This window comes from Dermacentor andersoni, chromosome 8, assembly GCF_023375885.2.
Source record: "Dermacentor andersoni chromosome 8, qqDerAnde1_hic_scaffold, whole genome shotgun sequence".
Classification (NCBI taxonomy): domain Eukaryota; kingdom Metazoa; phylum Arthropoda; class Arachnida; order Ixodida; family Ixodidae; genus Dermacentor; species Dermacentor andersoni.
Genome location: NC_092821.1, coordinates 131,247,135 through 131,319,223, shown reverse-complemented (window position 1 = coordinate 131,319,223; position 72,089 = coordinate 131,247,135). Strand labels below are relative to the sequence as shown.

The 72,089-nt window shown below is 47.8% G+C and overlaps 2 protein-coding genes across 2 annotated transcripts; both read left to right on the top strand.

The window, feature by feature from the left end:
• Positions 1-16,188: 16,188 nt before the first annotated feature.
• Positions 16,189-46,065, top strand: LOC126526021 (glycine receptor subunit alpha-2-like). Its single transcript, XM_050174024.3, has 9 exons — positions 16,189-16,504; positions 20,090-20,163; positions 32,153-32,220; positions 33,963-34,192; positions 37,565-37,647; positions 38,956-39,111; positions 40,240-40,424; positions 42,522-42,662; positions 44,424-46,065. The coding sequence occupies exons 1-9, from the start codon at positions 16,395-16,397 to the stop codon at positions 44,724-44,726; spliced, it is 1,350 nt and encodes a 449-aa protein (XP_050029981.1). The 5' UTR covers positions 16,189-16,394; the 3' UTR covers positions 44,727-46,065.
• A 4,320-nt stretch (positions 46,066-50,385) lies between these two features.
• LOC129383260 (uncharacterized) lies at positions 50,386-53,242 on the top strand. The gene is made up of 3 exons (XM_055067637.2): positions 50,386-51,703; positions 52,285-52,756; positions 52,904-53,242. Exons 1-3 carry the CDS (start codon positions 51,323-51,325, stop codon positions 53,098-53,100), a joined length of 1,050 nt encoding a protein of 349 aa, XP_054923612.1. The 5' UTR covers positions 50,386-51,322; the 3' UTR covers positions 53,101-53,242.
• Positions 53,243-72,089: the final 18,847 nt, after the last annotated feature.

Below are 72,089 nucleotides of genomic sequence, written 5' to 3'. Positions count from 1 at the left end.
GCGCAGCATTTTCGATGACGTTTGAAATTCTAGGTGCCCTTAAACCATTTCTTTTATTTAGTTTTCGCGCAAAATAATAGTTAGGCCACAGGGGAGGAGGCAGTCGCTGTGTTAAAAATTTCCTGCCTTTAAGGCTCGACGACTCGTTTGGAAGTTGCCGCCTGGCACTACTGGGGCCAAAATTTTTCCACTGCAACTGACCTCACGAGCGAAGTGACGCCTGCGAGATTTGAGCGGTGTCATGCAAAGCTACGCAAAGGGGGAAGGCAGCTGGGGAGGATCAGGTAACAGCAGATTTGTTGAAGGACGGTGGGCAGATTGTGCTAGAAAAACTGGCCACCCTGTATACACAATGCCTCATGACCTCGAGCGTACCGGAATCTTGGAAGAACGCTAACATAATCCTAATCCATAAGAAAGGGGACGCCAAAGACTTGAAAAATTATAGACCGATCAGCCTACTGTCCGTTGCCTAAAAAGTATTTACTAAGGTAATTGCAAATAGAATCAGGAACACCTTAGACTTCCGTCAACCAAAGGACCAGGCAGGATTCCGTAAAGGCTACTCAACAATAGATCATATTCACACTATCAATCAGGTGATAGAGAAATGTGCGGAATATAACCAACCATTATATATAGCGTTCATTGATTATGAGAAAGCGTTTGATTCAGTCGAAACCTCAGCAGTCATGGAGGCACTGCGGAATCAGGGTGTAGACGAGCCGTACGTAAAAATACTGAAAGATATCTATAGCGGCTCCACAGCCACTGTAGTCCTCCATAAAGAAAGCAACAAAATCCCTATAAAGAAAGGCGTCAGGCAGGGAGATACAATCTCTCCAATGCTATTCACAGCATGTTTACAGGAGGTATTCAGAGACCTGGATTGGGAAGAATTGGGGATAAGAGTAAATGGAGAATACCTTAGTAACTTGCGTTTCGCTGATGATATTGCCTTGCTTAGTAATTCAGGGGACCAACTGCAATGCATGCTCACTGACCTGGAGAGGCAGAGCAGAAGGGTGGGACTAAAAATTAATCTGCAAAATACTAAAGTAATGTTTAACAGTCTCGGAAGGGAACAGCAGTTTACGATAGGTAGCGAGGCACTGGAAGTGGTAAGGGAATACATCTACTTAGGACAGGTAGTGACTGCTGATCCGGATCATGAGAGTGAAATAATCAGAAGAATAAGAATGGGCTGGGGTGCGTTTGGCAGGCATTCTGAGATCATGAACAGCAGGTTGCCATTATCCCTCAAGAGAAAAGTTTATAACAGCTGTGTCTTACCAGTACTCACGTACGGGGCAGAAACCTGGAGGCTTACGAAAAGGGTTCTACTTAAATTGAGGACGACGCAACGAGCTATGGAAAGAAGAATGATAGGTGTAACATTAAGGGATAAGAAAAGAGCAGATTGGGTGAGGGAACAAACGCGCGTTAATGACATCTTAGTTGAAATCAAGAAAAAGAAATGGGCATGGGCAGGACATGTAATGAGGAGGGAAGATAACCGATGGTCATTAAGGGTTACGGACTGGATTCCGAGGGAAGGGAAGCGTAGAAGGGGGCGACAGAAAGTTAGGTGGGCAGATGAGATTAGGAAGTTTGGAGGGTCGACATGGCCACAATTAGTACATGACCGGGGCAGTTGGAGAAGTATGGGAGAGGCCTTTGCCCTGCAGTGGGCGTAACCAGGCTGATGATGATGATGATGATGATGATTATGATGATGATGATGATTTTTTTTTCTGCACACTTGCAGTGCTACTATTTAGGCCATTTCGCGGCCGCGAATACTGCGAGCTAATGCCTAAGCTATGTGGCATTATCGCTACGGCGTCTTCGTTGGCACTGACGTTGTCGGTGCTGTCGACGTCGTTTTCCACCGACCTACTCTGGCGAGTCAGTTCTGCGGAAGCCCACCAGGCGGAAGAAGTGCATGAGAGGGAGCAGATGTGATCCACCTGAATTCTAACACGAAGCTGAAGAAGAAAGCCTATAAGAGAAGCCCCCGTACGTTATTCTCGGCGCATCCTCTATATTGCGGGTATTGTGCCACGTTGGAGGCTTATCGTCATCATTGTCTTTTGCGCATCCTTTGTGTCGCCGACGATGTTTTCACGGGCACGGCAACGAAGAATTGCGCACAAGCACTCCGCCATTTTATAGAAAAAGATTTTTATGTCGCACCTAATGCAATCCTATTCCACTACAGTATTGCTCGTTCTAGCCTCCGAAATACACGCACAGGTGCCCCTGCTCTCGGAGTCTGCGCTGGGGGCAATACATTCCACTAAGTGTACATCGTTGCTGTTGTTATTGGTTATGGCCACCAGTGGCTCATAATATTGTGAATAATTCCTGTGCATACATGATTTCATTTATTGTAATAGATAAAATGTAGAAAGGTATATCAGTGGTTAGCGTACTGGACACACAAGTGAACGTTTCTGCACGGCACGGGTTCAAATCCCGGTGGAGGTGGTTGCGGAGAAGTTTAATTTTTTATTCACGTCTGGGCGATGGTGAAGCTGGAGATAATGAGGTGACCTGACCACACACAAAAAAGAATTGTTGATTGTCGTCAGCGTAACACAATAAACGGACGGACATGAAACCACCCGGTTATGAGCAGTTAACTGCTGCCGCAGTAAAGAACAAATTTCAGAGGCGCACCCTTAAAAACTCGGAAAGAAAAGAAGAAAGCTTCCACATAAGTGATCGCTTGCAAATTAAGTCTGTGGACGTTTGTTTTGGTGTTTCCATATTAGATGGTGAAACGGCATCTCAGGCCATTCGTTGCCATGACAACTCTTGTGTAGGTGAGAGAAATTCGCGCAATAAAAAAAAATGAGCACGGTAAGGAAAGAAAAAGAGTTCCCGTGTGTGTTGAATTTTCGTTCGCGCTAAATTCCCTCATCAGTAATGCAAGACCATTTAGCCCAACAATTAATTCTTGTGTAGCAGCCATGTAGAAAGTTGTTATAAATGCGACCTATTACTCTTTTGCATAAAAATCACGGTTGCGAAATAATTTCAGAAGAGAATAATCGAAATCATGCAATTCCAACTTTGGGGAAGGGTTATGGCATGTATCTATCAAAACGGTTTTGTTTCTCCTAAAGTTACAGAAGGAGAAAAAAAAATAATTCACAAAATGGCAGAGCGATCGGCTTCATACTTAAATGTGTCACGTGGCGAAGTATTCATTCAACAACCCGTTTTAATAGGTTTCTCGAAGAGAGGTTGGTTAAACAGGAAAAACGGAGAGCAATGTCTTGAATTTCGGGCGGAAATCACGGTGCCGCCAGTTCAGTGTGACGTCAGAGTTTTGAAAGCAGCTTCGCTTTCTTGGGGCGTATCTTGGGTGCAGAAAAGGTCATGATGCCTCAACTTGCTCCGCCCATGGTTCTTTCATAAAGAAAAGTAATACTTGTTTATAAATAAACTGTTAGCTATCCCTGAGAAGGCAATGTCAAATTTTGCGACGTCACATTGAGCTAAAGGGGGAATTCTAGGTGCGTCACCATCATTTCTTTTTTAAATCTGTACTTGTGCCTGTCGTGACTTATCAAAGGATCTGCTAAAGATGGCACTAGCCGTTTTGGGATTCGGTAAATTTAACAGTGCAGCTTAACACAGTATTCACTTTTCGTGTCTTTTAATGCGGAGCTCTGGCTAGACATAATGTGCAGGAAGTGCTCCGAAGTTGTCTAACAACGCAATCCGTGATCAAAACTGAATTAAATTTGTGAATTTGAAAGAAATATCGCAGTTGTAACAACACTCTAGAGTGCTGTAGATCTGCGTTCTCGAAGTTGTTACTTAGGTTTACGAACTAGGAACATTTTAACGAATATCTAAACATTGTAACGCCTTAGCAGAAATATATAATATCGCGTCAATCGTGGATGTCAGTGGTAACCTGTGCATAACTTGAGATAGAACAACTGCGGTGTACAATTACACTACCGAGAAGATTACCGAAGAATTTACATTACCGAGAACTTCAGTGAACTGAACTTTTTCTGAGTGATCACCCCCTCCCCCACTTATCTCTCTTAAACACTCCGTCAAATGCTGTTTGCAGTATCTATTTTCGTTCCATTGTTAGGTAATAATGTATGAAACATTTCATTTTGTGAACGGGCAACATTTACACCTTTATTTCACTTACAAAATACTTTATTTTTCATCGAAAGTTACGCTTTGGGCACATTACAACCATTGCCCTTAAACTATTTACGAAGGCTTTACCACGTCATTGTTAGCGACGCCATTATATATGCTACGATAAACCTACCCTGCCACATTCTTTCTTGTCTTCAAAAACGTGAGGAGCACTCTAGAGCAAGAAAAAATAATCCGCTACTCCTATTCTACTCTTTCTAACATAAAACTGGAAAAAAATCAGCGCAATGTTAAAGACCGAACAAGAAGCAATAGCGTCAAACACAGAGATTGTAAAATCTTTTATCATGCAAAATTTGTTGGTACAGTGGTATATCACTTTTTTTTGGACTGGATAAAATAGAGCGCTTCAAATTACACTTTGCTATTGCTGTCTAAGCGTGACCGTGGGCGTTGTCACGCCTATAGAAGAGAGCGCTTTCTGGGACTACGAGAGGAACGTGGCAATTTGAAGTGGCCCTCTTGTCAATGGAGCCCTCTCAGAGGCTCTTGAAAATCCATTAGACGCCAAGCACGTGCCAGGCGGTCTTTGAATTTGTTTCGTTTCGTTCCCTTTTGTTCCTTTTGTTGTTTTGCCCGTAGAGAAGCCCGGCCTGTGTATGTCGATAGTGTTTCCGTTTCTGTACGACGCCTTAGCAAACAAGCATGTTGAGAGGCCTTGGCACAATTCGTCGATGCCTTGAATTGAGACAAGGAATAAAAGAACAAAAATGGAAACAATAAACTTGCTTTTGCTGCGCGAGGACGACAACCTTTACGAGCACGGCAGTCATTCTGTAATGAGGGTAGCGGCGGCACAAAGAGGAAACGCTGCAGGCGACCTCTCGCGGCCTAACGCGGCGGAATTGCCCGTCATCGACGCTGACATTTGGGAGGCCGACCTGGCCGTGTACCGACATCGACCAGAGCGAATCGACCCGGGCGGAAGCGGATTCAAGGTGGCGTCTGTTTGTACGTGGAATATATGTAGAGGCCGATCGATTGCCAATTGATGATGCCACGAAGTCGGCTGGTCAGTCCGGCTTCTACCCAACGCTTATCCTTTCTTTCTTTCTTTCTTTCTTTCTTTCTTTCTTTCTTTCTTTCTTTCTTTCTTTCTTTCTTGCCGCATTTCTTTCGCACTTTCCTTTGTTCCACTTCGATCTTGCTATTTTCGTACGCCAAGATTAGTGCCGATGGAGCCAGCCGTAATGTTGTTCTCGTTCTTCTTATTGTTCTTTCTTGCTTTCATTTTATTTTGGTTTTTACTATTTCTTTTTTATGTTAAGACACCGGACCGCTGGGCGGTTCATCACAGTTCATCACAGCGTTGTTTTAAAATTCAGATCATTCCGACGTCCCGCCCGAATGCGCGGAGATACAGATCATGTCCGACATTCAAAGCGAAGCGTTCTGGTTGTCGGACATGGCAGTGGTTAGGAGCGTTTCGAAATCGCTGCGTGCACTACAGTTACGATAACCCTTGTTTGGCCGGGACAGCGTCCCTGATCGTAGGGGAAATAGCCAAACGTCCCGGATGATTTGCATCAGTAGTACGAGTACGTTACGGCGCTCTGTCTTATAGCTCCATCTGTTTAGCAGCGCAGTAAGGTGAAGCAAGCTTTAACAAGAAAAAAGAAAGCAACGTTAACAACAGCCTGCAGATGATCGCTCAACTGCACGTTCAATAGAGAGAATCGTACCAGTCACAATAAATATCTCGAAGGAAGCAAGTACTTCGCGCGAGAAAGAAATGTGATATAGATGGGGCATCTCTATTCACGTAAAAACAGAACAGTTGTTGTTGGTTTGTCTGCTTTAATGCGACTTCACTCTACCAGGGACGATATGGCGATGCGTATGTATCATTCGGGGGAAACATTGCCGTTGTACACCACGTACCCTAGTCCGGTCGTCACGAATAAAATTAATCTGGACTGCAGGGTTTCAGTCTATTGTGGTAAGTGTGGGGGATTTGCTCGATTTAGAACACATGCTTTGGCGCTGCTTGGCCTTGGCCGTTGATGGTTCTCGAGGTGAACAGTGGTGGCAGCGGATGCTGCGCAGTGAAGTGCTGGCGGACCAACTCGGGGCTGTCCAGGGGGCCCTTGTGACTGCAGAGGGGCTCGGCCTCCCTGTCCCGACGTGGCAGCGGCCCGCATCAATCCCAAACTGATTCCTCAGGACCCAAATAAAGTTTTTCATACCATAGCACACCATACCATACCATACCATACCATACCAGGCAGTTGACTAACGCACATTAGGCAATTTCAAGCACCTGGCGCAGGCATCATCACAATGTACATTAACTCCGCAATTTCTTGGCTGAAATCACCGGATAGACGCCACCTTGTCGTTTATGTCATCGTCGGTGTCGTATATTCTTTGCCATTGTCATCATGTCGCCAGTGTCGTAGCGCTGTCCACAGTGTTGTCTTTACCACGGTTGTCTTTATGTTCGTGGTGCCGTCGTTTCACCGTGTCAGCATCATCGTAGTGCCGACATCGCCGTTATTGAAAGCACTGCAACAACGGAATGAATGGCACAGTAAAAGAATATGACCAGATTTTGAACGTGCATTGTCTAATACCAGAGTACTGCACATTATATAGATTTATTATGGGCCTTGTGAGTTGCTATGTGGGCTCCACGGCTCCTCAACGCCCAGCGCCTCCTCCTGGGCATATTCTTGTCCCGTGCAACCTTACGTGCCGCAGCCTCGACAGCACGTAATTCAGGAAGCCACGTTATGGGAAGCAGCGAATTTTGGAATGATAGAAGAGAAAGTATTTTAAAAATTCCAGTGCGTGCATGAAGAAGCCACGTCTGCCAGGAAGCAGTATTCAAGACGTAAAAAAACATATTGAGTGCGGCCACTGAGGCAGTGACGTGGGCTACTATTGTATGCCACCTGCTCATATTTTTTTATTGATTTCACAGTGCCCGGCGGTGAGCAATGTTACTCTTCTAGTGATTGACGCTGTTTAGCAAGTTATGTTCACGTGACGATTCGAGCCTATTACTTTTCGGAGGTTGGTTCCTGCTTCGTTGGCATCTGCATTCTGTAGCTGCCAACGATGCGCACTTCATAATCTTGTGTACGCTTCATGAAGGCTTCGCTTCCCATGGATTCCAACATGTGCGCTGGGGCGTGCATAGTTTTCTTTTTCTTTCTTTCTTTCTTTCTTTCTTTCTTTCTTTCTTTCTTTCTTTCTTTCTTTCTTTCTTTCTTTCTTTTTGCGCCGCTCAAGTTCTTGACTTTCATCGGCCTACATGATGTAACTCAGAACGCCGCCTACTACTGCTGTATAGCATGTGCTGCTTACATTGTTTGCAGTTGTCTTTTTTTTTCTGTCACCTTACGCTCTCTTTCTTTTCTTATCGCTGTACCCCTCCCTCCCACCGTGCAGGGTACCCAACCAGAAATACCTCTGGTTAACTTCTTTGCCTGAGAAAAGACCCAGGGCAGCGTTCTCCAGATCAATTGTGGCTAACCGGCACTCTTTGTCTTTGAGGCACTCACCCGCAACAAGAACGCCATCCCCTATGTGGTGCTTGAAGAAGCCTCCTGCATACCTTGCTGTTCCAGGAATAGTGAAGAAAGCTAGCCTGACCACCGCGGCTCTCAAGCAGATCACATTGGAACTTCTGCACTGGACACAGTCTGGTTAACCTCCCTGCCTTTCCGTCTTCCCTTCTCTCTCTCTCTCTCCTTGTTTTTCCATACGTCTTATCTCTCTCTCTCCCTCTCTCTCTCTCTCGATAAGTTTGATCCACACTGCACGACCCCTTATATCAGCAAATGCTCTTATACAGAAACCGCGGTGGTACAAGTGAGAACGCTCCGACTCGCGCACACGAAAAAAAAATATATATACTATTACGGTAATGACCGGTAAAACTTGTTAAACATTCAAGACTAGTACGTATAGATGCGCTAATAGGCGTGCTAAATGCTGACACGTGTCTCCGGCAATGGGATGAGAACAATAGCTTTGATCTCTCGTTGCTAATGCGCGCGTTATTGCTAAAATACCAGGGCCAGGGAAAGGAATGGGTCTCGTACAGAATCGAGCTGCTGGCTGGGCTCTTCGTAACGCCGCCTGGGCATAAATAAGTGAAGCCCCGGGAACGACCACCGTTGCTATCGCTTTAATGAGCGCCGGAGCGAGGCGTCGTCGAGCAGCGACGGGCGCGGCCGCGGCCAGAGGTTCTTAGCGTCAGCGGGCGCTTTCGCTCAACAAGGCCAAGTCGCACACTATGTACTGTTGCTCGAAGCCAAACAAAGCAACATTAAAGCGTGTCCCGTAACTCGCATGCCCTGTAAGATGTGCTTTGATGCGCGATTCCGTAAGGTGACACGCCTCACAGAACCGTTTAATTATGCATCCCACTAATTCCGCACATTTCTCGCAGAATTCTCGCGGGAATCGCATGGAAGAGTAGCCTTTCCAGTGTGGCTTCATCGTTCATCGTTGCAGGGCAACAGCGCAGTATAGTGCGGCGTTTCTCGTCGTATAGCTGCCCGGTTGTGGTCAGCGTCAGCTTTCTGCGCAGGTCCTATTTGTGCATTAGCAACACATTTATTCGCAGGAAGGCACATGTATGTTCCGACATCCAATACGCACAAACGTTGACGAGTTTTGTTCGTGACTGGGCAGTCTAGGCAAACAAGAGCGCTTTGCTAAGGCTACTAAAAATTTCGCGGTTTTACGTGCCAAAACCACGATTATGAAGCACGCAGTAATGGGGGAATCTGGAATTACTTGGACCACAAGGAATTCCTCAACGTGCACCTAAATATAAGCACACGGGTGTTATCTCACTTCACTCCCGTCGAATCGCGGGCGCCATGAAACTTCTGACACTGAAAGCCACGCAATGGCATGTGCCAACAATACACCCATGCCGAAGGTGTTACTACAGTCCATTCAGTATTGCCCGGAAACGCATTACCACTTGGGGAATACCGCAACATTGGAGACGCAGACGTGAGTAGTGATGATGGTGGCGCATATGGGGATGAGTTCAAACAACGCGCAGAAAAGTAATATTGTAATTATGGTCTATATGTCACAGTGCATTGCTGGTGTAAAGGCGTCGGCGACAGCATAATAATGTATCTATAGGGACTTCATTTTTTTTATACTCAGCAGGAACGGGCATCAAACACAAATAAGAGGACTTTCGTAACGTCGTGGTTTAAATAAAATAGCTGCTAGATGTTGCCAGCAGTGCTACTGCACACACATAGAGTTAATATAACCAACTCTTGAGGAAAAGCTCCCCATATCATCCATGCATTGAAATCGGCAACGTCAAGGGCGCCACATGTTTCTTATCTGCGCATGCGCGCAGATGCAGACGACGAGATGCAATCCCCATTTTTTCAGTTCCTCTGTGCTGCCATATGCCGCACGCGCTGGAAACGTTTTGGAAGGGTGTCGAGGAGGCTTCCACCGGTTGATTTGTGCGCCTGCGCCCATGTTGAGTGCGCGTCGGTTGTGCGTTTCGCGTATCGCGAATACTTATTAAAGGCTTCTCCGGGACGGCATGTCATTCCTGGGAGCCATGTAGCACTCACTGACTGCTATGTGAGCAGGCGTGAGTGCGTTGTTCTGCAAACAGTGAAGCCGATAAATGCACGCTGAGGTCCGTCTGCCGACGCGGCTGCTTTGGAGTTTGTTGTAGCTGATTTCTGCACTTGCACCTTGCTTTTCTTTCTGTATTCTTTTTGCACATATTCTTTAGACATTTGACATATTCGAGAAGTCTTCGAGTGCAGCCTTCCACGTTGGATTTAGTAAAGCGGTGGACTTGTTTTCATCGACATCTACTGATCGTTGTTAGCGTGAAATATTGTGGAAAAGATACACCGCTGATATGAAATAATGTCTAAACGTAGCAAAACACATATCTGCGCATGTGTGCCGCGTTGTTCCACCCTGAAACGAGTCAGTATGAGCGGCTCAGCCACTTAAACAACGGCAATTGTGATCCAGATACATATATTACGGGCTGTTTGTTTATTTCTGATTCTCACTTTTCTTTAACTTCATCAAGCTTACAGGTTGCACGTGCCATAAAGCATTATTAGAGAAAACTGTGCTCGCATAAGCGCTCATTCATGGGTCGTGTTGTTTTCTGACAGAAACGCAGATCCCGTCGCGGACGTCGTTAGTATCAAACTGAGCGAGGCCATTGCTTATGATTGATGAATATTGTTTCTTGGCGCAAGGGCCAGAAGGGCCATTGCTTATGCTGCTGTACCGAATGCAACATCTCTTGCTTCGCTTTTCACGCAGAGGTAAACAGCGTATCTCTGCAACTAAGAAATGCGCCAGTATGACAATATGCACAGACCCGCCCGTCTACGTAGCGAATGCGACAGACGGCCTACAGGAGCGGTGACGTACAGATGCTGGCACAGCGCTGCGTCGCCACTTGCCGCTTATTGTGTACGCGCCGTGCGAAGTGAAGTGTAGTTGATTTCAAATCGGCTAAAGCCAGAACTCAACTATAGAAGCAGTTTCCTTCGTCCTAACTGTTTACTTTTCAGTTCAGGTCCGCCAGTAGCGGGTGCACAAACTCGACGGCGCCAGGCCTATCCTTCGGTGAACAGGATCAACATTGGCTCTCAAACTTCATATACACCTTGAGAGGGTGAAGCTTGTGCATATCAATCGTATTATTTATTTCCTCGTTCCCTTATTGTGTCATTTATAAAGTTATTATATATATATATATATATATATATATATATATTTTTTTTTTTCTTTCTCTGCGTTCTATTACATTGAGAGTCACTGGATCGCCTTCGATTTTACTCGTTTTGGTTATTTGTTAAAGTTATGAATTTCTAAGTTAATTCGCTTAACACATATGCAAAATCTGCCGTACTCTTGGCCAATCCCCGTGAGTGGGTATGTGCCAAAAACTTAAGGTCGTCGTCAACATCATCACTTTCGCAGGCATTGTTTTGATCCACCCTTAGCGCGGATACTTACGCATAAAAGCGAAAACGCTGTGTCTATCGCGTTGTCGGTTTGACGGCCGATCGCGCGGTGATCGGTCCAACGAGGGTCAGCGCGCTGATTTTGTCAGTGCCGGCGACAAGAAAGCCCGTCGCAGTACGACAACTGGCACTCGTTGGTCGCGTCGTTGTCTACCTGGTATGATAAAATGGTCTCAGCGAAACATTGTGCCGAATAGTCGGCCAATCGTTGGCGAGAGCGTCTTGTCTGTCTCGTACCGACTCAATGTTACCACGCCTTAAACGAGCACGTGCAGTCAGGCACACGCTGCCACCACTAGTAAGAGAGGGCCGACGCTGCAAGGAGATCGCGTCAGCAACGTGACGTGCTTAAGTGTCGCCCAAGTGTAACGCATGGGTTTTTCGATAAATCTGCTAGTCATCAATGAAAGGCCGGAACTACGTGGCTCACAGTGAAGTAAGGGATCCGGAAGAAGCCTGGGCCACTTTCTGTGTTAATAAGAAGTTGCAGTCTTACGCTACGCATGTTTTCGGCACCACACCACCGTCGAGAAACCAGGTAAGTATTAACGCGGTAAACGGCACGAGTGTTTGCATTAATGCGCGTCGGCGTGCTTCTTCTTCTTTAATTATTTTTTTTTGAGAGGGGAGGGAGGAGGGGGACTTTCCCACGATATCGGGCTACACAGCATAATTTTAATCGTTGATCTAAATTACTCGATCAGGTGGCCATTACTTCTACGAGAAATCAAAATGATTAACTAAACGATTAGCATAACTGCGTTGATTAACTTTTTAATTGTTAACATTATGGCCACTCTTTCAATCCACGAATTATAGCGGTGAGTTCGCAAGGCGTATGCACTTGGAACGAATTCTCAGGACTGCCCCACTTTCTACATATCAGATACACATTTGACTATTGATACTATGGCGTGCATTCCGTTTGGTTCAATTTGCTGCTGTTTACCATATTTCTGTGCATCATGCAGAGCTCGAGCTGTCGACAGATTTACGTATGGAAGCCCTCCGTGACCAGCGCACGAATTGCACAGTTCCTAGGGGTTATCATGAGGCTGCTAACATATACGACAGTACGTGAGATAAAGTTGGCAAGGGAAATTGGAGTTCCTACTGTTCTTGCTCAACAAAGCGCCCTTATCTCTACCAGCGCTCCTTCTCGTATCTAGGCATTCCGGTATTCGAGTATACAGATACAGCACTGCGACTGAGCTGCTCTATAGCGGCCTATGTTTAGCCTTAAATACGCGGTGCAAGCAGTGCATGTTGTCTCGCAAGACTTCATATTCTCCGAGCGCGCTTATGTACCCGATGGTTTGATATGCAGTAACGTACGCAAGCTGCCACTGTAAATCATACTTCTCCTTGTCAAGCGTCTTCAGGAGGAGAAGCCAGCTTCACAAAAACGTTGTGCAGGTTAAGGCGCACAAACTGTCAGCTATGTAGCACCATACGAAATGCGGATTCTTACTTGTGGAAATAATCAACTTTGAGGTCTCTTAAGCTACGCCTTTAAGAATGAAACGCGGCCGCATTCAAAGATCCCTTACTACTTCTCGCGCTTTCCGGTAACTGCAGCTTACATAACCGTAATGTGTACCGGAAAACACTGGCGGCGAATGCTATGCACCAAGGTGAGCTTTCTGGTATACACACAGCCTCTTGACAGAGCCAATCCCGGAGGTAGTGCACGGCCGCGCCGAAAAAGAAATATCGTTAGCCATTACATTCTGTGAAGGTGGATAACCAGTGAAGGTGTGTAGCACACGACGAAGAGGTGACACAGAATTTTAACGAACGTACGAACACATTTATTGTCTTGATCGGTGGTCATCGTGACTAAAGGTACGCACACACATTTATTTTTATACATCCGTGTTCATTCGTGTTATGCGTTCGTTGTGTACATTCGCGTTTTCATTTCGCGATATATTGAGTTAAAAGAATTTGAGACTGAAATCACTGCACCGACTGGCACTGGGCCACTGCCGTCAGCGCCTTCTGAGAGGTAGGGGCAGCATGGGAACGCTGGCTTGATGACTGGAATCGGAGCCAGCTGTGGAAGAAGACGACGACGATGAACGTGCGAGCAGTGGTACGAGCCATTGCAGATGACGATAATTTTTGCTCACATAGATTTGTTGGCGGACACAAAAAAATTTGGAGGACGCGTATGCTTCGCCTTTACGAGTGGAACGCGACAGCATTCAATGATCCCTGACGCCTTCTCACGCTTCCCGGCAACTGCAGCTTATCTAACCGTAATGTTTACCGGGAAACGCTGGCCGCGAACGCTATGCACGAAGGCGAGCTTTCTCGTAGAAATGTGGCCTCTTGTGTGGGCCGTGATGCGGCGGAGGAGAGCGCCATCTCTTGGTATTGCAAGGAACCGGGCGTGCCTCTTGATGGCCCAAGAGATATGCGCGCTGGCGCGCGCAAATCTCGTAGGCCATAACAGAATTATGTTTTCTCGTATATTCAAGTTACAATCCGACACTATCATGTCTGTAGGTTGTGTATAAGTCACACATTACAATTTTTCTCACGTATTTTACTTTGAGAAATTCAATTAGTTCAGTAACTTCCTTCCGCAAGATGGAGGGGCGGCGTGGTTGGGTAGGTGTGGTTCGGAATGGTGTTTGCCGGAACGACGGCCGACGCTGGACGCGGGATGTACATTTTGTACATGTGGCATTTAGTTTATGTGTAACTGTGCCTTTCCGTGGGTATACGTGTTTATATGTTGGTGCGTGAGGACTCGGACATTACTTACGTTGAAAACGTGCTGTGTTTCGTTTCTTACATGTTATCGTCCCTTTGGAATTGTGCCGTGATTATGACTCAGTGTTCGTATCGTCTCTTGTCGAAATAAACTTTTTCTAAACACACGCCGGATTTCCTGCAACACGGAATCGTAGCCATAAAGAACTTCGCTGTAATTACATCACTTTCATGTTTCTGTTATTGTTTCGCACATTTAATATTTCTGTCTAAAAAGATTTAACATAAAAGACATGCGCTGTCGGTGTTTTGTTTTATGACATTTGTTTGTGGGCTGTTATTCTCAAAATTCCGAGGAATAACTTTGTAAAGAATGTAAGACAAGGTATGAGCAACTTTTGTGATAGAATGATGTGGAAATTAATGTAATAAACATATACCGTATGTCATTTAGCAAGGCGTGACATATGCGTATATACCTAAATATACAATTTTTGCTCCCGAGGACGCCGGCGCCGGACGCCGACACCAGATTTTCTGCGGCACGGAACCCTTAATGATTTCGCGCTAGCAAAACTGAAGCAGATCGCCCGCACTGTATGAATCGGCATTGTGTGAAGTATTTCACTGGTAGCTGGCTACCCAGCATCGTTTGGGATCACGCAAAGCGTAACCAGGTGGACCAATGAGCTTGCGTATAGACGAGCAGCTAGGTATCTCACGCGAGCGTGTGTGTGATGACAGCAGCAAGCAAGCGAACGAGGGAGGCGCCTGCAAGTGAAGAAAATCGTGTGCCGGAGATGTCACGAAGGAGCGCGCTCAGCGCGCGGCAAAGTACCGCCACCTCGAGGAATGTGTACGTAACGTTGAGCGAAGTGGAGGTGGAGAATCGACGAGCAGAAGCGTAGCCCGGAGGAAGAAGGTAAGGCGGACGCGCGCTATGTTGACCAACCGGACGACCGGACGACCGACTGACCAACTACTCACCGTGATTTAACAAAACTTGTTTTTGAGCTAGTTGGCTCATCACTTAAGCGGAAGCTTTAGCTCCGGTACTCCTGTCTAAATAGACATAAAAGTAGAAGTCGTCTTTTCTCGGCAACCACTGCACCAAATCTGACGAGGTTTGTTGAATTTAAAAGAAAAAGTCAGAATCTAGTGTCTGTTTGTTGCGAATTTTCGATTTAGATTGTCAATTTTTACTAAAATTTGGCAAAGACCGCATATTTTCAAGAAACGAAACTATGATGTTCACAACTCTGTAACTCTGCAATAAAGAATGATATCACAATTATGCTAATTGCATCTAATGGTACATCTAAAGTGGACAAAATTTATGTTACACATGAATCTCAAGAAATTTGGTAATATAGAAATACAACTTTTGCAGCACCTTTGTACACAACGTAACAAATTCACGTAAGATGTAAATTGACATATCGAATTTGTCCGCTTTGAATTCTTTAATGGGTGCCGTTTACAGAACCGCGATATCTGTTCTTCGTGCAGAGCTAATAATTTGTAAACCTCGTGCTTCTACGTTTTTTTCAAACTTCCTTTTCGAAAATTTTCGGAATTTTTCTAACTAAATTCAGCCCCTAAATCAAAATTACGTTTCCAACAGTCCCTATAAGTTATCTTTCTCTCTCAAATGCGTCAAATTTCATTAAAATCAGTCCAGGGGTTATCTCAGAAAAACGTTTTTGCGTTTTACATGTATTTGAATAGGCCGCGTCGTAGTTGTGCCCGAGCTATAGCTTCCTCTTAAAAACAAAGCTTACGGAGCTAAGTAGTTGGCGCCCGTATATGTCATTTGTGTCTCACTTCGTCCTCGTCTACTTAGCGCCGTAACCTTTGTTTTCAAGTTATCCGCCGTGGTTGCTTAGTGGCTAAGTTGCTGCGCTGCTAAGCACGAGGTCGCGGGATCGAATCCCGACCGCGGAAGCCGCATTTCTATGGGGGACAAACGCAGAAACGCCCGTATACCCTGAATTGGGAGCACGTTATAGATGCCCAGGTGCTCAAAATTAATCCGCAGTCCCGGAGTCCCGCACTACCGCATGTCTCATAATCTTATCGTGGTTCTTACACGTAAAACTCCGGAATTTAATCTAAGAATCTGACCGACCGCACCGACTGACTGACTGACTGACTGATCAGTCAAACTAACTGGCTGACGGACGGACGGACGGACGGACGGATTGACTGGCTGACTGACTGACTGACTGACTGACTGACTGACTGATCCGTCAAACTAACTGGCTGACGGACGGACGGACGGACGCACGGACGGACGGACGGGTTGACTGACTGATGCGGTGATACCACCGCGGTAATGAAGCCACTCGGCGCGACGGCTCCGTCCTGCACCATTCGGCGTTGCACTGCCAACGCCACCTGTTGTGCAAGTTCAGCCACGTTCTCCCCGATCGAAGCGTGCGGCCGCGGCTCCGTCGACGGCCCGTCGCGAGTGGTACCATGCCGCGCGTTGGCCTCGTGTGGTTTGTCCTGTCGGGCCTGTCCCGTGCAGCGACGGCCAACGACGCGGCGGCGGCGGCGGCGACGGCACAAAACTGCACTCTCACCACGTGAGTTCGTGGCGCTTATTCTCCTTATTTTTTTTTTTTTTGCGCGCTTTCTTTGCTTCAGCTACACCTGTTGTTGTAGATGCTACAATTCGCGCACGTCCTGTGCAAATTGCTGTCGCTGTTATTGTTATTCTTGCTGTGGCAGCTGACATGGTTGTCATTACGACAGCGTCCTCTCGCCACGAGAGTTGTCGCCTATTCTTTTTCGCGCTTGTAATTTGCTGGAGCTGCGCCTATTGCCGAAGTTGATGTAACTCCTACACACCTTGTCGCAATTGCTGCTGTTATTGGTGCTGCGACTGCTGCCATATAGTTGCTTTAGTTTTCGCTTCGATTGTTCTCATGGTTACATTGCTGTATGGCAGTCGCATCTCAGATCTCACTTCCTTGGTCATTGTTGAGCCGTTTGCGATGAGGCATTGAGCTTTTGCATTCTAATTGAGCACTTGACTGCCAGCGGAACTGCAGCTCTGTAGGTCTGTCAATTCAGTTTTCAGTGCTCGCTTTCGCTAAATTCATATTATCTAAGTGGGTTCCATGTTTAGCCCTGGATGCGCCAATCGCCTAGCTATCACGCTGCTCGCTGTCATCATTCGTGGTTGCCAGAACGGTGGCCTCACGCCGTAGTGGAGGACTCCGGAAATTTCGACCACATAGGGTTCTTTAACGTGCACCTAAATCTAAGTACACGGGTGTTTTCGCATTTCGCCCCCATCGAAATGCGGCCGCCGTGGCCGGGATTCGATCCCGCGACCTTGTGCTCAGCAGCCTAACACCATAGCCACTGAGCAACCACGGCGGGTGGGAGAACAGTTGTGCAGTGCCAAGCGATCGTGATGGGGGACATTTTGTTAGCGAAGGCAGCTAGACAAATGCAAACAGTTCATACCAAACAAAAAAAAGCTTTATGGATGTGGCCGCACATCTTTTTGTCGTTCCAGTCATGCGCCACACAAACAAAAAACAAACAAAACAAACAAAAATCTGAACAGCTGTATTATCCTTCACGTGGTGTGTACTATAGCAAATAAACAGAAACAAATAAATGACAGGCAAGTTCTTCGTTATGCATCGATGAGCGTTTGTAGTGTGACGTATAGAGTGACGTCAGTGCACGTGCTCCGCAACGCGCTTCTGCCAGATCGGTGTTTCATGTGAAAATCACCTACGATGCAACATTGGCGATTCGAATCTGTAGTGCACAAATACTCGCACTTGTGAGTGCCGGGCTAGGAACTCATGCATATGACGCAACCACAAACGTATATCAAAGGGTCCACAGACCTAGTAACTCAACGAACAGGCTAGAAGTGCATGGCTTTTGCCATGCGCTTTTGCCATGCGCTTCTAACTGGCAAATAAAATCGAACTGAATTGGCCGCGCAGAAAGTCCGGCTACTTACGTATTGGACTATTTTTTAGATTTTAGATTTCGTTTTTATTCGGACATTTCAAGAAATGCCCATGAAGAGAGGCGAAAGGAGAAAACCTGTCTCCTGACTGGGCCTACTCTTCGTGCTGCACCTCGGATATGGACAAACATTGCCATGCCAGGGATCAGACACGGAATATTGAGAAAGGGTATGAATTTCAAGTTTGCACAGCTCAAGGGAGGAAGGAAGGAAGGATAGCAAGATGTGAAAGGCAGAGAGGGTAACTAGATTAAGTGTCCGGTTAGCTATTCTGCCCAGGGGAATCGGGTAAGGGCAGAAAAGATCACAAAACAAGAGAAGAAGAAGAAGAGGAAAAAGAATAAAGGGAAAGCGCCAGTTCGCACATTCTATAGTTTTTCAATGAGTCCCATTTCTTTCAAAAGGCACACTAACACTTTTAAAGCAGTTCGTGCCGACCAGGGTCCAAGAATTCTGGCTTTCGTAAGGGGACGGTTGTCAATCTTGTCGAGCATGGTGCTGAGGACTTTTTCTTGGGCACTGAAACGACGACAATCACACAGAAGGTGCGCCATTGTCTCTTTCTAGCCAGAAACTTCCCAATATGGACTTGTTGCCATTCAGATGATGTAGGAGCACGCACTGTTAAAGGTTACCCCAAGCCATAGGGGTCAAATAAATGTGGCTCCCCGTCGTGCCATGCGGAAGGCAGAACTTCAGATCAGAAGGCGGAGCTCCAGCTCAAAGCGCGCAAAAGGCACGCTATATCTTCTTTTGATCCCACGCACCTTGTGTTTCGCGCCAAATTTTAGCAGTGTGACATTGTTCGAACTGGTAAGCTAATAGAATAATTGAGTCCATCGAAACTAGGTGTAGGCGAGGGCCCCGTAAAAGCCGAGATCCACGTTAAGTACTTCAAGCACCCGTCTACATACCAGTAGAGGCAACGCGGACAAATAGCGCGAGTTTGCAACGTAAATAATAAAGGACTTAATTTACGTTGCTACACTACAGAAATGTGTTATATTGTACATGATACAGCATTGGTATAGTGCAATGTATAGTGCTGTAATACTAAGAGCAAGATAAACAGTGTGAGAAGCGATGAAACATAATGGAATTTCAGGAAGCGACGGCACCACCCTTTTGTTACACAACATGAGTTAAGAATTTGGTTATTCATGTTTTCCTGAATTGAAACGCGAATTGAGAGCGCAAACGAACAACAATTGCGTTCCACTTCGTTGCAGTGTATACTGAGGTTATCAATAATGTGGCCCAATCGAACGCTTTTATAAAGAGGTGCTTGGGGTCTCCGAAATCATTCGTTATACAGGTCCCTTCGGCGTAGAAGTCGCGCAGCACACAGCTCACAACAGAATCATGACAAAATTATTCCTTCGTTACACGCGTCATTTCGTTGTAGAGGTGTTCGTTGTAAAGGACCTCGACTGTATAGGAAATGAAGCTGCTGTAATTCATAAATAATCCCACGTCACAAGAAGCGCCGTTTTTTAGATATTGCAGTGCGCTTCCTTGGATAAATGCCCCTAAACTAGAATGACGGCTAGACCATTGATAAAACGGCTTTAGATTAAAATTAAAAGCGGAACATAACGGAAAGCAAGCGTATTTCTGTCATTTCAGGAATGGTGGAACAATATTCTATAAGGGCGGCAAAATTAGTTCTTAAATGCGCGTTTGCTATTTCTGACAAATAATTATTTATTTTCTATGCGTCACTCGAGGTCTTTGGCGAGTTCACTTACTTTAACCTTTATCTTTCGCTATGTATGGATTTCGATACAAAGGTATCTTTTTCTGTTTTCTTTTTATATCAGCAGTTAGTCATTCGTTAAGTTGTATTCCTTTGTGAAAGTGTGTTTAGGTGGTCCGTTAATCGTCTAGGCATTTCGTGCAGCCTACTCATAGTGCTTACAGGCTTAACCATGAGAAGTCGATAGATTGCCTAAGACTATTGTGGCCAAAAACCCTATTTCCTTTGACGTGATCATTTTGTATGTGCTTTCGACTTGGCTATTTTCGAAGAGATCGTGTTCATTAGTCGGCCAGAGTTGCAGGGCCATTGGGTACATAGTGTGCCCCATGTAGATACTTATAACAAAAAACATTTGCAGGCGTTCTGCAGGTCTCCTAAATAACTTTTCTGGGCACTCCAACCTTGCTTGCGCAGATGTTCTTCCGATGAAGTATGGAACAACTTCCTGCCTTCCAATTACAGCAAGTCGGAGCCACCGGTCGTCGACGGTATGTACCAACAAGTCACCTAGCGCAAAACAATTTTTTCTTCAAGGGCACATTAGTATTATTATTAAGGGCAAAAAACAACACTTAACTTGCCAGAACTTTCTTTCCGTCGTAGATGCTTCCGCCCCCTTTCGCTTTTTCATAAAATCTACCACCACAACTCTTTGTTGAAACAACAGCTTATCACCCAACCGTCATACATATCATCTCGCTCTGGCGCACAGTTTCAAAGTTCGTGTGCCGTCTTCATGTACTAAACTTTGAAGCAATGCATTCATCCCTAGCACACGCAAAGATTGGAACCACCTTCCTGCCACCGTCGCAGCCACCCTGGATACCGGCAGCTTCAAAACCACCATTCATGGAACGCCACGTTGAATATGTCTTTGTATCTTGCGCAAATTTTTTCTTATGTTCACCCTCTCCTTCCTGTAATGCCTTCGGGCCTTGAAAGAATGTTAAATAAATAAATAAATAAATAAATAAATAAATAAATAAATAAATAAATAAATAAATAAATAGGCGGATGCTGGAATCAGAACGTACGTGACTCTTGTGGATGACCTACCAAACAAATAGTTCATTAAAGAAACTACTGAACAGCAGTGCTTTCCTAGAGCCAAATTGTGGCGGTCAGCAGCCAACTACAGCGAGTTGATTAGTATGAACGGGCGAGCTAGATGGGATGTCACCCATAGTGCTTTGCAGGGACCAGAGTCATCGCGCAGAGATCCCCGTGATTAAATTATGCACCGAGTTCCAGAATCAGAAAAGCTTCTTACGCGAGCGTTGCTCGTAGGAGCAAATTATAGCCAATCATGATGCTGGGCATGCAATTAGCCAAGTTGGAAAGACAATGGCGAGTATCGTTTATGAACGAAAAGACTCGTGAATTCGGCACCCAGCGCCAAGCAGAAACACTAAATAAGGGTGATAGATCAACCGAGGCTGACACATTACTGCTAAAGAACTGCTTAATAAGGCAAAAAGGAAACTGCAACTTCCTCTCAAGTTTCGCGTTCAAACCGCGGTACAAGTGATGACATGATGGTGGAAATATTTTCAAGGTGTTTGGCTTCTACTACAGTTTATATTTTGGTGCAACTGTGCAGAAAAAAATTCCCGATATGTCCTCGGTTAAGTTGCAGTGCAACAGAATTATTCGTCGTCAAAATTTATCGACTCACAGCCAGGCGCTGGGAAAAAAAAAACTGTGGCGTCACTGATCTCAACATGACGCCGCCACCCACCTTTCCATACTTGGGGCATTTCTTTCATATCGAGCGTCCGATCCCGCAAGATTGACCTTCTTGCGACTACAGCACGAGTCACAGGTGTCGCCTAGTCTTCCAACTCCACTGCGACCTCCGTACTTTCTACTAGGGGAGAATTGACGTGACGTCGCGTCCTGTTGTCATGTTCCTTGTAGTTCTGTTTGCAGCTCGAGCACGAGGTCGCGGGTTCGACCCGGGCCGCGGCAGCCGCGTTCCGACAAAGAGGGAATGCAAACAAACTCGTGCGCTGCGGTTTGGGTGCACGTTGAAGGAGCTCGGGCAGTAAAAAAATTAATCCGAAGCCCTCAACCACTACGTGCACGCTGTGCAGTCTCGTGACGTTGAACGCCGCAATTCCATTTTGTTCGCAGCTTCCGCACCGTAAGCGAAGAATGGCTCAAGAAAAGTGGATCGCCATAAGGCGCAGCTTTTCCGCTCCGCGCACTGCCAAAAAACGTGGTGACCACCATAACGTCATTGCATGGCATTGCACGATGTGAAGGACACTGCAATGCAAGTGCAAGTGAGAAACAGCGCCAGAAAGAGAGTGAGAGAGGGTTGCTGCCCTCCAAGCAACCGCCCATCCTACTCTTTAAAGATACACTAAAGCGAAACTATGAATCAGTTAGGCACATGAAGCATTCTTTGAGGACCCTACAGGCAGTCATTTCAAAATAATAGTTTGATTATTAGACGAGAAAATGAAGGTCGCTGCATCAGTATTTGAATTTCGCGCCGGAAACCCGACGCCGCTACGTCAGTGTGACGTCAGGGATTCCAAACTATGTTTTCGCATTTGGGCCGCGTTCGCTGAGTCAAGGTGCCCGAAACTTGTCATATTTAACATTCGGTGCCTTTAGAACACAATGTAGTCATTTTGTACCGATATATGTTTAAGAAGATCCTAGAAAATGCCATCAAAATCCATGACGTCACAGCGACCAGGTGCGGGAAATTCAAGGAAGCGTCGCCACTCGTCTTTCGTCCTTGCACTTTTTCTGGCTTACCAAGCGTCTTATCGGGGTAAGAGCGGTGTTTTTGGTGTCGTAGAAAGGTAATTTACTGATGCAGCTGAAATCATTTTTCTATTTAGTATCCCTTTAACGCCATAATGCCGTTGCCATGGGGGATGTAGTTTCGAGGAGTCATCTACAATGCAAAAGGCAAGATAATGAACGCTGGGAACCTACATGCCGAAAATGATACTCGCATATCTATATATGCATAAGGCTGCGTAATGGTTTCCACATCGATACATGCGAGATTGGAGCTGCGTGTGCCTGGCACGCACACGTGCGTACCTAGCGAGTCAATACAACGAGTAGATACTAGTCCACGTTTCGAGGTCGCCTGAAGGATAGTACCCGCAAGCTAAACACGTGCAACAAGCAAAGCCACTTTCGGGAAAGCCCGATCATGACGATATGCATATGGAAACCCTATGCAAATATAGGCTGGCCTTCAGGAAAAGCAACGAAAATGCAAAAGGTAAATTAGGACTAGTGGGAGACCCGTCTGTATTTTCCCCATGCCGGGTTTTGCGTTATTGCTGCGACGAAGAGAAAGAAAATGAAAGAAAGAAGTGTTTAATGGAAGCTGAAAGTGTCAGCGGTACTATAAGCAGGACTTGCTACTTCAGATGAAGTGTTTGAGTTGACATAAAGATGAGGAGAATATAAAAGAAACCAAACACACCAAAACAAAACAAACTAGAAATAAATAAGCTATTCGAGCCAAGATAATATGTTTGGGAAACATTCTCTATACGATCTGACTGGCGTAAGTATAATAGCAGAGTTTTCGTGACTCAGATTTCGTTCCAACTTGTTTCTCAGGGTCCTGGGAGAACATTAGTGTCGTATTTATCCTCGTACACCAAGTTAAATCTTTGCTGTTAACCACGCGGTGGTATCACGGCGGCAGTGGAACAGCATAGCCTCTGTATATTCAGGTAGTTTACTCTTGCTGCGCAGCTGCGCTCTGAATTGCCAGATCACAAACAAAAACACTACTGATGTCGACTACGCAAAGTTTTCAGCGATGAACGCTACCCTCTATGCTGCATACGCACTTGTCCTGTCCCCAGGGGACGCTGTAGATGAAGATGGCACGTTCCAGTCGTGTACAGGATTTCCGAATTCCGCACGGCGAACGTGGAGGCGACATGCCTCATGAGCTATTCTAGAGCTCCTCGTGCTTTACCTAAAATGCACCAATGCCACGCCACTGCCGTGTGACTGCGCCTCGAATGCCATGAAAGCACTGTCTGAAGCATCACCACTTGCAGCAAATAAACGAAAAAAAGAATGCTGTGATTCAAGTGTGCGGCGGCGGTGAGAGACACGTTTCTTTGCAGATGTGTGGCAGTGCTTGGCTGGGAATCGCAGCCATAATACGCTTAGGCATTAGAGGTGCGAGCAGCAGGCTGTTTTACTGCTCTCTAAATGTCCTAACACTCACGGGCTGATCCACATATCGAGCACAGATCAACGTTGCTACAAAGTTTCCATTGTCACAATATAATAAAAATGTATCAAACAAGAAAAACATTCACGAAAGCATGATCTTTACAAGCAAAAAAGAAAACTGTTGTTATAGGCATTGCAAACAATTTTTTTTTACAGCTGACATTTTACATCAGTCAACAGTCAATTTAGATCTCGCTTGACCTACTTCATGCCCTTGATATGCCAGTATGACTGCAAGCTGGAAATAGTTGATAAAAATTATAACTACGATCAGGCGTATCAATGTCGCGGGGAAAGACAGGGAGGCTAGCCAGTTCATAGTACATATCGGTTGGCTATCCTGCGCAGGAGTAACGAGGTAAAGAAAAATTAAAGGGGATCGACCGAGAGACGAGCTAAAATAAGGCAATCTAAAGTTATAATAAGCTTTCTTAGTGTTGCGCTCTTAGGCACCCGTTCCTGCATTCAGCGTCGGCGTGCCTCAGCGTCCCTCGTAAGCGAGCGAACGAGCACAGCGAAGGAAGAAAGAGCGGACGCGGAGTGCAGCTTGTGATGAAGAATAGCGACAGCAATAAGAGCGCGAGGAGGAAAGCGGAGGAGGAGGTTGCAGCGGAACCATGAGGAGAAAAACGTAGAGCCGCGCAAGACGGGCTCTGTGGCGACGACAGCTACGAGATGGCGCCAGAGTAGCGCGCGTCAGGCATAGGGAAAGAAAGCGCTGCATGAGTGCAGGTCTGTCTGCGGCGGCTGCTGTCAATAGCGCCCTCTCGCCATCCACGCGCTATCTCTCGCGATCTCCCGAAAAGCGAGGCAGTGGCGCCACACTGCACTCCATTTGCAACGTGCCGCACGCGGCACATTATCCGCGCCACCCAATACATCGCGAAACGACAACGCGCAGAGAGCTGCGCTCAAATTTTGCATTAAGGAGTTTCATAACAGTCGGTGAATTTTTTTATTGTACCTTTCTTTGTATTTACCATTGTACCTCGTAATCCTTCATTATGCCTGTACATACTTATTTGTCTGTAAACGGTCGATTGCCGTCGTGTCTAGGGGGCATTCATCCCTTCAAACTACTAAATGTAGCCACTTTAGTGATCGCTCCTTCTTTTCATTTAAAGGAAAGTAAAAAGGAATTGATATTGAATTTGACAATAAGAGAGAGCAAAAAAAAGCACCGCCCATCTGCACTCCGTACAGATGGTAAGCCGGCGAAGCTGAAATATGCGGCCCCGTTATTTATGTCCACGTCGACGTTGTCGCTGCTCTGCCTCGCCGGGCCGAACCGCCGGAGGGTTTCTGTGGTCGGACTGCGAGCGTTTCGCCTATGCATATACAGCTTCGCTGTAAAAACCAGCCCATTATTGCGGTGTAGCGACATTGGCCATTTAGGCCAGTGACCAGTACAGGGTAGCCAACCAGATATATTCCCTTGTTAACCCCCCTGTCTTTCCTTTGCTTTTATCTCTCTCTCTTTCTTTCTTCATGCTAATTGGTGTGAGGCGTTATTCATTCTCGCAAAATAAAGATGGCAACGAAAGGTTCTAGTAGCACCTAAGTGAAGTTTTGTAATTGGGAGATAAACTTTTGTTAGGGAACATGAACCTTTCAGTCTTTCCGTTTTTCAGTTTGACTTTCGCATCCTGATGCGCGATTTAGCAATGTTATTTTCTTTTACTTTCTTGGCTGCCTAAATACAGTAAACCCCTTGGTTGTAACGTCTCTCATTTTTTTCTCTCTTTGCTTGCTGTGTGTGTGTATCGCCGCCTTTTTTTTAAAGTCTTCAAGTCACCATCAGGTCATAAACTCATCCCCACTTTCACCAACATCATACGCTGCAAAAAAAAAAAAAAAAAGAATGAGAACAGTGTCAAAAGTGTGCGATGAGCTGGAAGCTCCAAAATGGATTGGTGGTGTGCGTTCCCCTGTGTTGTTCTTCATTTTACAGCGATATTCAACGTCACAAAGCACTCTGTACGTCAGGGCCACTAAATATAGAATTCGCACTACTGCGGCAACGGGTAGTTGGGAGCCCGGCATGCCAGCTACGAAAGTTTCGCGCTTGGCAATTTGTGCGGGGTCTTGTGCGCTACGTAGACTCCGAGAGCGGTAGCACCTGCACGCGCATTTCGGAGGCCAGAGCAGGCAATGCTACAGTGGCCGAAGGCCCATGGCGGTGCTCCAGTACTCGCTCTAGACGGCTAAATAGCCTTAGCCTTAGACAAGACTAAGGCTGAAAAGCCAGCGAGAGCTTTGTGGCCTCCAAGGTTTTCGATGCTGTGGTCGGTGCGTTTCTGCACCGCATTGGCTGAAGGTTGCAGGGGACGTTTTTTGCTGAATGAATGAATGAAAACTTGATTTATCCCTTATTAAAATGAAGGGGGCAACGGAATAGAGGGCGGGGGGAAGAACTACTTGAAGTAGGCCTCCTCTATTCCCCTCAGCCCACTCCAGGACGGCCTCCTGAAGTCTGCTGCGTGTTTTTTGTTAAGAGGTGCAGCGAATCAAGAGAGAGGACGAAGAGAAAGAATAGATGATGATAATGAGGAGAAAATTGGTTTCAAGCTGAACGTATATAAACAAATGTGTGTGTTAATTGGTATTTTAAGTTTACCCGGGTGCACGCTGACTTCTTATTCTTTAATAATGATAGAAGAGGTTATCATAGGACTGGCATGCTACTACCGTTGTGATATACGTTGAAGAGAAACAAGATAAAAAAAACACACACACACACGCACACAAGCACGCGAGGATCACCAGAACGGTAGTTAGTCCGACCGGAATCCAAACCTTAGACGCGCGCCGATCGGAGTCAAGACACCACCACAGTCCACAAATAGACCGCAGATTGTGTGTGATCCCGTATACTTGAAGTAGTGTTCAGGACAGTCGTCGACGTGGTAAATCGCCTGAGAATGCAGATTACGCTGTCCAAGTGCTCGTCAACAGTGCATCCTGTATTCGGGTGTACTCAGCACGGTATTGGGCAGCGGTCATGCACGACCCGTTGGCACGTCATCTACTCTCAAACAGCAGCACAACAGATGGCGTTTTTTTTTTTTGCAAAACCCAACCGAAGGCGTCAATATATGCAGAAACATTCTCAGCACCCTTCTACTCTGTGAAGAAGGTTGACCAGCGAAGCTGTGTACGTGGGCCCCTTAATGGCGAACTGCGCCTCCATTGCGGGTCGGCCCGGCATTGTGCTATCTTCGGCATCGGCCCACGTATGGAGAGTTTCGTGTCCACACACGGACACGATCCTGGGGGAACTAGCCCTTAACAGCTACGCTGTAAAATTGTTTACGTCTCTGAGTTTCTTAATTAATTGATCAATTGATTAACATATGCATCACGCACTCGGGGTAGCACGGGAATTTATACCACGCTGTTCTAAAGCGAGCGCGTGGCATTTAATCTGGTGGTCCGCGCTAGCTTTCAATAGTAACAAACCCGTATTGCCGTAAGCGCGCGCCCACCTTCAGGACCCAACTCTCAACTACGCAAGCGTACCTGCGTCAGCAGGCTTCGTAAAGAATTATTTCGACAACGAAGCCTACGCAGGGCTGCAATAACGACGTATTGAACGCGAACGCTCAAGCTGCGGCGTTGTTGAGCCCACATTCACGGGCCAAAGTCCCATGCGTAGGTTGCGCCATCGCGTGACCGTCACCGGCACAAAGGAGGAGGCACCTGTCTCGACAAAAGACAAAGAAAAGAAAAGACAAAGAAAAGAAAAGAAAAGAAAAGAAAGGCCAGACGCGACGGGCAGCAAACGAGCATCTCGCGCTCTCGGGCCCGCATTGATTGAACTTGGCCACGAGCCGACACGCGAGCGATGCGAAGCCGTGACCCACTATGGTGCCGGGGACAGGGACGTGCGCGAGGACGGGAAAGTCCACCGTCTTTTTCGGGACGCTCTTTTCGCGTCTGATCGAAACCGACTTCGAAATCGATGACGCGTCGCCAACGAGCATTTCTCTCGTCGGGACCGTTTCCTTCTTTTTTCTCTTTTAAATATTTTTTTTTGCATTCTTCGCGCACTCTCTCGCAGGGAGGGGGGGGGGGGGGGCGACACGTACCTTCGGTACCGATTGGGAAGAAGACTGAGGTTTGGAAAGCGGTCGAAGAAGCGGCGTGCGGGAAAGAGAAAAGAAGTAGTCAAAGAAAAGTTTCAAGGCCGAGCGCGTGGTTTACGTGTACTTTGCGGGAAGTTAAGGTTAGGCACACGTGTGTCTGTACCTCAGTTTGCGTGTGTGTGTCTATGGTTCCGCGTTGTTGTGTTTGCGTCTGCATGGAAAATGTACGATCTCTTTTTTCCGCCTTCAACGAGCTTGCATCGTATGTGGGTACGGAAGGTTAAAATACGGGGTGAGCCCGAGGCTTGTGATTTGGAGATGGCCTGCTGCTGTCAAAAAGAAAAAGAAGGAAAAAAGACCTGTCACATTTGCTCAAAATTGCCGAGTTTCAACGCCGAGACAGCTATTTCGTCTTGACTGGGACGTTTTAGCTTTCAGCTAGAGTGTCTCGGAGAGGGTATTGACACACCATATTTGGCCTGCGTACAGGCATTTGTAGAGGTGCATTAAATGGCTTCTTGTTCCAATGGCCTCAATTCCCTTCTTCAATTTCTGTGATTCCTTTTTCTACGTACTGCAATATGTGAGAGTTTCTGGCGAGCCTTCGGGTGCTACTATTAAAAGAAATAAAGGAGGAAACTAGCAGAAACTTGGGCCCATCTTCATAAAAAGTGTGCAGGCACATTTCTCCCTGTCGCAACCTTTCCAAGTTGATGCTTTGCGGGACTAGGCTGGAATCATCCACAGCTATTTTGGCGCCGGTGTCACATACACAAAAAGAATATTAACTGATCAAATGATAACAACATGTGTAGACATGGGAGTATTGCAGCGGTAAAGCATTTATCGCATAAGTGCGTGAGCAGCTACGAAAATAACGAAACGGCACATTCTGCGAAGTTAACTGGATTAGGACCCAATTTGTGATCCACGAGCTATCCATGAGTACGTGTATCTTGAATTCAGGAGAAACGGTGGCGAAGAAATCTCACCAGGTTATCAGTGACAGGTTGAGAGACCCAGCCAGCTAGCCAGAAAACTTTTTCACAAATAAAAAAGCACGAGAGCGACACCTTTCCTATGATATTGTTACCCAAAGCGCTCTGAAAGATACTGAAAACTTCCCTATCAAATAGCAAAATGACAAACATGATCTCTGTGGGAGGCTTCATTTTATATGTGGTATTGTTACCCTTTGCCTGGTGTATTTCCGCAGTATTACGGACCTATCGCCATACCTGAAGTTCATTGTGCATGAGATGCAGACATTATGCGCTTTGCTTCTAAGATATAACAGCAGTACTTAAAGGTCGGCGTGGCTTTGTTGCCATTTCATGGGCAGTTTGCTTGCAGGGGATGAAAAATTGTCGACCTAGGGAACTTTTCATAGTGGCACGTAAAAGTCCAGAATTAATTCATTAATTAACTTTTCAGAGAGAGAGAAGGGCTGCCTTTACTAGGGACCATAAATAAGAATGTTCAAGGTAGATTGAAAGTTAAGCTGCTGTAATAATGAATTCGTCATTCATGCCCAAGAACAGAGCTTTTGTCATACGAGAAAATTATAAAAATAAAAAAAATCCGAGTGGCACCACGTATTTTGCGCTATGGCGCCTCTCACGTGTAGTAAGCACTTGCTGCATAAGAGACTGTGTCAGAGCAGGAGGTCACGTGGCGATAACCTTAACTGGTCTGTTTTGGTGTGGGGGATTCAAACTGAGGAACACCAGCGGGTCCTTCGGCGTGAATTGCTCCCACAACAACAAAAGTATGCATATTCGCACACAGAAAACATCGGTAGATTTCTAGACGAATAATCTTTTAAACTAACTCCCCTTATGTTTTCAGTTCGTTGGCCTTTCACAAAACGCTGGATCTGTTTACCTGAATGACGTCATGGCATGCCCTTCCAGATCTTGGGTACAAACGGTTACGTACACAGATCATCATACAAACGCATAAATGACACATACGTTCGCAAAAGTGTACACACAGTCAAAGTGATCATGACATCTCATTAAGAACTGCTGTTCTAAACAATTCTCGAAGCGCTTTCGTTGCACCCAATGCGTGACCCGTATATCTCCACAGGCCAAGGATGTCCCGCAGAGGCAAGCTCGAGTCGCAGAACGAATAGAGCGTAGCCTTCAGCGATTGTCCCTCTGATAAATAATCAATTTCAGCCACACAAAACACGCTGCAATGCCTCTGGAACATCGCGAACTTTAAATGCAAACTTCAGTAGCCAGACTCACAGATTTGTTCAGTCTAGGTATCTCCCGGGTTGGTCAAGTGCACATCATACTCTCCGTTACTACGCAGTTGCTACTTATTGCTGTTCATTTATCGATTATACAAAATATAACTGGAAACTGTCCTGGCGCGTCTAGTTAAAAGTACGTCACAAACTCGTAACAAACTGTTACAATGCACTAGATGCTCCTGCCACAGTACGAAAAAAAATTAAGTATGCTATTACAGAAGCCACGATTATCGCGATTTCGCTAAGCGTTATCATAGGAGATGACGTCAAGGACATTGCACTGAAAAAACAGCTCAGAAAGTAGCTCTGACTCAAGTCAACCGCACGACTGTGCCCATAAATGTATGGGAAAATCAGCGATCAGAGTCGGGAAAGCGAATTGGCTTTTGCCCGAGAGGCTCTATTGATATTTGCCCACGGCTGCAACGATCGACCTCGCTAGACGGAAATTACTCGCAGCCGAGCGAAATCGAACACAAAACCGCTGCATTGAGACAGGTCATAAAGATTGCAGTGTCCGTTCCAGACAACAAAAAGAAAAAAAAGACGATGTCACCGTATCGTCTGCTAAGGGAAAGAAACCTACCGTGATTTGCTATATTCCCGATATTATATTTTATTCATTATTCATTAATGATTACAGGTTATAAAAACAAATAATATACAGAAGGAGGTCCCATAGTCAATGTATCGGGACCTCCTGTTATTTATAAATATGCGCTTTCTAAAGCAACGAATTGAACTGCATTAAAATCATATATAAGTAAACATGGAAGAAAGTAAGTACTGGAGAATGGTCATAATATGATGAATATAATCATTAGGATGTTCTTGTTGTTAAATATTGATGATGATGATGCTGATGATGCTGCTGCTGCTGATGATGATGATGATTTAAAGATACTTTTTGAAATGGAGTCACGGTACATGCTACCAAACCGGTAGCCTCTGTCGTCGCCGTCACCTCTCCCTCCTCTCCTTTCTCGACGACGCCCCCTGGGGTTGTTTTTTGCTCATAATGTAGTTCTACTTCACGTTTGCAGCATTATAGAGCGTGATTATCTGATGACGCAAGAAGCTGAAATATTTTTATAAAGAGAAGCTTCTTCTACTGTCAAAACCTAAGTCGAAGAAGGAAGTTTGTAAAAAAAAACGAAAAGAAAGAAACTGAAACTTCAATTTGCAGCACTTATTCATTTCTCAATCCCTAACATAAAAGGCTGCGCTGTACAAACAGGCTACGGGAAGGTAATGTGATTTTATTATCGGCATAACAACGCCAGGACATACTTGGACATTTGTGGATGTCATCGTGTCGTAAAGAACATCATCACCTCAACTTGAACACTCTTTTTCTTCTTCGATAACGCCAATAGCAAGACGTACAAGCAGGTTTGCGGCCTTTCCCCGTTGTAGTAGTCACTCCAATCTGTAAGATTAATATAAGTTTAATACGGATACTATGAACTCCACAATGTTTATAATCATTGCTAGCGCATAACTACAATTTCATGACACCTCCACATAGCAAAAATGAACTATCAGTGACATTAGGAGAACTATAGAAAATCGGGACGTTCCCGAACTGTATGGAAACATAACTGGCATTGTAAGAATCTCTAGCAAATCTGCGAGTGACCGCCTAATTCGCAACACGACAGATTGTTTACTAAGTGCTTCGGCCACGTCATGACTCGTAACATGTTACTTGTGCATGAAACTACTAGCTTTTATTAGTTCGTATGCTGCTTTCTGCAGCTGTGATGATCACAGCCATCTTTTTGCGTAGGCTGTAAGTTAGCCTAGTATTATAATCTACACGCGCCGTGGGCTCGTAGACATTAATTATAGTTTGTAAGCTTTTATCTTGCAATACAACTAACTTCGATTTACTTGCAGGCATGGCTGTTTTAGTGAACGTCTCGATGAAGATTGTGGACGTCGACGACATCAACGAAGAAAGAATGGTAAGTTTATAAGTACACCTGTAGTCGGCCCTAATGTATAGAGCTAAATGACAAGGCGCACGCACGCACGCACGCACGCACACACACAACAGGGCTTAACCATTACTCCTGATTATCGCGTTCACACTCTTTCAATGCAGGGACATTGCACAACTGCCGTGTCATTATCTCTTATAAAGTATGCCGCAATTTTCGGCGATCACTCTACAATGTAAGTACAGTCAACCACGAAAATTTACGGACCACGGAATCTCAGAAAATGCTCAATTTCTGAGCAGCCTGTAACAGTGGTCAGTAAAACCGAAAGTCACAATGTTGCTCAACCATACTGGTAGAGGCTGTAAATGCGAACACTAGGCTGCGTTGTGAGGTTGTGCAGATATTAATCTTTTCTTTTTTTTTCTCATATGTCGTGTTCCATAATATTGTAGCTGACTGTACGTGCAGCAAACTCGGGATTTAGTGGAAGCTGAATTTGTTGATCCACATGGTCCACAAGCGGAGCTCATCTGCAGCGCCGGACACGAATCTGTGGCTTGAAATCACCAAGCCCACGCCGTAGCCGCAGCCTACGCACGCCGGGTGCCGCACACACAGCAGGTCAGACGAGCGTCCCAAATGTGTTGCCATACCTAACCAGCACTCAGAAATCATCGCTCATCAACAAGGGTGGAGATTTAGATTCCTCCCTCCACACCGGCGCGCATAACGCAGGAAGAGGCTGTAATCTGGCGCCTGCTACAAGGCCCCACCATCAGCACCTCCCCCTCCTCCACAATTTCTATTCCATCATGTTCGCAGCTAGCTGAACCTAGTAATTGCGCGGAATATCCCTACCATTCCTTACCCTAAACTAGGGAGTGAACGGGGAGAACGTACTGATACATCACTAGTGGAATGGAGGAATATATCCTTGTGCTATTCCTACTGTCAGAGAAGACCCCCAGCTTCGCTCTCCGCGGCGAGGAATCGGTACATCTATACATATATTCCCAAGAGGGAACACAACTTCGTGCGCACCGCACGTTATTTGACGTCCGTCATTGCAAAACTAACGCTGACGGTGACACAGACGCGCACGCGCGCACATACATACATACATACATACATACATACATACATACATACATACATACATACATACGTAGGTACGTACGTACGTACATACGTGCGTGCGTGCGTGCGTACATACATACATACATACATACATACATACTTACATACATACATACATACATACATACACGGAGTTCCAATGAAGCGCGCACTGCCTGTGCACTCTCGTAGATCTGCTATTGCGTTGCCTTCTTAGCGGTGTGTCAAGTACGATGCAAGCCCTCAGCAGATGCCCCCTCATGCCCGACAGCGAACCGGTCTTCACACTTCCTAACGTAGCGTAGCCCTCAGTAGGCAGAAACCGAGCGTTCCTCGAGCGCACCCGTGCAGCCTCAAATGTCGGCCCCCGTTCCCCCTTCGCAGCACAGCTCACTGCCCCAACTGTCCCGAGATAAGGGCAGATACAGAACGCATTCTGTACTCATGTAACGCTACCATTACCTCTCCTAGTTTTCCTTACCCTTCTCCTCCTTCCCGGAGTGCTTGGCTTCACTCGGACTCGGCGCATCAACAACGGGCCTTAGCGGAGCAAGCGCTCACTTTACTGGGCCTTAGTGGTGGCCTTAAATAAAGTTTTTTTCCTCCTCCTCCTCCTCCCTTTCGACCCCCACTCCCCAATTTCTCAGGACTTCCGCCTGCACACGTACATCGAGGAGAGCTGGCGCGACGACCGCCTGCGCAGCAGTCCCTTCGCTCAGAGGTGGCGCCGGATGTCGGTCCCTCGGCGCGTGGCCCGGCTCATGTGGGCGCCGGACGTGGTGTTCTCCAACACCAAGAGGAGCAGCATCTTCCGACAGTCGGTGGACAGCGTCGCCTACAAGATTGCGCGTGACGGATCGGTGCACAGGCTCACGAGGCAGGCCACTTCGAACTCTCCTCAGTCTTCTCGATAACCCAATCGGGAGGGGGGTTACCTTGTTTTCTTTCTGCTTGCTGCGCTATACTGCTATAGGAAGGACAAAAGAACAGACAGACACACATGTGCGCGAACTTTCAACTGTTTATTGTTCGATATTGCATGTCATAATAATGCCTCCTTTTTGCCCTTCGTATAACAGTAGAGCGCAGCAAGCAGAGAGATGCCATACCAACTATAGCCCTAGTCGAAGCTGTGTTTGGGTACACTTGCTTTTAAAGCGATTTCTTTGCCAGCCCTAGCGGACTTTCCTTACCGCGTGGCGCTGCTGGATATGCTACTCACATGACGAATGATGGCGTCGAACCTCGGAAACCGGTACACACCAGCCCGGTGCTTTAACCACAAGGGCACAGTTGCACGCGTAATTCCATCTTTCCAACGAAGGATAGAATTTTGCTACATTTGTTAATACTTAAGCTACGGAAAAAGAACTTCTGTTGGTTATGTCTCATTATCCATTTACTTTCATAATGGCGTTACAGTTACTTCCGTAATTGGTCAAATGTAGTAATAATTATTATACTTTCGTTCTAGCATGTCTGTAGTCGATTTGTAGTAGTACTGCCAAACCGAAACCAATACTATGTTTGCTATTTGTTACATTATTTGTTGCAACTGTTGCTTATATTTTTACTTATACGCTGTTCAGGAGGTCCCATAACAGTATTTGACCTCGGCACCTCCTCCTGTATAGTATCCCCTTGTACTGTATCTTGTCTATTCATAACAAAGCCTCATTCATTCATTCACAACTATAGCCCTTCCAGATGATCGCCATGCGTGACGCATTGTTTAGCACGGGTGTGCGGGAGCACTTGCGCGCGCATCGGACCGGATGCGAAGGGTCTGCACTTGGAAAGCTCGTAACATGGACGATGGCGATTGCGGCGAGGACGTTTCGTACGACCTTGCACCTGACACTGTGATAACGATCGAAGGAAGTAATGCAGGTTTCGGCACCCCTTATGCGCTTAAACAAAGCTTGACTGTACGTAGATTCCAACAGGGTGGCGTTGAATCTGCCGCCGTATTTTCGATCCGTCTGGACTTTAACGAAGAAGCGATTACGTAAAATGTGTATCCCGGATGTTAACTCAGGCGCGGACCCAACTGCGTCTAATTTTGCGAGTGCATTATTCCCACCCGCTTTTGCTAAATTTCTCAATTTTCTTTTTCTATATTGTTGGGTCGTCAGGGATGCCGGAAAGCTCCGCCGAATAAGATACTACTCTTCTCAAAAACTATTTGCGGAGTGTGAATGCATGACCCCCGAGAAGGGCGCGCGCTGGCAGGTGTTGTGTTTCTCACTGCATTACTTCCTAAAGCGAAATCTGGCGCTGCTGTGGTGTTGTATGCACTTAAATGCCGGCATATGGTGACTTCAGATTGGCATCGTTTTCGGAGAGCCAGGAGACCGTGAAGAGTCGCCTTGCCGCTGCGGCTCCGAGGCAAAATTAAAAAAAAAATTGAGCCTTGACGTTCAGCTTCTTCTGATGTAATAAACCCATTATTGGGAAGTTAGGAAAATGTGGCTTTGAAAGAATACTTTATTAGTCTAAACTGATTTAATTTCTATCACGTAGCGTTACTTTAATCTTGTTCCACGTACGTTTTAGCCGAACATACTTGCAAATATGCTCGCTTATAAGACCTTATCTGGAACTGTGTGTGTGAAGTGATTTTAGGAAAGGAAACGGAAGAGATGAGTGCAGCGCCGTAACTGTCTCTCACAGGAGGACACCTCAACAGCACTGCACGGGGAAGGGGCAATGGGAAGAAAAAGATGAAGGAGAGAAAGACAGGTCGAACGTGGCAAGGGGGAAAAAAAATGTGAGTGCGGGGCTCAGAGCCGCGCTCTCAAGTGCGTCGCATTGCAGTAGTCTAGCAGTGCCGAAAGAGCGTGCTTCACGATGGACGAGTGGGCTGCAGGGAATAGCAGCGCGGTCGCCGTATCGTAAGTCAGTCCCAGTCGCCGATAGACTGTACACAAGTCCGTGCGCTCCACATCGAAGGCAGGGCAGCGAAGTAGCAAGTGGTCGAGCGTCTCCAAATCGGCGCAGTTGCTGCACGCGGGGTCGCCAATTCCCTGCAGCCTGTGCGTTCTAGCAGCCGTCCTGTAGCAGCCGACGCGCAGGCGAAGCAGGAATACTGTGCTTCCCACACTTAATAAAACTTATCCAGAAATAAAATATTGTGATTCTGACACTTAATGGAACTTGTACGCAACTAGAATACGAGATATAAAGCAGTGGCAAGAAAGTTCATCGAAATAAGAGATGACGTCCAAGGATACTTGTTCTACGGAGATACCAGTTATAAAGCAGTACATTTTTGCAAATATATTCCATTAAGTGCAATTTATGTGAAACGATATTATGAGGGCATGTATGTGACTCTACAACTAAACACACACTCTTTCATCGCGGTTTGCAAATATTGCCTACTTATTTAAGTGGCATAGGGTTGCGTATGAAACCCTATGCGAGAGAGAGAGAGAGAGAGAGACTTAGATAGATAGATAGATAGATAGATAGATAGATAGATAGATAGATAGATAGATAGATAGATAGATAGATAGATAGATAGATAGATAGATAGATAGATAGATAGATAGATAGATAGATAGATAGATAGATAGATAGATAGATAGATAGATAGATAGATAGATAGATAGATAGATAGATAGATAGATAGATAGATAGATAGATAGATAGATAGATAGATAGATAGATAGATAGATAGATAGATAGATAGATAGATAGATAGATAGATAGATAGATAGATAGATAGATAGATAGATAAACAAACAAGAGACAATAAGGATAGCCGAGGGGCTCGATTTTTGTTCATCATGACCAAACAAAGGCAACAGACAATAAAGTGAAGGAAAGTTGCAGGGAAATTAGCTGCGGTTGAAACAATTGAAATGTAGAAAATAATAAAGAAAAGGGAAATGAAAGTGCACGAAAAGACAGCTGGCTGGCGGTGGGAGCAGAACCCACGACCTCCGCATTACTCAATGCACTACCAATTGTGCAACGGCGGCGGTTACCAACCCGTCGATTAACTTGGGTAACATCCCTTTTTGCCCGAAGGCGTAGCGGAACATACACATACAATATATATATATATATATATACACTTGAGTGTGTTTGTGTGTGTGTACGTGACGTGCGGGTTGTTTTAGAGCAAACCTGTGTTAAGGCATCGCTCAATTACTCACTTTTCACTTTTAGCTTTTTCACTTCAACTTATAATCTAAGTGCGTCTTCAAGCAATTTACAGTCTGCGGTCCATCATCGTGTGCAGGTACCTGTTCCAAGTTCGGTGCCTCATGACGTTCCACAAGTACCCGATGGACATCCAGCATTGCCACTTCAAGGTTTCGCTGCGTAAGCGCGACGCCCAACGATATTCCCAGTGTTTATTGTCGCTTAAAAATGAAAAACTATGTACCGTCTAGCTTTCGCGCGCAATCCATCGGCCCAGCCGTCCTGTCATTGCAAACTATTTTGGTTGTTTTAACTCTGAATGTAGAAATTAGAATTACCCCTCCTCCAGGCTCAAAGTCCTTTTTTTTTCTGTTGAAAATCAACTTCGACAGACTTCCTCCACTTGTAGCATCAAACCTGTACGCACACGCAAAATTGTAAACAACACACTATGCTAAAAGCGCAGTTTGCTTTTTCTTGCTTGGCAGGTTTGAGAAGACGTGGCTACGCGCCTAGTCGTTCTTTTCATACGCAGGCTTTCTTTATGTGGTGCAAGAACGATTGCGCAATAAGTAGGAAATTGATCATCCCTCAATAGAATGTTTCGAGGAAACCCCTGCTAATTTATTATTTGGCGTCTTTTTCATAGTGACTTGCGAAATTTATAATATTGACTAATGATATATACAACTAAAAGAAACCGCAACAAGTTATTTGGTACAAATAGTGGCCAACAAGATGTTTTTATTGCGATAGCAAATATATGGACCCTCCAGGCGCATTCCCGCCATTGTCGTCGGCGTCGCCGCGATGTTCCGTATAAAGTGCAATGGCGAAAACACCGTCACCGCGTGCCCTACGCTATAAGTGCGACTGAAAGCCTGCGAGGGGAACCGACGTTCGGTGGAAAGCGGCGACGAAGCGCGCAGTCTTCCGCCGCGCGCGACGCACCCAACGTTGCGAGGCACCGGAGGGTGGGTAGGGCCGGGGGGGGGGGGGGGGCGTTCTACTCCAGCTGCAACTGCGTATGTCGGGGCTGTGCGCGGTCGTGCGGCCGTATCGTGAGAGCGATCTGCGTTGGGGGCAGAGTCCAGGTACGTCGACGGCTCGTAGCTTTGTGCGTACCGAGTGTTCTCGCCGCTCCACAGTTTGCGTCGAAGCGATCGACAGCACGAAGGTCACTTCACTCGCTGCTGCTGCCGCGATTCCTCCCGCCAGCGTTTTGACAGCGTGTGTCCGCGGTCATCGAGTCAGATGTATTCATGTTTGCTGTGCGCGCTTACACCATTCTTGTTAAGTTAGTTAGTAAACGAATGTTTACCAGTTTATACGGCTGATAAAAGTACGATCCGTCGTATGGTTGTTTGCTAATTTGCCATTGCAATCGATGCTTCGCCTTTCGGGAGAAACTTGTTGTCGAGGTCACCAATAGCGCACAAGATAACTTCGAAAATTTCTTTTTAAAAAGACGTTAACGTCCGATTTCAGTCGCCACGCCAAACTCCATCACGGAGCTGAGCTGGGACGGCAATGTGGACGACCAAGGGGAAAGTCGGGCCATCGAATTCGTCGAGCGAGTCGAACCGCTCCAGTTCCGGATCAAGCGGCCCAAGGTGCATCGCTACAGCGAGAACTTCCTCGGAGGTGAGCGTTACGAGCAAACATGGTGACCAAATGATGCGTGGCTGTCTCCTGCAATGGCTTCCGGCGTTTGCAGTACTCAAAAGCATGGCCTCCAAGGTCGGTTTCCGTTGCTCCGAGGGAGCCGTCGATGAGGTTGTGATTTGGACACCGCCTATTTCGTGGTTAACCGTCCGTCACCCTTGCGTTGTTCTTTCTGCGTTGCCAGAAAAGAGCGTCGAAGACACGGACAGAAATACGAAGGAAGGTTGTTAGAGGGGTTCTGACATGATTATTTAATTTACGACTATTCATATTTTTTTGCGCTATATGAAGGTCCTGGAGCTGTAAACCCTAGAAAAAGTAGCGACACGCTTCAGAGCGTTGTGAATAATTTAATATAGTAGCTTATGTACAGCCAGTTTCGGCTTAATTTCCCAGAAGGCTACTGTGTCGTGACATCATTACGCAGAATGTGGTAACTTGGGAGCAGAATTTCGGCAACGCTGAATATACGCGTCGCTGCCCCTTTCAAATAGTGGGGTTGTACGCCTGGAGCTGCGCATGGGACCATGCCGAACGCCATGGTGATGGGCAACGAATTGATTGGACCACGTCGGGTCCCTAACAATGTCAGCGATCAAGTTAGTTTATACTCCATGACCAACATTCTTGCATGTTTCGCACGGCTTGCAATGAGAAATGACTGACGCACAGATTCTAGCGCGTTAACTTGAATTCTTCCGCTTCAGTTTATCCTGCGGTTGTCACGATCCGTTCGTTTTTGCCCTCGGTGCATTTATGATATGGGCTGTACGCATTGTTTTTTTTATTATTTATTTAGGAATCCCACGCTCTCAGCAACAAAACACTTTCGTTGAAAGTGATTTTAGCGGCGTCTGTCGCGATCCCGGAGGCAGGACTCGCGGTCTCTCGTTAAGCCATTGGTCGAACGCTCGCCATCCTAGTAATCGTCACTTCCTCCGCAAGAGAAAGTAGGGTTCGGTAGCGAGCGCCGTCTCTCCGCGACTACCCTGAACTACAGGAATCTCCGCTCCAATGGGAAAACTAGCGACGCGGCAGGCATCAAGTAAAGGAGGCATTGCCCTCTGGACGTCCATCGTCTCAGTAATAATTTTCCTGCCCGCACAGAAAACTACACGCACCTGCTGGCGAACTTCACCTTCGAGCGCCGCCTGACGGCGTCCATCGTCAACACCTACATCCCGAGCGGCCTGGTGGTGGTGCTGTCGTGGCTCTCGTTCTGGCTCGACGTGCACGCGGTGCAGGGGCGCATCACCCTCGGAGTGACCGCCATACTGACCCTCACCACGCAGGTATGCCGTCCACGCGCTCGCACGTTCGCGTGCACAAATTGCGCCATCTTGAAAACGCCCGCGTTACTAAACAGACGAAAAAGGAGGAGAAGACATTGTCACACAGAAAGTGACGGCAAGAAGGCAAGCAGGCGAAGTACGATTAACTTACATATGAGATCTTTGATTGCGAAAACTTACTTTGTAGAGTTAACAGAAAATTATCGATAATAAAAGAGCACCGGCCTCCAGTCAAGCGCTACATTCACTCATCTTGAACTAAAATTGGCAGAAAACTTGGTGGCGTTCGTGGTAGAAACACAGCCGTTGAATTGAACGATGCCACTTCACGAGAGCGCAGTGCCATCTGCAATTTGTCTCTTCTGGCTTCTGTCATATAGAGTGAATTATGAAAATAAGGAAGTGCGAGCGTGACTTCCTATGGGGAAGTGTAGAAGGACACACAAGAAGGGAACATTATATGCAACAATGCTATCCTAAGGAGTGTTCACGCTAGGTAACGGACGCCATGCCAGTATCCCAATTAAAAAGTGCACGACGCTCCTAGAAGTAAGCAGTTGACCTAGTGGACCTTCACTGTGCAAGCTGTGTACCCGTCGTGGTTGCTCAGTGGGTATTGTGTTGGGCTGCTAAGCACGAGGTCGCAAGAAAGAATCCCGACCACGGCCGCCACATTTCTATGGGGGCGAAAGCACCCGTGTACTGAGCTTTCGGTGCAGGTTAAGGAAACCCAGGTGGTCCAAATTTCCGGAGTCTCCCACTACGGCATGCCTCATGATCAAATCAGGGTTTTGGCACGTAAAACCCCATCATCTTATTTTTATGGTGGCTGTGCGATCTCATGACTGCTAGGATGACGTCAACTGGATTCCCGCAGTGGGCGTCAACCGGCTCTAAGAGCGGCGTTGATAAAGACATTTCGCGCACTTTGATAAGAGAAATAAGCATTTCTAAATGTTCCTGCAACATTTGCGGCGTAACATAAACGTGTTGCTTCGAGCTCGTCTCCGACAGGCAACAGCACAATAACAGGGATGGCGTGGGGGTAGAAAAAGGCTTAAATCGCAGTACGAAATAGTTAATAGCGCATACAAACATACTAAATCTAGGCAGGTTTATAAGAGAATTTGCGCAGATTCACACATTGTGAAAAGACAATACTATGAGCTGCCTTTCGCAAGTAGCTCGCTAACAAGCATCATTTGCGTTTCTGCAACCGTTACAAGATGTACCAGCGGGTTATTATTGTAAGGCGAGAGTGACGACTTCATCAAGATGGCGACGATGAGAGTATGCCTACGTTCACATGAGCCCGACGTGAGTGAATTTAGTCGGAAGTCGGGTGAACCGAGACCGATGAGACCGCGTTCACAGGAACTCGCTTCGGACGGGTCCGAACAACGGCAGCACGCAGCGTCGAGCCGAGACATCAACGAGTTCGAAGGGGGCTTCGGGTTCTCGCGGCCGGTCTGCAACAGCTGTTTCATGGCTCTTATTGTTACAATCAAATTGCGTTACACACTGCTTGCCTTCGCATTGTCCCGATACCGTTCCAGCTGCCGGCGCACAGAACGATGATGTCTCAGTGGTCCCGCCCAAGACCCAGCGCTGGCTGGTCCGACCCGTCTGCGTTTACCCGCACGCTGCAAGCGGGTCGGGCTGGCTCAGCCCGACCGGGTAGCCTTTACGCGGACTCGACAAGAGCGATACCAGCCCGATAAGCCGACTCGACCTGCTTCTTTCGTGTTTATTCTAGTATATATAGGCTCCCTTTAGGCAGCCAGAGTTTCGCCACTCTTTTGAGACGCGGAAAGAATGCGCGCGTGCATTACAGCGCGTTCAAACGCGAGCAGCAACTCTGGCCGGCAGCTTGTCCCCAGACCATAGTTGGGGCGCCAGAGCTATCGTTCGAATAAACGAAAGCGCCCTCGCAAAATTTCCCACTTCACAAGTATCCGACCTACTCGGCACATGCGGCACCGCATTCAGGAATTTTAGTTTTGAGTTTCTTCTCCTAAGGACTGATTTCATACTACTGAAAAATGAATAAAGGGTTTCACATCAAAAACTTGATTCGTCGTCTCCGTCCGTGCGCAGGTCGTACAGTCCCGCACGGCGCTGCCACCGGTGGACTACGTGAAGGCCGTAGACATCTGGCTCTTCGCGTGCCTCATCAGCGTGTTTACGTCGCTGCTGGAGTACGCTGTGGCCTACCAGTACGTCAAGTCCCAGCGAATCGTGAGTACACAGGACTACGGCTTTCGCGGGAGGGGGTATAGTTGGCCCACTCGCGCCACCCAGCGAGGGCTGAAGCAACTGCCGACGAGGAGGGCAACCAGGATCGATGTGGCTTGTCCTACCTCGTTTTAGGTTGGCAGTACCGTGGCACCCTATAGCAGCTACGCGTATGCAGATGTATTCGACAGCCAAGTGTCCTCGGAGGGGAAGCTTTGCTGAGTGCAGTGTTGAATATTGCAGTCCTCGTGAGATCACCACAATAGCGCAGATGCTGCTTTTCTTTACTGCTATTTCTCGCAGAAATCCCAGCAACCGTACGTCAGTAGGACGTACGTCATGGGTTTAGAGGTATTTTTCCTCATTTAGGCCGTCACCGCACAGTGTATGTTCCCAACATTCAATGTTTGACTCTTTTTGAAGTACTGCGCATGGTCCACCTTGTCCTATAATTGAACGAAATCCGAGCAGATTCCATCAAAATCCATGATGTCATGGCTGGCTGGTGCGACTTGTGCTATGCCAAGCACCTCTGGGCAGTCATCATCATTATCGTAATCCTATATTTATGTGCACTGCAGGATGAAAGCTTCTCCCAGCGTTCTTCAATTACCCCTGTCCTGCGCCAACTAATCCTGCCTTGCACCTGTGAATATCCTCGTTTCGTCAGCCCACCTAGTTTTCTGCCGTCCTCGACTGCGCTTCCCTTTTTTTGGTACCCATTCTGTAACTCTAATGGTCCACCAGTTATTCATCCTACGTATTACATGGCCTGCCCGCTCCATTTTTTTTTCTTTATGTCAACTATAAAGCGGCTATCCCCGTTTCGCTCTCTAATCTATACCGCTCTCTTCCTGTATCTTAACGATACGCCTAACATTTTTCGTTCCATCGCTTTTTGCGCGGTCCCTAACTTGTTCTCGAGCTTCTTTGCCAACCTCCAAGTTTCGTTCCCATATGTTAGTAGCTGTAGAATGCAGTTATTGTACACCTTTTTTTCAATGATAGCAGTAAGCTACCAGTCAGGATCTGGCAATGCCTGCCGTATGCAATTCAAGCCATCTTTATTCTTCTGTAAACTTTCTTTTCTTGATCAGGGTCCCCTGTGAGTAAGTGACCTAGATAAGCTTACTCCTTCAACGACTCTAAAGGCTGAGTGACGATCTTGAACTCTTGTTCTTTTGCCAGGCTATTGATCATTATCTTTGTCTTGGAAATATTAATCTTCAAACCCACTCTTACACCTTCTCTGTTTAGGTCCGCAATCATTTGTTGTAATTCGACTCCAGTATTGCTGAACAGGACAATGTCATCTGCAAACCGAGGGTTGCTGAGATATTCACCGTTGATCCACATGCCTGAGCCTTCCCAGTTTAAGAGCTTGAATATTTCTTCCAAGCATGGAGTGAATAGCATTGGATAGATTGTGTCTCCTTGTCTCACCCCTTCTTTAAAGATATATTTCTACTTCTTGTGGAGAACCACGGTAGCTGTGGAATCTTTGTAGGTGTTTCCCAAGATATCCACTCCTTGATCACGTAATGCCTGTGTGACTGCTGGTATATCTACTGAATCAAATGCATTCTCATAATCTATTCACCTCGCAGTAAAGGTGAATCTCTTGATGTTGTAGCACAGAGCACTTTGCAAATGCAACGTGAACAATTTTGTTCTTTTTGCTCCTCGGTGTCCCTGTAAAATGTCAGAATCCAGTAAGAAGACACTTGACACTGACCCCACTCTGACAACGCGATTCGATCGCAGGGTTTCCAAGGAGACGGCGCCATAGCCGACGAGGACATCACGGAAAACGACATGCTTGGCTCCGCCGGCTCCATGGCGTCCACCGTGTCTCGCGGCAACCTTCCAGCGCCGTCGAGGTTCCCGATCCAGCCGCTGTTCCAGCCGAACAAGCTCCTCGCCTTTGTCGCGAAGTTCCGCTTCCTGAGTGTCAGCAGCTCCAACGTGTTCGACAGCGTCTCCCGCGCCGTGTTTCCTTCGGTGTTCGTGCTCTTCATGATCGCCTACTGGGCTCACTACCTGCCAAGCGGAAAGCCCGGCCATTGATCTCTTGCGATGTGCTAAGCGAAAGTTATTAGAGAGCAGCTCGTCCGTGAAGACATCAACCTTTACGGAATATCGGGCTGCCACAGACTCGGACGCTGGCAACAACACCGGTAGCAGCTTCTTGTGACCCATTGTCCAACTACAGTGCGTCATAAACGTGTTTGCATCGAACGGCCCATTGAGCGAAAAAATCGGCTTCGGTAGCAGCGAAACGGCATCTAAATTCCCATTGGCTGCAACGCCACATCACGTGATCGCCTCGACCGAGCAGAGCGGGCGAAACGGAATGCATGCTGCTCCAGGTGTTGCGTGATGGGAGAGAGCATCGCCACGACGCCACGTAACCGGCGCGCTTCGACGGAGCACATACGGCGACGCCACGCCGCGGGGCGAGGCGGGTTGTCGTCAGCGAGGCAGTCACGTGACGCGACCGTCTTGCTATATATAACCTCCACTGGGCTTAGCTGCTGCGCTCGCCTGTCCTACTTGGTGGCCGCTGCTGCTTCCTCGGTCTCTCGTCGCGCAGGGCGTCGGTGGCATGCGGCGTCCTTGATTTCTCAGCAATATCGTCCAGATGATTCCCGTCTACAGCAGCTAACGTACAAGTTACACAAACAAAAATGCCTTTACACCAATTTAATTTCAAAACTAGATAGCATACGCCACAGCAAAACTAGGAAAAATAACTCCCAGCGGAAAACTCGAAGGAGTTTTGCGCTGTGAGTTACTTCTATACTTATATATTCTATACTTTATAGTGAAGGACCAGTACCTGATATAGTCAACGTCGAACAGGATTTAGAACAAATAAAGCGTGTGAGGGCCAACTTAGGATACAAAGTGCATTTTCTTTTAACGGAAGTACAACTTACTTGCGACATCAATCCTAACAGAACCTTACGCTAAAGCTGACAGTGTTGCCTAGCCTCCCTATGAGTTCCCGGGTGCCAGTTCACCTGCGACAAACGCTGACACGCCGATAAGCATGGCATTGGCTTATTACAGAGACAAAGACATCGAGCGTCAACTAAAAATTCAAGAATACAAATACCCAAAATGCTGTATAATAAAACTAAACTTCATTAAAATGTTCTCCGGCGTCCTTTCTTTGTTCTTCAAGTACAGTAAGTATTAGTTGTTTCGGCTTGGGCAAAAGCCTTTTATTTGCTGCTTAATAGGCATCTCGGAAACATTCCAATCAGGGAAGGCGGATTTTCGCACTAAAATGTGCAGATACTGTTTGGTATAGGTCCACCAAGCATGCGTTCGTACGCGTTACAAGGACACCACCCATGCTTCTTGCTGTAAATGTAGCTACCAGCGTTCGAGGGGTCACGCAGCGTGGTTACACCCCGTACGGAGCATCAGCTCAGCACTCCCCCTCCCCCCCCCCCCCCCTCCCAGCCCACAACGTCTTTCATTTCATTGGCTTCGTAGGTTGGCGCTTGGAGCCGAGTCCGACGTCCGTACATCCTTGCGTATGCTTCCCTTATGGCGAGTTTTTTCACGCGTTGGCGAGCTCTCTTCAATAATCATTAAGCCTAGCTTGTCTCCCCAGAGCAAAATGACAGCAATAGCGGGAAAGAAAGACTTAGCGAGTTAGTCACGTGTCGTAAGCTGGAACTGTGCACACAAATTTTAAGGGGGAGGAGAGGAGGGGGTGAGGACATCCGGACTAAGATCCCTAGGTCTGTGCATGAAAATATCCCCAACACGCGCGTGAGCGACTGAGCCATCTGAGCTGGCCAGCCACCAGCCGTCTGAGACGAAACTGGCAGGCTTTCAATCTGAGGTGAGGTCAAGGGAAGGCGCTTTCGCTTCTTTCACGCAATAAATCTTGTATTCTATTTTGACGTTACTTATAAAACCACTTCCACATCAAGCATGACTGACACAGTTTTAGTTTATACAACCTTATCGTTTATATTTCGAACGAGCCAAAACACTGAATTAGAGAAATTATGCGCTTGCAGGCGTATATCTGCAAGCAGTGGAGATATTTGGGTGTGCCCTTCGTTGTTTCATTGCGCAATTGCGTATTGAGCATAGTTGGTCGCCGGCACATTATTAGGGGCCGTACAGCTGAAGATACGTAAGCCAGTTTTTTATTTACGTTGATATTTGTTATGTCAGCATGGCAGCAGTGGTGGCGCCGGCAGCAGCCACGCTCAGCAAAGTACGGGAAGCTTTGCAAAGAAAGCTTCTCCTTCATATAAGCAACACTGTAAACCGGTTTATTTATTCATACATTCATACATGCATGCATTCATTCATTCATTCATTCATTCACACACACACACATACACATATACATACATACATACATACCTACATACACACATACCTACATACACACACACACACACGCATACATACATACATACATACATACATACATACATACATACATACATACATACATACATACATACATACATACATACATACATACATACATACATACATACATACATTGCCTGGGATGAAGGGGCTAAAGGCAGACGCATCTGCCTGACGAAGGCCCCCCTATCCGCATTTGCTGAGAGGTTATGTAACGCAAGAAAAACACGGTGAAACAAAAATGCGTAACATCAAGAAAAGTAAAAATCCGTGCAAATGGCAATATTATATATATATATATATATATATATATATATATATATATATATATATATATATAGAGAGAGAGAGAGAGAGAGAGAGATATATATAATATTGCCATTTGCACGGATTTTTACTTTTCTTGATGTTCCGCATTTTTGTTTCACCGTGTTTTTCTTGCGTTACATAACCTCTCAGCAAATGCGGATAGGGGGGCCTTCGTCAGGCAGATGCGTCTGCCTTTAGCCCCTTCATCCCAGGCAATGTATGTATGTATGTATGTATGTATGTATGTATGTATGTATGTATGTACACACACACACACACACACACACACACACACATATATATATATATATATATATATATATATATATATATATATATATATATATATATATATATATATATATATATATATATATATATATATGTGTGTGTGTGTGTGTGTGTGTGTGTGTGTGGAGAGAGAGAGAGAGAGAGAGCAGAAGAAGAAGAAACACGATCACAGCAGAACTACATGCCGCACAAAGAGCGTTAGAAGAAACCCAACTATCGAAATCAAGAGTTTGACGAAATTTCGGCTGGTCTGGACGTAACGGCATAATAGAAATAAAAACAAAACGTCGACCAAAATACGATTGGGTAAAAATTCTACTCTACTACCAACATAAACCCTACTACTATACGACAGCGGTTGCGGGGAAACTGGATAAGCTTAACTTCAAGGTATGGTACAGTACGTTCCTGCTATTTCTGAAAAATAAGCACCATGCAGATATGTCGAGCGGACAAATTACGCAGGGCGTGCAGAGGCAGAGCCGCATTGATTAAAGCGCACCTCAGGGCCCAGGCGAGACTACGGAAGCGGTCGATCGTCAAATTAACACTTCTGTGCCCGTCGCGGTAGCTTTGCGGCTATGGCATCGCTAGAGGTTACGGATTTGAGCCCAACCACGGCAGCCGCATTTCGACAGGGACGAAATAGAAAACGCACGTGCACTTAGATTTAGGGACATGTTAATGAACACCACGGTGTCAAAATTCATCCACAGACCACCACTACTGCGTGGCTCAGAATCCGATCGTGGTTTTCGCACGTATGACCCCATAATCCCATTCAAGTTTAATACTTCTGCTACGATGCAATGTACCATGTGAGGCAATGACAATGCTCAACCCTCTCAAAGGTTGTGAATTATGGCGCACAACGCCTGAAGAAAACACCTCTCCGTGTGTTTTCTGCGTACTACGCAGACATACAGCTGTGGCGCACGAAAGGTAACGTTTAACATTGACTCGCCACTTTCGTGTTAGACTAAACGTTGCAGAAATTAAGCTTTCGCCGTCGACATCACCGCTAATTGTCCTCAGTCAAAGCAACCAGCACAGAAAGCTTCGGTAATTACATCGATTTCCACAGTGCATGGTATCATCGTCTTTTTCACGCCGACATGGCTCACTGTTGGGCGTGGTAATGTTGTTTGAAGAAACCTTTTGACGCCCAGTTGGAGTACTCTGTATGTGCCATTCGGTCGGTGCTAGTATTCAATGAACCTCTTTGATGCGAACTTGCGTCCCTGAGTACGTGTCAGTAGATGTGTGCCGCTTTACACGGACGAAAAAATCGCGGAAGAACACATCTCACGATGACTGTCGACAGTAATGCGTTAGCACTGAATCATTGTTAACTATTGTCGACGCTAGCGTATTAGCACCGCCGAAAATACTTATGTACGAAGTGTCTCTGCAGTGGGGGCTCCTCTTTCGCACTTCCCAAAGAACATTCGGCGGAGTTTAGCGTCACCACGAAGCCTACCTCTGGCCTCCGAAATGCTTGGCGCGACGGTGCGTGTGAACGCTCAAAAAAAAAAAAAAATAATAAAAGCACCGACGATTACGATACTCTCTAATGGGAAATTTAAGCGCATCTCTATATGTAGTTTCATTTCGCCATATATTAGCTGACACGGACAGTTTGTCTCGTGCTCCACGTCGGAAACGGAGTGAAGCGTTGAGAGAGAGAGAGAGAGATAAAAGGAAGGCAGGGATGTTAACCAGTCAAGAGTCCGGTTGGCTGCTCTGCGCTGGAGGAAGGTAGAAGGAGAACAGAAAGAAGGAAGAGAGAGATGAGGGGTAGAGAGACATGAACGAACAGCACTACAGAGTCAAAGGCGCTCGTACAAGCCAGATGTTCTCAGAAGGAGGAGGAGGAGGAGAAATATACGGAAAGACAGAAAGGTTAGCAAATCTTCTGAGTGCTTCTGAACCTTCTGAATCTTGTTAGTGCCTTCTGAGCCGATGATCGGTGGGGGCGTTGAAAAACAAGTAACACTCAAGCAAAACGATAGCGGCGAACAGAGTCGGCGATCGTCAAAAATCTGATCTGCGGGTCAAGCGCGCCGGCTCTGGTAAGTGACTCGTCGAAGGTTCCAGTGTATTTGCTGGTGCCCGCGTGGCTTCCAGGGAAAACTACATATTTCGCGTCGCGCATACAATCAAATGACAAATACTATGGCGCCATCTCGCGGTCTCGTGCGGCACTCTGCTGTTCTCGTCACCATTTCGCCACGCTCTCTTCCCCCGCTTTCCACTTCATGCTTTTACTGTAGCCTCCTCCTCCGCTTTCCTCCTCGCGCTCTATTCGCTGTCACCATCTTTCATTACCCGCTGCGCTTCGCGTTCGCTCTTTCATCCTTCGCTGTGCTCGTTCGCTCGGTTATGCCGAGGGAGGACGAGGTCCGCTGACGCTTAACGCAGAAACGGGCACCTAAGAGCTGCACTCTAAAAAGCATCATGCGCCAACCGGCCCTCTTTCTGGCGGTTCTTTCTAGACATGCTGTGCCATGTAGTTGCGCTGCCGAGGAGTACGCGCGTGTCCTCCGATGCGAGAAACATGGTGCGCCGCTGCCTGCAAACGCTGAGAATTGTTCACTCGCCTGCCGAACACTCAGTGGCACATACTCAGTTGGCCCATACCCGTCAAATTGGGTCACTGGGCAGCAAGTACATGGTGTATTGTGTAGCACGTAGGGCGGCTGTGTTGAGGGAACAGGCTTTGAAACCACCCGACGCGGTGGTTTAGCGGCTATGGTGTTGCGCTGCTAAGCACGAGGTCGTAGCGGGATTTAATCCTGGCCGCGGCGGTCGCATTTCGGTGGGGGCGAAATGCAAGAATGCCCATCTACCATGCAGTGGGATACGTTAAAGAACCCCAGGGGGTCAAGATTAATCTGGAGTCCCCTGCTACGGCGTGCCTCAGACCGTGGTTTTGGCACGTAAAACCCCATAAATTAATTAAAAATTTTTAAGGCTTCGAAACCAGCCGTCGGACAAACTTGGGTCACTGGTTATAGGGCACTGAGTATTTGCCACTGGCTGTGTGTGACTGTATGTATGTGCCGCAATTCAATGAACCTCTCTGAAGCCAACTTTGAGCACTGGGTACCAAACTTCCTGCCGCACTTTCTAGTCAACCACGATTTCAGACTCTCTATCAGTGTTTTTTTTTTTTAATGTTAAGACGCCAATCTAGGCCAGGGTCGTAAATGACTCCAAAGTACGTTAAATGTCTGTCTGTGGAATAAGTTTATTCTGACTCACAAGTGATAAGGAAACCGATTCATGCGAAAAGGATACAAGACGGGCACTTTCGTTAATGTTAGGGGCCAAACGCAAATTCTCGAGCCAGAAAACAAGCATATTTAAGTACTGTAAAACTTCTTGGGAGAGTTGGTTGATACGTATCGAAGGCATTGTAGCGAAAGAAAACACGGACAGCACTCGTGGTGTCCAGTCCTCTTCTTTGTCCGCGTTTCACAGCGTTACAATGGCTTCAATATGTTTAAATAGACTGCAACTGGAGGCTCAAAGCAAGCAAGCGCCACGTGGCAAGACGAAGAAGAAGACGCCACCGTGGCTGGACGGCCACGCCGGATCGAGCACTCCAGACGGCCCAAGTCCCTGCTGACAAAACGAGCCGTATAGGATAGTCAATGGCCGTGGGCCCCGAGGACGACGACCCCTACGTCACACGAGCACGTCACAAGCCCTGCGCGCGCGAGCAGGCGCCGCTTTGCGGGTGGTCGTGGCCATTTCCAGCGACCGGTATCCGATACGGCGCTGGTGCTCGCTGCCGCCCTCTTCCTGGCAGCCGTGGTGTGGCTGCTGGTGCGCACGTATACCACGACGAGCAGTCGCAGAGCGTGGACTGCACGCTGACCGAGGTGGTCAGCGCGAAGTGGACGCCCATGCTTGACACCTCACCGATGATGGAGTATGACCAGCAGCCGCTGCCGGTGACGGCCGCTGTCAAAAAGCGGAAGGTCAGTGCGCTCTGGGCGCTCTTGACTGCCCCAACCGTCGATACCAGCCACGTAAGACCACTCGGCGCTACTTCCTTGCTTGCTTGCATTTCTTTCTCGCTTGCTTCCTTCCCTTCCTTTTTTCTTCCATATCTGATTTGTTCTTTCTTTCCTGCATCCCTTTTTTCTTGTTTTAGTTCCTTATTTCGCAAACTACGCAAACTAATCTGCATATTACTGCCTCCACAACCGGGCTCGTGCGACGCCAGAAAACGTTGCGGGAGAACTGCGCAATCTCCGTCATTGCCATTTCTTTAGGCTTACGTTTGGCCTCATCACTTGTCGCGCTGCGACAAAGGCACATAAATCGCTTAACTCACTGTTTTGCATTCTCACACTGCTTTCTCTGGAACCCTTCCAGATGCCCTCGCATCCGGAACTCTGCCCATTCTCACGTATCGCACAACGGTAGCAATGTCATCGTCATCGATATCAAACACTTTGGTTATCGAGAACACCTATTGCCGTGACGACAGGAGATTGTTTACGTATTCGCATGCCCCGCGATACCATCTGCTCTGCAGCCACCTAAATGTCAGCAAGTGCCTGACAAGCCTAATATGCCAAACTCTTTAGTCACCTTTCTCCCACAGGTGCTCGCAAAGGAGTCCCCAGCGGCGGGTACATCGTCAGACGGGTATGCCGGAACCACTTCGAAGTTGGGGACCGCTACGAAGTCGGTCGTCCTTCCGAAGTCGGACGCCGGAGACAGAAACCAGCCACAAGACAAGCCGGGGGAGTATTTTCCGGAGCAACTAGAGGAGCAAGTACTGCAATGTGGAGCACCGTGTGCAGGGGAACAGGCCAAGTCACCCGCAGCGCCAATAATGAGTCGACAGAAACGGGAACGCCGTCTGTCGTGCAAAGACGTTCAGGAAATCGAGCTGGCCCAAGACGAGGTCAAGATGGAGCTTGGCTCGTCCAGGGGTCTCCTGGTTAGCGGAAATCAAACGAGGCCGACAGCTGAACCGACAGACCAGGTCAAGGAACAACACGTGTCCAAGGGGGCGCAAATAAGAAGGGCAAGGAGAGCGTCTGGTGCTTCCAGCGAGAAATCAACTTTCGGTAAGGGCTTTCTATGGGCTCACTACGCATTGTAGCCTGTTTCATAAGGTACCCTTTGAACATGACGTTAAATGGCACGAAACAATGAATAAAGCAGTTAATTCGTCCGTTTATTCGCATGGTCTCCATTCAATCATTCATTTGCAGCCTCAACGAGACACAAGCAGAAGCGCCATCGCCAAGAGGATTCTCTGGAGGATTTGGCTAAGCCTTCAACCACCAGAAAGCCGGAAGTGACGCCATCCTGCCCTCCTTTCCTGGAGGCGGCAGGTGTGGCTGCAGTAAAGCGCCTGTCAGTGCCGCAACTATATATACGGTTGTCACTCCGGCTCCGACCGACTTGACTACTGCAAAGAACGATGCCTCAAACTGGACGGAACCATTATCCTGCCTAGTGAAGCACAGTGAACAAGATGAAAAAAGGTTTGGTAATATGTTCAGGCAAATGCGTGCAAAATATTTCATGCTCTATCCTGCGTATAAAGAGTCGGCACTTAAACAAAGACGCGTCTTGATTAGAACTTCTTTCCCATTCCACCATGCATGGGTGCACAATATCGGCGGCCCTCCATATAACATAGACACGTAGCTTCAATCACGCACCTCGACAAAACTTGCGTTGAAGAGTCACTTGAGGAGAGACACTCCACCACCCTCGGCAACTATCTTGAAATATCTTGTTACGGGATCTAAAGAATCGCCGATGAGCGGTAGTGAAGCGAATTGGCACGCACTATTCTTGCACACATAGATAACTGACAAGGCCAGAGAAAACAAGGGGGGCATAAGCGCTAAGCATTGTTAAGCCACACTAAGTAAGGAAGCTGCCAAAGGCAGATCAATGTGCAAGGTGTACAAATATGAGGAGGATGGAAGATTAAGAGAGAAGCTCCGTAGAGCACAAGAGACACAGACAGTTTAGACGTAGATGACTCCTGTCGACGTAGTCTGTCTAAAATTTTAAAGAAAAAATTCATGAGTCATTCCTCTGTCAATGTGGATGACCAGCGAAGCTGTTTAGCGCACGACATAGAAGCGACACAGAATTTTGAACAGATACGAACATATTCTGTGTGAACAATCTGTGTTCATCGTGACGATATAGGTAAGCACAGACATTCGTGTATCACCTCTGTTATTAAATGTGTCCGTCACGTAAGACGGTAAATGCATCATACCCCCTTAAGTAATGACTCATATCCCTCTAAATGCAGCCTCCCCGTTGCGACGACAGAAGTGAAATTGTACGTTGGAATGATGAGCGGCAACGGAGCTAGCTGGGGGAGAAAACGACGACGACGACGAACGTGCGAATAGTGGCACAAGCCCGTTCGCGCGGTTGGCGCCGAGAATTTTTTAATAGCCCTTTTTGAAAAAGTTGTACAGAATGAAGATAGCGTATTAATGAAGATAGCGTGCATTTCTGAAATAGTAATCAACTTACAGCGAACCTGACTTCCTGTTCCACATCAAAAACTACTTTTGCATTTGATAAGCTAAGACCACAATACCCGCAAAATGACTGGTGCGTGTAGAATCACGGATAAAAAGCGCCTTAGTTATTGCAGTAATGATTGAAAAACGTAGGAGAACAAAATAAACTGCGGCAGAACTCATCTCAATATGACTGGCGATGGTAATGCGTGAATCAATCACTGAATCAAGCACTGAATAAATCTAGCGACACAGTGCATTGAACGCATCGAGAGGAGGTATGTATGAGGCGTGTACTGCAGCGGGATTCCTCTTTCGCGCTCCCCGCAGAGCAATAGGCGCCATCTACCAAAGCCGCAGCGAAGCCTGCGCGTGGCCTCCGAAATGCACGGCGCGCCAGTGCCTGCGAACGCTGAGATGCGTGTTCCTCTCTCGTGCTCCTTCCTGGACATGCCGCGCCATCTGGTGGCACTGCCGCGAAAGTCCGAGCGTGACCTCCGAGACGAGAAGCGTGGTGCGCCGGTACCTGGGGCGCTGAGAATTGTTCCCTCGTTTGACGCACATTCAGTGGCACATGCTCAGTATCCCAGGCTGACGAGAGGTTCATTGAAGAAATACGTTCATTTAAATATAAAGAAATATGCCTAGTTCATGTGCCAATTTTCTCCATGAGGCAATAATGATTAAGGACAAGATAAATGGTCTTGTGCTGCTGACGTCTTCGGGGCCGACATTATCCGACCCACAAAAACCTGCCATATACCTCCACCGCAGTACACGTGCTGTCAGCTGTTAGCAGACCATCGCGGCCATGACGAGGCTGAAAGAGGCATAAGGGATTCATCATACCATCCCGAATATGGTTAAATACGACTGCTTGTTCAATGCGATTGAGGCCCCCGCGAGACCTTTCGCTAAGTATGGCCCAAGTTGCGCGCATATTTTCTCAAAGCATCATCCATCCCGGCCGTGTGCCTGCGGTTGGGTCGGCCAACATGGATCCTAAAGAACCACAGGCGATGAGGATGCTTCAAACCCACCGCCTACTAAGTCCGCAGTCGAAGTCGCGTTGCTCAGCCACGGTGTGGGCACCCTGAGAAGATTCTATGGTTCGTTATAAAGCTTTGAACCCCCTACGCGCATTCTTTACGCAGCCCTACATATGTCGTATGGTTTTCGACTGCTAATAGCACACGGAAAACACGTAAACATTCATAAGGGCGCACATTTTTAGTTCAGCCCCGTTTAGCCCAAACTTGGTACGGGTACGCAATACCCCAGTGTGGGGTCTTTAATGAAATAAAGAAAGAAAGAAAGAAAGAAAGAAAGAAAGAAAGAAAGGAAGAGAGCTGTAAATAATAATGATTCGCCTTAAGCAATGCTTGCATGATGGCTCAAATAACTTGAGGCCTAAAGTTTACAAGAAAAAGTGTAACGTTTAGGGGAATGAATAATAGCTCACGCGGCGGTTACGAGTGTGTCACGCCACTCTTTAGACGCTATTGCGGTACAGGATAGGCGTTTTCACTGCAGATCTCGAGCTCTCCAAATCGCTTCGGAGTCTGAAAGTCCCGCTTCCACCGTGATATTTCAGTGTAACGAATGTTTTATGGCATTCTGGTTAAAACTGCGACACTACTTCCCACTGCTGCTGCTGCTGATGATGATGATGATGACTTTTCAGGCAATGGAACATATCCCCGATGGGCTATACTGGCCATGAAACTGGCGGTATGTTGAAAATAACAGGAATAAGTCGCTACAGAAATCACCTCAGGGTGAATGTCGAGGTTAACACGATTAGCGAAAATTCGGCGCAACCAATCCCATGATCACTGTCGACGCTTATGCGTTTGGCATTGAATCGACATAGCGACAGAACGTATTGGCACTCTAGGGAAGTGCACGCGCTGCCTCCGAGGCGAGGAGCGTGGCAGCCGGTGGCTGCAAACGCTGAGAATTGTTCCCTCGCGTGCCGCACACTCAGTGGCACGTACGCAGTGACCCAAGTTGAGGACAGGATCATCGAAGAGCGGCACATACCCAGTGCATTTGTAGAGCACTGCACAACCTTCAGGATCGGCCCATGTATGAGAAGTGCATAACGCATGCTTCACCTCCGCCGCGGGTCGGCCCTGAATTGTCCTATCTTCGGGATCGGCCTTAACTCTTGCTTCACCTCCGCCGTTCGTGGACCCGGCATTGCGCTAGCTTCAGGATCGGCCCACGCATCGCCAATTCTTAACTCCTGCTTCACCTCCGCCGCGGGTCGGCCCTGAATTGCACTATACTCGGGATCAGTCCACGTATGGCGAGTGCTTAACGCCTGCTTCACCTTCGCCGCCACCCGCCGCGGTTGCTCAGTGGCTATGGTGTTAGGCTGCTGAGCACGAGGTCGCGGGATCGAATCCCGGCCATGGCGGCCGCATTTCGATGGGGGCGAAATGCAAAAACACCCGTGTACTTAGATTTAGGTGCACGTTAAAGAACCCCAGGTGGTCGAAATTTCCGGAGTCCTCCACTACGGCGTGCCTCATAATCAGAAAGTGGTTTTGGCACGTAAAACCCCATAATTTAATTTTTTTTTACCTTCGCCGCGGGTGGGCCCTGCATTGCACTACATTCTGGATCGGCCCACGTATGGTGAGTGCTTAACGCCTGCTTCACCTCCGCCGCTGGTCGGCCCGGCATTGCAGGAGCTTCGGGATCGGCCCACGTATGGTGAGTGCTTAACACCTGCTTCACCTCCGCGGGTCACCTGGCATCGCACTATCTTCGGGATCAGCCCACGTATGAAAAATTGTCTACGCGCGGACGCGATCCGCCAGATCCCAGTCATAGGCAGCTTAGCTGTAAAACCGTGCTCGACATAAGGGCTTCTCTCGCGAACACGCGGATGCCAGCGCGCTGACACCGTTGGTAACTGAGCAATGTGGTTATGTTGCTGTACCGAATGCATCGTCTCTTGCTTCCCGTTTGGTGCAGAAGTAAACACGCATCTCTGGAATTAAGAAATGTGTCAGCGTAACACGTACGGACCCACCAAGATACGTAGCGGATGCGACGGGCAGCCTTCGGTAACGGTGATGTAAAGATGTTGGCACCGTGCTGTGTCACCGCTTGCCACCTAATGTGTACGTGCCGTGCGAAGTGAATAGGAATTGATCTCAAATCGTCAAGGCCAGAACCGAACTATGAAAGCGATATCCTTCCTCCTAAATTGTTTACTTATCAGTTCAGGTCCGCCGCTATCGGGTGCACGAGCTCGACTGCTCTAGGCCAACCTTCGCTGAACAGGATCAACATTAGCTCAGACTTCATGTGCATGGCTTGAGAGGGTTGAAGCTCGTGCATTTCAACTTCGAAGGCACATTTCGAATCATTGTGAGCGCTAATCTATATATATATATATATATATATATATATATATATATATATATATATATATATATATATATATATATATATATTGTAACGTAGATTGAGGACTGAGTCTTCAATCTACAAAATAGACGCTGCTCTTTAATGGCGGGCCAGAAGAACGTGCAGCTCAAGCGTTTCATCGTCTTTCATGGCGCCGACCTTTGCGCGCGCCGTCCCGTGGTGCGGGAGCCCCACATCATTGTGTCAATTGCCCCCCATGCGAAAAGAGACCGTCTCGGTCGCGTGAAAAAGTTCTTTCAGCGACAAGAAATGGAGCTCCTCATGTACATCTCGGCGTTCACGTACGCGTATAGTAGGGTTTCATGCGCACTACATGAACAACTTCAGCGCGAGGACGACGACGGAGCGAACACAATGATGTGGGGCTCCCGCAAGGCGTCGGTATTGTCCAAAGGCACAGCGAGAGGGTCACGCGATAGGCTCGACACGTCGCGGTCGTACTGCCTTGTTCGCTGCTGCAGTGCCTTTCCCATTGATATGGCTTCCGCGAGAAACTCTGCAACGGTCTTTGGTGGGTTGCGCATTAGGCCACCGAATAAGTCTTGCTTGACGCCGCGCATCAAATTCCTGAGCTTCTTTCCTTCCGGCATGGATAGATCCGCGCGTCGGAAAAGTCGGCACATATCTTCGACAAACATTGCGACGCTTTCGTTCGGCCGCTGCACTCTCGCCTGAATTGCAGATTCAGCTCGCTCCTTGCGATCGAGGCTGGCGTACGTGCTGATTAGCTGTCGTCGGAATTCGTCCCATGTCGATAGGGCCGCCTCACAGTTCTCAAACCAGGTCCGCGCATTGTCCTAGAGGGCAAAGTAGGCGTTGCCTAGCTTGCGCTCTGGAGTCCAGCCGTTGAATTCTGCGACACGCTCAAAGTGATCGAGCCAGTCCTCTACATCCTCGAAGCTGTCCCCATGGAAGAACGTGGGGACTCGCGGCTGGTTGAGGACGACCCCGGCCGGCGCGGTCGAGGAAGAAGATGGAACCGATGTATTCATCCTTCTGACTTGATTGGGCAGAGACTCGTGCTCAGGCGGCAGTCCTTGAAGTCGACGGCTTATCCGTACGTGGAGTCAGCTCGACCGGACTTCGTACTGGGCTTGTAGGCGGTGTTCGATCTGGGAGTGGTAGCATGTACCCCGCACCTCCACCAGAACAATGTAGTCTTACAAAATAGACGCTGCTCTTTAATGGCGGGCCAGAAGAAGAACGTGCAAGCTCACGCGCTTCGTCTTTCATGGCGCCGACCTTCGCGCGCGCCGTCCCGCGGTGCGGGAGCCCCACATCATTGTGTCAATATATATAGATATATACATATACATGCATATACACGCGCTACCGCTATCGCATGCTCGGTTCGACACCCGATTGCACGGGCTTTGGTCGAACGATGATGGTCAGCACGCGGATTGTGTCGGTGCCGTCGACAAGAAAGCCCTTCGCACTGGTACAACTCCAGCTCGTCGGTTGCGTAGTTGTCGGCCTGGTGTATGAAAAGATGGTCTCATCGACAGACGGTACTCAATAGTGGGCCAATCGTTGGTGTCAGCACCTTGTCGGTCCATCGATCACCGCACCTTTTAAACGAGTATAAGGCTGGCACGCGCTGCCACCACCAGCAACTCATATCAAGCCGAGGCTGAAAGAATACTTTGCCAGCAACAACTGTTTCAAGTGCCACCAAAGTGTAAGGCAGCGGTTTTTCGATAAATGCACTAGGCCTCAATTAAGCGTAGACGTTACGAGGTCCAGGGTGCGGTACGGGCGAAGCCCTGACCGCTTTAAAGAGGAGTAGCGTCTTACACTACGCACGTTCTCGGCACAGTACCGACGCAGAACTACAGGAGTTCCGACGTGGTACACAGCACGAGTGTTCGCTGCAGTGCGCTGTGAAGAATTCAGATGACGTAATTTAGAAGAGTTTATTGTTGGGCTAGTTGGTCGTCCATAATTGAAGTAGTAACTTAGCGCGATAAAAACACGAAGTTACTTGAATTATGGACGTAATATATTTTAGAGGGTAATTATAAGAGGGAGATTACGTATTTTCTGTAGTGGGCGATTACAGGGATACTACCCCCCGCCACAGCATGTAAGGCTGTCAGCAAGCTGGAAGTAGGCTGAAAATCCTTGGAGGCATTCCAAATGCAAGAGATATCAGAAGCTGCGTTATCTACTCTGGAACGAAGTCCAAAATTTTATTTCAGTTAGCATATAACACCAGTGAATGCCGAAGCGTTGACAGGAATATAGAATACAAGAAGAAATTGTTTATGACTGTACAATGTTCTCCAGCCATCGGAAAATAGTGTTATGAAATATAACACTTCTGATTTTATTAAGTACAGTGAACATGGTATAGCGAGTACGAGTTATAAAAATGTACAAGTCAGTGCAAGCAGGTGAACTTGTACAGGGCAGGGAGCACTCAAGGACAAAAGGAAGGGTAATGAAACAGTATAACCAAGGCCTAACATGGCAGGCATGTGTGGTGGTGGCGGTGTCAGATCAATGTGCAATCTTGCTGAAGGTAGGTTCAGGAGCTGCTTTGATTCGCCGTGTAGAAGTGCGGAGCTGTACCGCTACAATGAATAACGACTATAAAGGTTTTGAGAAATAAGCTTGGTGCCATGCAAAGGATAAGCCCACAATCATGATCTTCACAAGCTAACGCGGATGTTTTATTGCCTTTAATTCACACCATATGCTTTTCGTAATGGTACACTGATGTTTCGCATTAGCCATGATGAAAAACTTGAGAAAGAAGGACAACGTGGATAAGGAAAAGGTACCAACAGAGACTCCGAGTAAAAACAATTTGATAATGGAAGGTCCAGACAAATGTAAGAGTGCACCACTGGACACCCTTCAAGTGAGGGGAATGCCCAATGACAAAGTTGGAAGGGTTTCCAAAAAGATTTGCGACCATCAGTGCAGAACCGTCAACGAGCTTTCCGAAGGAAATCTGATAAACGAGGCCAGCCATCAAAAATTCCATGGAAGTGAAAACGGACCGTACGACCCCAAGCGCAAATCGTGCCAACGAGATGAAATAACAAACAGACAGACAGACATAAACAAACAAACAGACAGACAGACATAAACAAACAAACAGACAGACAGACATAACAAACAGACAGACACACACACACACACACCTTCGCAATGCGAACCAGCATCAGCGTACCATAACTAGAGCATAGAATGTGAATTAACGTGCATGAATGACCAGATCAACCTAACGCTTCACCCTGAGCAGTGTACTGCAGATGAGCCAGCATGTTACCTGGAGTTGTTTTGGTGCACTTGTCGAACAGCCATGGACTGAATACGAGTGTATATCGAACTGCTATGACACAGCTACCGGGCGGAAAGAACTGTTACAGGGATATCGTCGTCGGTCGGCGTCATGTCTCCGTAGACGTGCAGCGTCCTCGAGGCCGCACGAAGCACGCAGAAAGGGACTCTTCCTCCAGCTCAACTCCATCGGGTGTAGCACTGTCGCGAGAGCAAGGCCTGCCACACGATAGTCAGCACTAGGTGTCATCGCCTGCTACGCAGGCGGGACAAATCTTGACGGGCGGTGAATGTCAACACAAGGGTTGTCGGCTGAAACGAAAAAGATGCGCGCTGTTAATCACACGTCAGCGCAATGCAACAGTACGGGTCGGGAGAACCCGATTTACTTAGGCGCTGTACTGCAGGGCGAGTGGTGTAGGCATCTTCATTCGCCAAGAAGCGAGGAGCTGCGAGGCTCTAGTAGAAGTGCACCGACGGAGAGCCCCAGGACACAAGCGGTGAACGTCAGCGCCCTGGGAGACGGCAGGGCGCAGGAAAATCCGCCGCACATAACCGAAGGCCAAGGCTAGAGAACTGAAACGACAAAAAGGCGTCGTGTTAACCACACGTTAGCACAATGCCACAGTACGGGTCGGGAGAACCCGATTTACTTACGCGCAGTACTGCAGGGCGAGTGGTGTAGGCATCTTCATTCGCCAAGAAGCGAGGAGCTGCGAGGTTCGAGCAGAAGTGCACCGACGGAGAGCCCCAGGACACAAGCGGTGAACGTCAGCGCCCTGGGAGACGGCAGGGCGCAGGAAAATCCGCCGCACATAACCGAAGGCCAAGGCTAGAGAACTGAAACGACAAAAAGGCGTCGTGTTAATCACACGTTAGCACAATGCCACAGTACGGGTCGGGAGAACCCGATTTACTTACGCGCAGTACTGCAGGGCGAGTGGTGTAGGCATCTTCATTCGCCAAGAAGCGAGGAGCTGCGAGGTTCGAGCAGAAGTGCACCGACGGAGAGCCCCACGACACAAGCGGTGAACGTCAGCTCCCTGGGAGACGGCAGGGCGCAGGAAAAACCACCGCACTTGACCGATGGCCAAGGCTAGGGAAGTGAAACGACAAAAAGGCGTCGTGTTAAGCACACGTCAGCACAATGCCACAGCACGGGTCGGGAGAACCCGATTTACTTACGCGCAGTCGACGTACTGCAGGGCGAGTGGTGCAGGCATCTTCATTCGCCAGGAAACCAGTAGCTGTGAGGCTGGAGCAGAAGTGCACGGACGGTCAGATGCGGTAGAAGAGGCGCTGAACATCATCGATCAGTGAAATACAGGGCGCAGAAACTCCGTCGCATGTGACTGATGGCCGAGGCTGAGGAAACGAAACGACAAAGAAGTGGCGTGTTAATCACCCGTCAGCCCAATGCTACGGTACGGGTCGGGAGAACTATTTATACGGTCAGTCGACATACTGCATGGCAGGTAGTGCAGGCATATTTCTTCTCCAGGAAACCAGTAGCCGTGATGCTGGAGCGTAAGTGCACAGACAGTCAGCCGATGGACGACAAGCGCTGAACGTAGTCCGTCTGGGACACGGACGTGCGCTCTGGACGTTGCTGGAGTGAGTCATACGCCAAGGCGTAGGTTACGTACCTGAAACTAAAAAAAGGGGAAACTTCTCGAATAATGAATATAAACAGAAAGTAGGTACTCACCATGACAGGCGTCGTCGCGCGAGCGGTGATCGATGAACTCGTCAAACACTGTGCGCGCGTCGAGCGACAAAAACACAGCGTAGTACAAATAGAGAACAAAAATTCTCCACCTACTTGGGCCGCAACGCGCCGCGCTGCGGACCGAAGGCAACGTCCATTCTTCAGTGACGCTCTGGAATACGCCACTGGTTAACCCAGACACTCCATTTCCGGATGCCATTTACTTCCACGGTTCAACATTTCGCGCCCTTTCGCGCGCGTGGACGCGAAATGGTGGCCGGGAAGCAATAGCACTCGGAACGGGCCGACATCCGTGTCGCAAACGAGCGAGGACCCCTGCCAGCTGTTGCCTACGCGCAGCGCCAGCTACCTTCCTAGTGTTAGCTGAGCCTGAAGCTACAATCGCCCCACCCCGTCCTCTCCGCTTGCGTCACGGCGACGACCCGATGTGGCGGCGGCCGTCCTAGGAAGCTCGTGCCGAATGAAGCACCACAGTTAACTGCACCTATTTTGCCAATATTGTCAATCAGTTTTTTGATAAAGTTAATAGCCGCGCCGCCCTCGCACACTATACGCACGCACACACACTGGCCCACCTCGTGGGTTAGATGCCGAAGCCACGCAGCGACGACGGTTGCTCCGTTGTCCCTCAAGGTAGCGTCACGGTCACTTGGTAGCACGAGCTTCACCTATGGTTGAGAAGATAAAAAAGAACAAGTCACGGCGAGCATGGGCGTTTTGAAAAGTATACGTATTCGCCCGTGAATAATGCGGCCGCGAATACAAAGCGAGGGCGTTGGGACGTTGTGGTCCCAGAAAAGGTAATTTATACATGCATATATACATATTGCATGCGCATTACGAATATAACACGAACTCATGTCGAAGAAGAAAAACGCATAAAAGCGCATGCTCCCAGGGCTTTGCCTTGGCCCTCTTGGACGACAAACATGCCCATATATTCAGCGACTCCAGGGCAGCCATCCGCGCCTTCAGCGTTAACGCTGTGTGTAAGGAAGCCGCTCGCATCCTAGACGGCAAAAGCATCGCTACCCACACCCTCACGTGGTTCCCCGCTCACATGGGATCCATCATGGGAGGCCCCACACACCTCAACGAGCTGGCCCACTCCAATGCGCGAGGTCTCTTTCCGCGACCATGGAGAACTCCAACGCCGGCCCGCAGTGGCGGAGAACAGATCAACCGACCACATACAATGAAATTGCGCAGCACTTTTATCTCGGCAGGAGAGACTTTCCCCTTCCACAAAAGTTAAATAGAGCGCAGGCATTGACCCTCAGATTATTGCAAACAGGCTCGTATCCCAGCCCAGCTTTATTCCACAAGCTTTATCCCGACACCTATGCCACTGATTCTTGCAGGCACTGCAATGACATCGCTAGCCTAGACCATATGCTCTGGCGTTGCCCCTCGTTACGTGGCACAGAACAAATCGATGAGGACAAGTGGCTCTCCGCTATCAAGAGCCCCGATTCCGGGGCGCAACTATGGGCTGTCCAGAGGGCCCACGATGCGGCGGTCGGGCATGGCCTGACTGTCCCAACGTGGGAGCGGCCCGCAGCGCGCTGAGTCGCGTACCTCAGGACCTTCATTAAAGTTTTGCATCCATCCATCCATCCCAGGGCTTTATTCATCGTTACCGTGAAATGCTGCCTCAAAACGAAGTGATAGGGCGGGCTCGGACGTTTCACGTGCCGGCGAGAACGGCGTCACCCGTTGCTCCCAGCAAAGTTATTGGACAAACATGCGCCTCAAATATGCCAGCGACACACTCGAACGCGACAAAACAGCCTTTCACGGCCATTCACCGCGCAACTTGCAAGACCCTTTGACGTGCCTCCATGTCTATTGCATTGCGCAAGGACACCGCGAGAACATTCATGAGGCACTAATACAGCGTTGTAAATCAAAATAAGGCGCAAAAATACGCAGTCGCAGCGCGGGCACGGATAGCTGGAGTATAGAGGTGCGCAGCCTTATCTAGAGCGCGCCGCCCGGGTGGTGAGGTGCAAGACAGAGCTGTCTAACGCTAGCTGCTGGGCTCGAGCAGCACTGCGCACGCGCGAAAAAAAAAAAAAAAAAAAAGGCCGGGTGCCTCGTCGTGTCAGTGTCCAGTTCCCACCTTGTGCCTTCGCTTATTCCCGCCGCCATGGCTGCGCTGAAAGTCTATGTGGTTTTAATAGGAGACGCGGTCACCAGCCACCACTCGCGCTTGCTTGCCCGGCCGCCTCGTTACACGAGCAAGACACGGAGGCACGGTGCTGTGCTGGCCGCCGTGGCAACGTTGTCGTAAAGCCACACAGACATGCAGCCCGATCACGGCTGCGACAAGCGAACGCACAAGGCGAGGCGAGCTGGACAACGAAGCGACGAGCGGGCACCCGGCTTCTCGCGGCGCGTGCGCAGTGAACACCCAATTCGAGCCCGGCGGTTAGCGTAAGATTACTTGCTGCGCAGGGCACCGGCGGCACGCCCTAAACAAGGCGGCTGGCCTATGTACCCGACAGTGTCAGAAACGGACACTGGCAAAGCCGTGCAATTACTGGCCGGTAGAACTGCAAGCAACACGTTATTATCCATCAAATCGTGGCTTCGAAGGAAAATTATCCTGGCTGGCAGAATCAAAATAGCCCGATAAAACGCTATCGTTAAGCATCTCAATACGGTAATATAGCCAGATTAGGAGAAAAAAGTTTTAACCATCAGAGAAGATTGATTGGTTCTTTTTATTTTTGTTAAACAATAATTTCACAGGATAAGCATGCTCAATCTAAATTCACTGCGTACTGAGCTAGACGTAGTGGCTGAAAATTTGGCTCGTAGTGGATTTATTCTCGATGTAGATAAATTGCGTAAACTAGAGCAACAGCGCAAAGATTTACAGATTAAAACGGAAACCTTGCAGGCAGAGCGAAACTCCCGTTCAAGGACAATAGGTGCAGCAAAAGCGCGCGGTGAAGGTGTTGAACCTCTACGTAAAGAAGTCAACCAATTAGGTAACCCCCCGGAAGACAATGGGAAGACTTGCCGAGGCGCGTTGAGAGGCCAGAAACATCGAGGGGGGGGGGGGGACGCTATATCCGTGGTAATACCAACGTATTAACGGCTAAGCATAGGATGAGGGACGTGCAGTTGTAAGAGGGGAAAAAATATATCCCGAAGAATAGCCGCGCCACCGTAAGATGTATAGGGCGTTCCAGCTAACGTTAGACAATCTGTTACAGAAAACAAAACAACTGAAGAAAGCACAGTGCAAGACAGGTTTAATGCCTGCGCTGTTTCGCTTGCCGGAAACCTGATGACAGAAAACAAGTTTTATAATATTGTCTTACACGGTAAATTCTACAGCATTTTTTTTTTTTTACAGCGTGGATAACGTTAGCTGCTACATACAGTAAACACCCGCGCATACGCACATACCGACTCACCTCGGACGTTAGTTGAAGAACGTGACGACGACAGCTGCTTTGTTGTCCCTTCCAGTTCGTCCGCGAGAACACGCGCACAAAACAAAAGACCGCGGAAGACGCGACTCGAAACTTATCGGCAGCAACGGATCAAGGCGTCGTCGGCGTCAGGCGTGACAGCTCGTGCGTGAGAACGGATGGAATTGATGCCGGGCGTCGCATACGTATTCCGGGAGCTCCAACGGGCCGTCCGAGAATGTCGGAGCAAGAAAGAGTCCCGTAAACGCACTTGCAGAAGTCCAGGTCTTGAGTGGAGTAGCCGCGACGTAAACCTTCGATGCAGGCTTTGCAGCAGAATTGAGTGGCGGAACCCATGGCTGTTTCGGACTCGGTGAAGTGGCAGACACCGCGCCTAACTTCGACAGTCGCTGCCGGAGCATACGTGGTACGACGCAGAGGATCAGCTGACGTGGGCGGTGGTGGCGTGAAATGCAGAATGACGAGCGGGACTCCCGGCGGCCGCTTCTTACAGCAAAATTTAAGCGCGATTCTGGGCTGTTGGCGCATGCGCTACTGTGCCCAGGCGTCTTTCCTTCGTGCGCCGTACGTCATCGCCCGTCGCCACTGAATCGCAACAGCGGTTATCGCCGAGATCAACAACTCGATGGAACCGCTGGTCTAAGAAGAAAAAGACAAAAAAAAAAAGACACGGAGAACCCTAACGAAAACGATCGTCGCCAAAATCTGGCCTACCGTTATCCGCCGCTTTGGGAATATTGTCCGCCAATATTGTTGTATCGGATCATGTATAACTCATTCCCCACCCTACTAAAATCCCGACCAGAGATTGTGGTATTTATAAATAAATAAATAAATAAATAAATAAATAAATAAATAAATTACAGTAGCGTCTACTCTGTTCAGCTGCGGCTGCGTGCCGCATCGTCCATCCATGGGGGCGCGCGTACGCAACCGCCGCTCCGCGTACTTCCCGCCGCCGTCGTGTTCGCGACGCGCAACCACAAACTGCGTGACTTGCAATCCACGGGCGCGTATACTGCGCAACGTGTCGTACCCCTTTCGAGTTTCGTTATCCATTTCATTTTTATTCGCGATGTCTCGTTACGGCCTGCTAGCTGTATCAGGGTTCACCGTTCATTTGATGCGACTCCGCATTCTAATGACTTCGATTTCATATAGCGCGCGCTTACATCGTGACACCGACATCCTGGATATGCTATAGAAGTGCGCTAAATCGCGGTTAACGGCTCAAAAAAAAATAATAAGGAAAAGCGCTGTTCTTTGACGAGGCCGACCGTCGAGGCAAGGCGTCTGTCTCTACGTCGATGGCTACGGCGTTGCGAGAAACAATTAGCGCCAACGACACGGCTTTTCGATAATGGCTGTTTCTTATGCGCCCGTTTTTCAGAGCGTCCTTTGCCAGCTCGCTGTGCTTCAGCCAGCCGCTCACCCGTGGTATGCGTATATCCTCGAGCTGCCCGCCGCAGCTATGGCGGTGGCATTCCGCTGCCCAACACGAGCTCGCCGGTTCGACTCCCGACCGTGGCGGCCGCCACATTCTCATGGAGTAAGAAAAATTCTCGTCTACATAGATGTGGTACAGTCGGCGTCACCCTTGTGTAGAGCGCGGGAACGGAGGCCGCCGGGGCGCCCAGGATCCAGCTAGCGATGTGTAACGCTATAGCTGCTGGGCACGTTTGGACCCAGCAGCTACCGTTAGACGTCGCTGGCGGGATCCTGGGAGGCCTCCGTTCCCGCGCTCTACACAAGGGTGGCGCCGACTGTACGTGCGTCTCTTCACATACAACATCCCTGCAGCCGTTATGAGCGCTCACGTCCGACGTTTGTCGTGTCTGGACCAATTCTCTGACATTTTCTATCTTGATCACGGTTATCTACAACACAGAGCGCCTCGCTTGTCTTACCGTCAATGCATCATTTTGGTATTTTAGACGAGTAATTTACGTGCGTCTTGGAGGAAAATTAAAAAAATAATAGTAAGAGGACAACGCAAAATCGAACGATGACCGTAACATACCAAGTATGCATGTCCTTGATAATATTCTATCCGAAAGTGACATTGTAACACTATAAATGAAGCAGGTGTGCTGTTCCTGCTTCTTGACCTGAACAATAAAAGAAAAGGTCACCAGGCGGTGATGGAATGCTTAACGCCTTTCTTTTGAGGTATGCCAAACGATGCGCTACGTTACTCTCCTTTATATAAGAGAAATTTCTCGCGTGGAAATTACATTGGATTGGAAGCATGCAATAAATATTCCTAAATCAGAAAATCGCTTGTCCCTTCCTCCGACCGTCCCATATCCTTACTCTGTAAGTGATCAAAAATAGAGGAGCATATGTTATTTAGACTCAGCTTAGAGCCTGTCTCACGATGACTATCGACGTTAATGCGATTATCGTTCAAACAATGTAGCGAAGAATGGTATTGCTGAAGAAACCTATATTTAGAATCTGTAGTGGTAGTTCTGTGATTTGTATTTCTTCAGCTGTGTGCCACACACACTGTCTCCGGGTCAGTCCACTTTGCAGTGACACTAGCTTGCTATCTAGGGTCAGCCTCGGGCATGACAACACATAACGACAGTTGTACGACGACCACCCCTGCAAACCACCCCTGCAAGCACACCAGTGTTCCTGCTGAGCTCCTGTGTGTAAGTAACATTCAGAACGGTAAAAGCCAAGCCAAGACCGACGGTTCCCCGTCGCTCTCGTCTTGTGCCCCATCGAGATGTGACACCTGCTGCTGCCAAGCGCTGTTCCTTCTCTTGCGTGCTGCGTACAATTAGTACTCCGACTAAGGAGTTGAGGTGGTTCAAGCACAACGACGAAATATATTGCTTCGCCGATTACTTTGTCCTGGCTCTTATAACCTCTTGAGTTCCGGCTATGGGGCATTTGTCCAATATATGGGACATCAAATACCCCGCCACTACCCAGGCCGCAAAACGTTTTAGCCCGTAAAACCGAATTGTCCAATATTTTAGACACCTACTAGCGCCACCTATGAAGTTTTGTCGAAAATGCATTAGTAGTTTGGCCACCGGAGGTGTTTGCAATGGCGCCATTCAGCAGCACGGCTTTGTACGGCGACCGCCGAAAAAGTAAGTTTTATTTCTCATACTTTATCGCTCTCGTTCTTTTTCTGTGATGAAATTTTGATTAATAAACATATTTTGCACTTTTGAAGCCATTTTTAATACTAAATGTGCCCTTTGCTACTGCACACCCACTACCCCAAAGATGACCGGGTGGAGTTCCAGTGTTCAATATATTAGACATCATGCTGTGCTAAAACAGCCGATAATTGTGAAATACTAAAATTCACTTTTCTTCTCTGTAACGTAAACATCAATTTCTGAAAAGCTCACAATAACCTGTGAACTTTAATACAGCTAACTTGGGCGAAAAGCGGTTTGCGTATCCGAAGCGCTGAATCAATACGTCAAGCGTTCCATCCCTAAAAATTTTCGTAGTAGCTCCGACAATCCCAAATGCATTACTGATGTAGTTATTCAAAACTTCTGGTGAACGTATAACGCCATGAACATTAAATGACACTTTGCTCGGAGCGTATGTCTTTTAACCCAAATTCATAACTCTTTGAGGTCTCGAGTCCATGATTTAAGCCGCGTTCACCACATTGCAAAGTGTTGTTTAGGACCTCGCTCGGCACATCATCCAGCTTCTTCGAAGAGCGATGTGCAACAGATGGTGGTCCGAAGCAGACCACCGTCAATTGCAGTATTTATTGGCGGAGAGCTCCACCACTGGATAAGCCGGCGCCACCTTCGGCGTGACATGGCATGAGGGATCACGTGGACACAGCGGCGGCGTCGGCTGCTTCGGAAGCGCCAAACCGAGCTGAAAACGAAAGTTTAATGTCCCACTTGCGCTGCGGTTCTGGTTAAGTGGTGGGGCTTTACCGCCTTGGGTGTCAACTTGACACCATCTGAAACTACCATAACAGGTAGTGGCTGCCTTTGGAGGAGTGTAGCATGGTAGGCTACTGCTCGGTGCCGCAGTGCCGGGCGTACGCAACGGAGCCCGGTGTCAGCCTCATTCACACGTAGCCGCAGGGCAAGGAGCTGCATGAAGCTTGGCTGGCGAAACTTAGAACCGGCAGACAGCCATCGGTTACAACTCGGGTATGCAGCAAGCCCACACGCGAGGAAGATTTCTGCTACGGCGCCGGGACTGCGCGATGTTCGGTGAGTAGCAGAAAACGCGCACTGAGACGCTCGCCCGCACCCGCTGCCCGGCTAATGTCAGGACGGCTTGGTCTATGAACTTGTTGATGCTAGATACTGGCAAGTTCAATGGGACGAAAAGGGAGCGGTAAGACGCACATTAAAGAAAGGCGTGGCATATGGTCTTGGTTGTGTTAAGAATTAATGCACTGGTTTACAAAAAAGGAGCAGAGGGAAATCGCACGATGAGAAGACCGATAAACATACAGTGCGACGCAACTTGATAAATAATATTGAAAAGTCCAAGAATTTAGAAGACAAAAAGAGATTGAATCGTCGCGACGGCACATCATGGTCGCTGTAGGCGTCGTCGAAGTCTCTATAACGAAATTATTTTTGAACAGTTCTGATAGCGTCCACGCAACAATGGTTGTAGTGTACTGTCAAATGCTCATATGCTGCAGCCTAAAGCTCGCGGCACGCACACACACACACACGGTGCGAAAATGCGCTCACAGCAAAAGCAAAACATTGTGCGCGGACACGCATGCAGACGCGCAGTCGGTCGCTGCGAACCCGTGCGATCGCTGCATTGAGGCTTCATTCTGTTATGCCCCATTTGGTTATACAGACAGCCTACTATAAGGACATATTTCACATAGTTTATTTTCAGCGTTTGCCTACCTTTCATGCAACAAACCGGTTCGGGAGACTCCATCGCGGCGAGCGCGCGTAGTGGCGTTCGCTGTACGTATTCGGTAAAGAGATGTAAACGATTCTGTGCTTTAAGTTTGCCCAAGATTATTATATCAACAGTGAAAAACTTCCCTCGTTTTGAGAGTACCTACAGAAATGTCCAGGAGGGCTGCCGCGTGGCGTTTTCATTGAGCGCCGTAAGCGAAACCTATGAGGAGCGCGCCGCGTGATCCCTCATACTACGCAAGGGAGGCCCTTTCGACAGATGGCGACTCCGTAACTCCTCGCCGCCAATATTATTGCGTAGAATTTGACTTCTCTTCTGTCGTCGTAATGGGGATGCCACGTTTACGGGAGTATGAGCCATTCATTAACTTACCTGACGGGCAGATTTAATTTTGAAGCAATTTAATTCTGAAGAATCGCAAGCGGCAATGCCGGGCGTATGCTGCTAACCACGCCAGCGAGCAAACTTGAGACGTCGAAAGCAAGCGACAACGGCGGACTGCGGACATGCCGTCATGACGTCGTTCTCGCCGTCGCAACCGGACGTGCGTGTAACCTCATTAAGAAACACAAAGACGTCAATCGTCAAACCAATCCAAGCAATCGTCAAAACTATTGCAGCATCCGAATCTCCAGTGGTGGGCCTTGCACCCAATATACGGAGCTTTCGATTAGTGGTTCCATACATTCCATCCCAGCTACAGCTATGGGAAGACCACGAGGCGGAGCAACTTGCACGCGAAAAAAAAAAAAAATGCACGGCAAAACACACACACGAACCTCACGCACAAAAAAACAAACAAAACAGTGGGAGAACCGCAACAAAAAAAGCATTCCTAAAGCATGCTCACCACGCGGAGCGCGCGAAAGCGAAAACGAGGTGAAAAAAATGGTGAAACAAAAAATTTACGATGTAGACTGCTTGCGAAGTTTGATTGCATGGTGTAACACTCGGTGTAACTAGCACAGCTTCGCTGTTCGTCTATCTTCACGGACTGGCAAGGGCGGTGATTTTCTTTCTCTTTTTTTTTCACTTTGACGCTCCTAATGCTAACGCATTAATATACAAGAAAGCAGTCGGGAAGCAACAAACC

Excerpts from the sequence above, each read along its gene's own strand:
- LOC126526021 (XM_050174024.3), top strand. The coding sequence starts at position 16,395 with ATGCCGCGCGTTGGCCTCGTGTGGTTTGTCCTGTCGGGCCTGTCCCGT. Across the intron at positions 32,221-33,962 it reads ACATCAACGAAGAAAGAATG|GACTTCCGCCTGCACACGTA; the intron begins GTAAGTTTATAA and ends CCAATTTCTCAG. Across the intron at positions 39,112-40,239 it reads CAGCGAGAACTTCCTCGGAG|AAAACTACACGCACCTGCTG; the intron begins GTGAGCGTTACG and ends CTGCCCGCACAG.
- LOC129383260 (XM_055067637.2), top strand. The coding sequence starts at position 51,323 with ATGGCCGTGGGCCCCGAGGACGACGACCCCTACGTCACACGAGCACGT. Across the intron at positions 51,704-52,284 it reads CAACCGTCGATACCAGCCAC|GTGCTCGCAAAGGAGTCCCC; the intron begins GTAAGACCACTC and ends TTTCTCCCACAG. Across the intron at positions 52,757-52,903 it reads CAGCGAGAAATCAACTTTCG|CCTCAACGAGACACAAGCAG; the intron begins GTAAGGGCTTTC and ends ATTCATTTGCAG.